Genomic DNA, 72,089 nt, shown 5'->3' with positions numbered 1-72,089 from the left:
TCTATTTCCAGGGGCTTAAGATTTACTGATGCTGTTGCCTATAGTTTTTAACATAAATCCCTCATAAGTTCTCAAGCCTTTACAATTGGACTGTTTCAGATGTCATCCTCCTTCCCCATGCTCTCCTGCACTCCCTTGCTCCATGCCTCAGATGGCTCTCATATTTGGCGAGTTGAACGTGTCAACCTGAATTAAGCCAGAGGAGTCGGCTTGGCCAGCGGCTGCCCGCGTGGTGGGACACCTGTGACGGTGGTGTCAGGTGAAGGGGCCACCCTCACTGCAGTAACCGTGGTGCCTATCACTTACATACATGACATTACATATTAGTCATGTAGCAGATGCTCTTACTCAGACTCAGAGAATCGTACAACTAGCGCATTCATCGGAAATAAGTAATACAACCGTATGTCACTGTCATTGCAAGTAAAACCCAAAAATAGCAACTAACTGCAGGATCTTTATGGTCAGTCATCTGTCATCTATATACAGGGGTTGCCTTCTCAGTGTCACAGCATTTGGAGCTTCTGCTGCTGTTCTCTCCACCTTCATAATACCCTCTTTCTAATATCGTCTTGTTCCATCTTCCCTCCCTGGAATTAGGGCCGTGGCGTAGTCAGGGAATGTCAGTCAACACACCCAACCTGTCCTAACTCAGTAACCCACAGAACACTACCAGACAGCATCCTGTCTCTCCAGCTAGTCCTGCTACCCCTCCCACTGGAACCAGTAGAGTACAGATGGCCAATTTGGGTTAGGATGGGCTGGCAGGGGTGGGTAGACTGGGCTGGTTGTGGTCACTTGCACAACCAGAGTCAAGTGAGTAGAGAGGCATCATGGTGTGCGTAGTGTTTGACGCAGAGGCACAAATTGTGTTCTAGTGATGCAATGGTTATGGGGTGAGAGGGAAGACAGTTGAGAGAGAGAGAGAGAGAGAGAGAGAGAGAGAGAGAGAGAGAGAGAGAGAGAGAGAGAGAGAGAGAGAGAGAGAGAGAGAGAGAGAGAGAGAGAGAGAGAGAGAGAGAGAGTGGAGGAGGACACAGAGTCCCTCCCAGAAATCCAAAGGCCTTGCAGACAGTAATGCACAGTGGAGCATGACTATATACAAACTCTCAGAAGACCCCAAGGAAGGGGCCACAGGTCAAGTTGTTATTTCCCCTCCGTGTCTTTAAAAATCTGCAGATGACAATTACGGCGAATTTGATTAACGTAGAGGGCGGTGCAGATATCGGGATATCCAGTTTCACTAACTGTCATTTATATGGCCAGAGGAAGGCAGGGGAGTCCCTTTACTGCTGCAGCCCTTCTACAGCCCAGACTTCAAACAAACCTCCCTGGTTCGAAAGACCAGCATTATAACTGGACCTGGAACAAGGCAGAGACAACACACAGAGAGAAAGAGAGAGAGAGAGAGAGAGAGAGAGAGAGAGAGAGAGAGAGAGAGAGAGAGAGAGGATATGGACATTGCTTTAACAAGTGATTTCCTCAGTCATTTTGCATTGAGTTTCAATTTCGATCCCTTTGGTAAAAAGAGGGAGTGTGTTCTCCATCTGGTTCCATGATGGCTCAGCCCCGTAGAGCACATACAACCTTCTCTCTCTCCAGTCCAAATCAGCTACTTACTTTCTCACAATCCGGCCTGGTGCCCCTTCATTAAAGAGAGCTGTCAATTTGTGTTTCTCTCCCTTAGTCCTCTGTTACCCGTACCAGGCTGCACATGACAAAGGCTGTCTGTAGTCGTCCCTCCCGGTCACGATTCGATTGGGCCCAGTTGTTTTTACAAGCCCACTGTGTAAACCCACTGGTTTATTGAGACAGCCACCCGTCCTTTATCCCCCCCCCTCTTTGTCATTGGCCGGTACGGATGAGTAGCCAGCACGTATAAACAGCCTTCTTCATTAAATCCGTTGTTCTTTTAATTTCTACTTAAATCAAGAATGACTTACGTGGGGAAGCTGGTTCTAATAGAGAAAGAGAGCTCCTTGTCTCATGTAAAAGCAACATTATTTTCAGCCACTAGGCTTTTGTCATTTGGGGGTCCTTGGTGTTATCAACCTCTCCAGAAAACATCCGCACCCTACCCTGATGCATTCAGAGATTTATTTTTCTTTCAATTAAATAAATGGTTTGGTAATTAAATTCCTGCACCGGATTTGAGTCTAATGGCCAATGCTGACAAGTGTTAATGTATGGGGAGAGGGGTTTGAGACGAAACACGCTGTCCTCGCCTCGTTAGCCCCCCCCCCCACAAACACACACCCCAATCCCCAGCCACTCCCTCCTAAGTCCCCCTTGAATCTGCAAGCAATTTTGCCTGTGATGGCAATCACCCTCCTCTGCCAGTGAGACGTTTTCATTAATCTGCTAACCTAATGCACAGCGCTCACTCAGCAACACCAAGACACATTTCTGACCCATTTTTTTCCCTCCCCGAGACAAAAATTCTTGAAGTGAGCCGTTGTTTGAAAGCGTTTTGTGGTCTCTGGCAGTGGTGGCTGATGGAAATTTGCTGAGTTGGAGCCATGAAAAGTTGCAGCTGTCTCACTAGAGCCTGGCCACAACTGGAAGTCTCAGACCTTGGCTTCTGGTCAAACGCAGCCAGAACCGGAGTCCTTTTTTCCCCTCTCTCTCTCTCTCTCTCTCTCTCTCTCTCTCTCTCTCTCTCTCTCTCCTTTCCTCTCTCTCTCTATCCTTCCTCCCTCCTACTCTCCCTCTCCCTTTATCTTTCTCTCTCAGTCAACCCCCTTTCTCCCGCTCTCTCGCTATCCTCCTCACCCTCGCTCTCTGCTTTGTGAAAGTTGAGAATAGGTGTTGCGTCTGCTAAATGACTAAAATAAAAAAATAAAAAAATGAATAATCCTATTACCTTATCCCCAGGTCTTCATTTCCATGTGTTGGGTTAGGAGATTGTGTCCCTCCCTGATTTGGTAGAAATCAAATAAAGCGCTTCAGGCTGTGTTTACAGGACCTCCTGAGCTGCCGGCCCAAACACACACACATTTCTACCCAGAACACACTGGGTCTGCAGTCTGCACTCTGCAGAGGCACTGGAGAGGACACGAGTGGAGAGTCATTTGTCAAGAAATGTGTGTGTGCAAATGTGTGTGTGTTTGTGTGTCTGTGTGCGTGGGTGCGTACATGTGTGTGCACATGTGTGTGTGTCTGACTTCCTCTATGAGTAAGGCAGCCACTTGTCCACTGGAGGGATCTGACTAATGTAATCCTCTCCAAGCTGCAGGACTACTGCTACATACCTCTCTAATAGCAGGTTGAATATCAACAAGACAGTCATTTAGCACGTTCCCAACATCTGCTTTCTGTCCTTCCTGAAAGTGTCTAGGCCTCATTTCCACACCCAGGCCCACTCCTACACTCTCATACTGACATGTACATGGACATACTCACTCATACACTAACCCCAGGCCAGAGAGCCCCAACAAACATACACTATATACATTCACAATATACAGTCCATTTACAAACATGGTCACCCATACTTAAACATAAACAAAGACATCCGTCTCCATCTTGGCAGTAAGCCTACGGTATATTGCACCTAAAATGACAGTGTGTTAAAATAAGCTTTATTGTGTAATTTCTCATAGAGTCTCGAGCATTTGACAAAAGCTATACAGTCAGGGTCACAGTATTATGAAATGGGTCACCATATTTGCTTTATATCCTGCATGAAAAAAAGGTTATTGCTTGTTAAAAACGTGCTGTACATGTTGTGCCTGCAGCTTCACACAATCTAGTTTAAATAATAATTGTGCCAATTCAAACTCTTTGTTATTTAATATGTAATGTTTTGACTAACTCTACAAGAGTCTACATTCAATCCCTTGTATCTCTGCTCTTCATTGCCCTGGTCTGCCCTCTATGCCCTCTCCAGAATGACCTTAGGTGAAACTGTAGTCTAAGGTCGACTCGCCCCACTCAACCCGCAGGTCGTTTGATTGACACATTCCCCCCAGCCCAGAGGATGGGTGGCTGATTGAGGCCTGGCATGCCATTCTCCACTGCTGCTCCTCTATGATTGGCTCTCATCACCAGGCCATCTGAAAGACCATGCTGTCCCTCTTCTACGCTGATTTTCCAGCCTCTCTCCACTTTCCCCTCGCACGGCTCTCACAGCAGCAGCCACCGGCTCCCCGAACAGCCGAATGGAACCAATTTAGACCCCTCCAGCAAGGTGGTTTTGATGACATTTGAAATGCTCACAACGTAAACTTGGCATATAAACACCCTAGGTCAAGAGAAGTTTAGAAATGCCTTTTGTAAACACTAGAAAAAGGCTCTTTTTGACAGATGGGTTGTCAAGTATTTCAAATATCATTTAATTTGTCATTCAGTGTCCATATGAATATGTACCTGCAAAAATAAATTGGGCATGGAAAAGAAAATTCAGGCCGTACACCTTAATAACTTCTCATTAGTGAGCTTTGTAAATATGGTGGTCAAATCAAGGTGACTGTGGTCAGCACCTTTAGAGAAACACAAATACACACTGCTTTAAGGACTAATGTCAATGCTAATATGAAGCACAGAGGAAAACCCAAATGTCTGCAGTGAGCAGAAAATAAACACAAAGATGATAGGAAAAATATACTGTGTTACATCTTTTATGTTCCTGCCAAGAGGGACAGGCCGGTCATTCAGTTCACCAGGGATGTTGTGGCAGGAAAATAACAAACACGCAATAAATACTGGGATTGACATCATATGTCTGGTTCACCGTACGTATGACATGGATTTTCCAGCTTTCTAAATTGTCCATCTATTTGTTTTAGTTTGTGTACTAAATAGGTCATTAAGTGTTCATTCAACTCCACTAATGATCAGACAGTAGTATTGCATTATTTCCATGATGGTCCTCCGCTCCAACAGGAGACACTGAAAGAGAACTGGTGTGTCTAACACAGCTTGACCTTTGCCCCTCTTTCAGAACATAATGTTTGGTTTGGGCTGAAGGATGTACAGAGAGAACGAGAAATCCTCTCTGTGTTTTTGTTCCAACCTTGAGTTTTCAGAGATGACAGGTTGGTTCTTCGGCACAGTAAACGTCTCTCTTTGCAGCTCAGGCTTCTTAATTGATCCTCCATTAGAGCTTTATAGAGACCATGTCCATCTTGATTGCCTTTTATGTTCACCATTTAAAAATATCAAAGTCTTTCTTTAACTCCTTATCATGCTGCTGAGTTTTTATGTTCTCCTCAAACTGGGAGCGCCGCTCAGCCTCTTTACTGTATAATGGAGAGGATTCAGTTACATGGCCTCTGCATTTATGTGTCAGGCTGGCACCATTTTACTACCGGAAAATAGAGAAAAAATGAGAGAAATGTGGAGAACGAGAGAGAGAGAGAAAATGATAGCGACAGAGACAACCAGAGAGCGAGAGAGAACGAGAGAGAGAGAGAGAGAACGAGAGAGAGAGAGAGAGAGAGAGAGAGAGAGAGAGAGAGAGAGAAAGGATGACAAAGAAAAAACTGAAAGGTGGTGAGAAAGATATTACAGCCTACAAGTGGTACTTGTTTATTTTCCTAATAGTTATATTAGTTGAACGCCAGAGCTAATTCTAGTGTAACTCCATCCCTAATGAACCAATAAACAAACAAACCCACTCTAAAAGCCTATCCGTACTTATTAATACAAATCATTTCACAGTTAACCGCATGCAGACACCTGTGGTGTACTCAGCCTTCGAGTACCCCTCGAACAGAGACACATTAAACAGCAGCGCCGTCATAGCATGACATTTGGAGCCAAATAGGCCTACCGATCTTAAATCAAAGCACTAATAACGTAAGTATATTTTGAAACCAGACTATCACAACTCTGTGTAATCTAACATTAGATTCCTGTGCACAATATAAGACAAATGTTTTCCAACACCAGATCATACGATAACACACACTGTACTTCAGTATTCTAGCACTGACCGGGATATTCTATACTCAGATATTAGGTTCAAGACACAGACACACTATAATCCATATGGCCGAAACTCTATAGTCCAGTATTTGGTTTCTGAGAGAAACTCACTACCCCTCTACATTAAATCACTTTTACTTACACTGTACTATGCAGGCAAGTACTTAGACACACTACCAGGCCAAGACTGAGACTGAGACAAGCTGCTTCATGCTTTTGATGTAAGATATACTGTAGATGTCTAACTGATGACCAGCGGAAACCAGACATTGAATATGTTTCCCCTAATTAGATGTGAGAAAATATTCTGAAGTACATACTACATCACCTGTGTGATTATTAATGATGAATTTCATTTCAATGTTAGAAACAAATACTGTATCACTGGAGGGAGTACTAGTTGTTCTTTAATATCCCCTGCTATATATTTATCACATTTAAATCATCACATTGACATTTTTGAAAGCACACTTTTATTACATTTTGACCTCCAAACAAACATGAACTTGTGTTAAAAAGCAACATCATATCATTGAAACCGACCAGATTGAATTAAAATGTCTGCCATTACTTGCAGAGGTCGGAAATAGTCTGCGAGACAGAGTACATGTAACTTTGTGCCTATATTCAGACATGCATAACACCACCCATTTGACATGCATAACACCACCCATTTGATATGCATAACACCACCCATTTGACATGCATAACACCACCATTTGATATGCATAACACCACCCATTTGATATGCATAACACCACCCATTTGATATGCATTACACCACGCATTTGACATGCATAACACCACCCATTTGATATGCATAACACCACCTATTTGATATGCATAACACCACCCATTTGACATGCATAACACTATCCATTTAATATGCATAACACCACCCATTTCATATGCATAACACCTCCCATTTGATATGCATAACACCACCCATTTGATATGCATTACACCACCCATTTGACATGCATAACACCACCCACTTGATATGCATAACACCACCCATTTGATATGCATAACACCACCCACTTGATATGCATAACACCACCCATTTGATATGCATAACACCACCCATTTGATATGCATAACACTACCCATTTGATATACATAACACCACCCATTTGACATGCATAACACTACCCATTTGTAATAGGTCTCAGTATGCGTGTGAGTGTTGACATGTATGGGCACATGAGCTGGAGAAATTCAGTGGCCTGCAAGTTTGAGTGTTTCCAGTGTAATTAATGAGTGTGGCCTGTCTTCTTGTTTCCAGTAAGCCCTGCTATGTTCCCTACTAACAATCCTCCGTCCTCCAGCCAGGCACCTGTGGAAGCTGGCAGGCCTGTCCCAGACCCACACCCAGTCCTGGGCCCAGACCCCCAGGCCCCGGGACACCCAGAGCAGCACACCACCCCCGGACCACCGACATGCAGTGAAACAACTGGAGCCAGCACTGGAGAGGAGAGAGCAGCCCACTGTTCAGTACAGGTAGATGAGTCGTGTTGCTTCCTTCTCTTCTGGCTCATCTAACCATGGTTAGTTTTCTTCTTCAAATTCATCTTATTGTTGCAGAAAATATCTAAATGAATGTTATAGATTTTTTCCATCATTTTGGGGGAAATCAAAAATGTTATATACTATATGAAATTATGCATTATTAAATATTGTGATTAAATAGTAAATGTAGAATAAATAAATACAATTATATATTTCATTGAGTGGGTATAGCTTTCAAAGATATTATTTTATGTAAGGGTAAGATGAAAAGGTCTTCAGGAGGTCAGGTCAGATTAAAATCAGGTAATTCAAAAAGAGCAAAAGCTATGTAACACTACCCAGCTCCCAGCTTTCCTTTCTAATTTGACTTAAAATGCTGCAAGCAAACTTCACAACCAAACCTAAGTGAATAATTCAGTGAAACACCTTAAGTCTCTTTCAAACAAATTCACAAAATCAAAGTGGTACTTACAAATAATTATGCTGGTGTTTTTAAATCAGAATAAGTAGGAAAACAACAATTAACAGAGAAAGTTTTTTCCCCCATTTGTCGGTGCGCTCTGATAGGAAGGGAAGTATCTGTTTACCTAGTGATTAGGACAATTTTACTGTCGTAGAGCAGTAAATTCAAACCATTCAGCCTGCTAGATTGCCCTAGACAACATCAGGCACTCACTCCTTGTGAACACGTATAGACCCTTGTCTAGTTTTTTTCTCTTCATTTTTCCTTCAAAACTTAAATAAACATTTGCATATAATTACACAGAATTCTGTATATTTTTGTGTCCATTTCCTTGAAACAAAAAACGATTCTAAGAAGTGAGCATGTTATGGTAAACAAACCTATGACACACATAAGGTATGGCTCAGATAGAAAGACCTGAAAGGCTGTCTTATTTATTCAAAGAACATTTGCAAAAGTAAGAAGGTAAAAGAAACCTTATCCACTCTGTCGTTAAATTACTATGTTGGAGAGAGGTTCACAGTTCTGACTTGCCACGTCGTCAAAACATTATCAAAGTAAATATTATGAGTTTGAAAAGATCCTCTTATGCAAAAAGTGGTATTGTGGTTATGTCTGACTGTCTCACTCTCCACTCAGAGGTGGAATATTCAGTTATGAGCATAATCTGGAGTCCAAAACAGAGGACTGGGTGATTTTACTATGGTGTTGAATGCATTTATCTCTGCAACAGAAAAACCTCTCTTCTACTGTTTTTGCCAGTTAGTCAATGCCTCGAAATTTCAGAGTGACGCTTTGGCTCTATGCCATGAAGGCCCTGAAACACGCTACACAAGAACACATAAGTGTGTGTGCGTTTGCGTGTGCGTGTGTACCTTGAGTTCTGGACAGTGTCCCCGTTGCCAGAGAGGGATGTAAGCAATTACCAATTCTCAAAACACTACTTTACCGTAGTTAAACATATTACACGCCTCTCACCGGCACCCTTGTCCATTCCCCTCTCAATCCAGCTTGTGAAATATGGACACTCACACAGCACAAGTTATTTTACTGCAATCACAACCTGCCTGCAATTAACCAATCATCATCATCATCATAGTCATCATCATCATATACATGCAAAACCCACGCTGCACAAGAGTGCTGCACACCTAGGCCTAATTAACACCATACAATGTTAGTTTGCTTTATTTTCATGTCATTTTTCTTTAAAGGTTTGTGTATGAAGCTCACCAAATATGCAGGCAATCATACTGTACGTTATGTAGTTGGGAAAGATTTATTTTGACATTATATGGATATGGATGGAATGGGAAAATTAAGCTATGGATACAATTATTGTCTTAAACCTTACGGTAAACAAAAATCTGTTAAACCTCTCTGTTAATGTGTGTCTTTACTGAAAAGGTATTACATGGTAGTTCTGGGCCTATAGTTACCTATAGTTCTAGGCCTATAGTTACCTATAGTTCTGGCCCTACAGCTACCTATAGTTCTGGCCCTACAGCTACCTATAGTTCTGGCCCTACAGCTACCTATAGTTCTGGCCCTACAGTTACCTATAGTTCCGGCCCTACAGCTACCTATAGTTCTGGGCCTACAGCTACCTATAGTTCTGGCCCTACAGCTACCTATAGTTCTGGGCCTATAGTTACCTATAGTTCTGGGCCTACAGCTACCTATAGTTCTGGCCCTACAGCTACCTATAGTTCTGGGCCTACAGTTACCTATAGTTCTGGCCCTACAGCTACCTATAGTTCTGGCCCTACAGTTACCTATAGTTCTGGCCCTACAGCTACCTATAGTTCTGGGCCTACAGCTACCTATTGTTCTGGCCCTACAGTTACCTATAGTTCTGGGCCTATAGTTACCTATAGTTCTAGGTCAATATTTACCTATAGTTCTGGGCCTACAGTTACCTATAGTTCTAGGCCTATAGTTACCTATAGTTCTGGGCCTATAGTTACCTATAGTTCCGGCCCTACAGCTACCTATAGTTCTGGGCCTACAGTTACCTATAGTTCTGGGCCTATAGTTACCTATAGTTCTGGGCTTACAGTTACCTATAGTTCTGGGCCTACAGTTACCTATAGTTCTAGGCCTATTGTTACCTATAGTTCTGGGCCTACAGCTACCTATAGTTTTGGGCCTACAGCTACCTATAGTTCTGGGCCTATAGTTACCTATAGTTCTGGGCCTACAGTTACCTATAGTTCTGGACCTATAGTTACCTATAGTTCTGGGCCTACAGTTACCTATAGTTCTGGGCCTATAGTTACCTATAGTTCTGGCTATAGTTCTGGGCCTACAGTTACCTATAGTTCTGGGCCTACAGTTACCTATAGTTCTAGACCTATAGTTACCTATAGTTCTGGGCCTATAGTTACCTATAGTTATGGGCCTATAGTTACCTATAGTTCTGGCCCTACAGCTACCTATAGTTATGGGCCTATAGTTACCTATAGTTCTGGACCTATAGTTACCTATAGTTCTGGGCCTATAGTTACCTATAGTTATGGGCCTATAGTTACCTATAGTGCTGGGCCTATAGTTACCTATAGTTCTGGGCCTACAGTTACCTATAGTTCTGGCCCTACAGCTACCTATAGTTATGGGCCTATAGTTACCTATAGTTCTGGACCTATAGTTACCTATAGTTCTGGGCCTACAGTTACCTATAGTTCTGGACCTATAGTTACCTATAGTTCTGGGCCTATAGTTACCTATAGTTCTGGGCCTACAGTTACCTATAGTTCTGGGCCTACAGCTACCTATAGTTCTGGGCCTATAGTTACCTATAGTTATGGGCCAATAGTTACTTATGGTTCTGGGCCTAAAAAAGTTAGTGTTAGTCAAAGGTGTCCTCAGACTGTGCTCTGTGGAAAGGGACGCTAGACAGTGGTGAGCAATAATAACCTTATTTGTGCCTCACAGCCTCTTTCTCTCTGTCCAAACAATATAAAAAAAGATCAGAAAGAGACTGAAAAGATAGAAAAAGCCATATATAAAAGACTAAGAGGAGATAGAACACAGGAAACAGACAAAGCAGTGGAAGAACGCCAGATCTTCAATTTATGGACAAGAAATCCCATCAGGGTCTCATGCCATTGGATAAAGCATTCTGCTTGTCAATGAGCTATTGCAGTCATTGAATAAACTGACCTTCACTGAATAAAAGTAAACTAAACTGAATAAGAAACAGAAACTGAAATCAATTCCTGAAATCAATTCCCTTGACAAACAAAACAACCATAACATCATCTGCAAGTGTCTCTACTACTGAGGTTGGTCTTTGCTCTGTTTGGCATTTTGTGCGGTTTGGATTTTGGGTTCCTGGGGTTGGTTGAGTAACAACTGCATCCTTTATGAGAAGACAATCAGTATTGGACATCTATTAAAATGGCCTAATATTACATCAACTTCAGTGCCGCTTGCTGGGATGTATGTGACCTCAAACTCAACCTGTCCATCGTCCTGTCTCACTACCAAACCCTTTCTCTCAAATTTAGAAGTGGATCCATGCTGCAGGCTGGCACTCTCTCTCGATTCCATGCCCTCGATAGCCTTTACAAAGGGGGCTGTCTGCCCAGGATTCTCCCTGGGACCTTCAAGGGGCTCTCCCATGTCAGGACCTTCTACCTGTCCTGTGAGTCCAATAAGTGTTACGATTCGTCCCTTTCATCCAACACATTCAATGACCTGACTAATCTGGAGACATTGTCCATTGAGAACTACAGGCTTTCTGTGATGGCACCGGATGCTTTGGGAGGGATCCCTCTTTTGAAGGAACTCACAGTCTACCAATGTACACAGGAGATGTCTGATTTACTATGTAGGATAGTCAATATCAGGGAGGGAGAAATGTTTTTATTTTTTATTATTATAATTTTTTTGTTGGATAAACACTCCAAACAGCCTACCCGACTGCTCGGAGGCATCCGCATGGTCTTAAAGCTCACCGTTACCTCGTTTTGTATCACATTCCAATGATAAAACTGGGGGGGGACAAAAATGCCATTTCAAAATGTGGGGGGACATGTCCCCCCATCCCCAGTGAACGTTGCGCTCCTGGTCATTAACAAGCCTTTCACTCAGAGAAAATAGTCATTTTGAGACACCAGAGCTGTTCTTGAATTTCCTTATTTCTATCGTCTGCAAGAAGTAGACTTTTCATGACCGTGTCATATAGTAAAAGGTGCATTCAGATACTTTGAAAACATTTTGCCTGACATTGATGAATGACAGACACAGCTTCTGCAGTCTGGTATCAGTAGATTGCGTTCTTTTGATTTCGATGAGAAAAGCTTTTCCTTTGGTTCTGTTTGTGCGACAGTACACAAACTCTCAATAACAAAACTTGATTTAAGGAACCATAAACTTGGCAACTACTCACTATCTGCAGTTAGAAACTGTCAGGTGATAAAGAAGCTCACCAGTTTTGCTAGAGATAGTGACAGCATCAAGTAGGGCTACAGTAGATCCATTATTTGAAGAATCTCACTGATGTGACAGTTCTTTCAAACTTATCCCTCACTTCATTTTACTTTGTGACACTCAGAGCAGTCCTGTCCCATGGCTGAAGAGATCGTCCTTGCATGCCTGTCTCACCCCAAACAACACCTCAGAGCATTTCAGTTGCTTGAGAAATCTGGAGTGGCTAGACTTAGGAAACAATGGCTTAACCACTATTGTAGACTTAACATTTAAGGGACTGGGTAAATTGAGATTCTTAGACCTAACATTAAACATGATCTCTTACATTACAGACAATAGTTTCCTTGGCCTGGACAGCTTGGAGACCAGAATGTTACAAGAGAACCCCCTTGTACATATCACCACATCTGCATTCATCCACCTCACTTCGCTGAAGAGCATACATTTATGAGACTTTCTCCCTCCTCCCAGTGAGGTCAAGACCAGCGTGAATGTGACATTTATATTTGGTGCCTTCCCTCAAGGGCTGACCTATTTGAACATTTCCTCCATTAGATACCCCCTTACCATCATCATCGGCAGCGACAACACCCTAAAACCAGGCCTCGCCCTTCAGCTCCATGCTCAAACTATACTGCTCAAAAAAATAAAGGGAACACTTAAACAACACATCCTAGATCTGAATGAAACGTTTTTCTTTACATAGTTGAATGTGCTGACAACAAAATCACACAAAAATAATCAATGGAAATCCAATTTATCAACCCATGGAGGTCTGGATTTGGAGTCACACTCAAAATTAAAGTGGAAAACCACACTACAGGCTGATCCAACTTTGATGTAATGTCCTTAAAACAAGTCAAAATGAGGCTCTGTAGTGTGTGTGGCCTCCACGTGCCTGTATGACCTCCCTTCAACGCCTGGGCATGCTCCTGATGAGGTAGCGGATGGTCTCCTGAGGGATCTCCTCCCAGACCTGGACTAATCATCCGCCAACTCCTGGACAGTCTGTGGTGCAATGTGGCGTTGGTGGAAGGAGCGAGACATGATGTCCCAGATGTGCTCAATTGGATTCAGGTCTGGGGAACGGGCGGGCCAGTCCATAGCATGAATGCCTTCCTCTTGCAGGAACTGCTGACACACTCCAGCCACTCCAGCCAACCGCACCAGCATATGGTCTCACAAGGGGTCTGAGGATCTCATCTCGGTACCTAATGGCAGTCAGGCTACCTCTGGCGAGCACATGGAGGGCTGTGCGGCCCCCCAAAGAAATGCCACCCCACACCCTGACTGACCCACAGCCAAACCGGTCATGCTGGTGGATGTTGCAGGCAGCAGAACGTTCTCCACGGCGTCTCCAGACTCTGCCACGTCTGTCACATGCGCTCAGTGTGAACCTGCTTTCATCTGTGAAGAGCACAGGGCGAATTTGCCAATCTTGGTGTTCTCTGGCAAATGCCAAACGTCCTGCACGGTGTTGGGCTGTAAGCACAACCCCCACCTGTGGACGTCGGGCCCTCATACCACCATCATGGAGTCTGTTTCTGACCGTTTGAGCAGACACATGCACATTTGTGGCCTGCTGGAGGTAATTTTGCAGGGCTCTGGCAGTGCTTCTCCTGCTCCTCCTTGCATAAAGGCGGAGGTAGCAGTCCTGCTGCTGGGTTGTTGCCCTCCTACGGCCTCCTCCACGTCTCCTGATGTACTGGCCTGTCTCCTGGTAGCGCCTCCATGCTCTGGACACTACGCTGACAGACACAGCAAACCTTCTTGCCACAGCTCGCATTGATGTGCCATCCTGGATGAGCTGCACTACCTGAGCCACTTGTGTGGGTTGTAGACTCCGTCTCATGCTACCACTAGAGTGAAAGCACCGCCAGCATTCAAAAGTGACCAAAACATCAGCCAGGAAGCATAGGAACTGAGAAGTGGTCTGTGGTCACCACCTGCAGAACCACTCCTTTATTGGGGGTGTCTTGCTAATTGCCTATAATTTCCACCTGTTGTCTATTCCATTTGCACAACAGCATGTGAAATTTATTGTCAATCAGTGTTGCTTCCTAAGTGGACAGTTTGATTTCACAGAAGTGTGATTGACTTGGAGTTACATTGTGTTGTTTAAGTGTTCCCTTTATTTTTTTGAGCAGGGTATATCCTTCCAGGACTGCTGGAGGCCATTCTACCAGTCTGTCATCAGCCTCATGGCCAAAATGGATCAACTTCTATGTGAGCATCACTTTACCGGAAGGTACCTCACCTCCCTGGAGTACTTTGACTTCCAGTCACATGTCTCAGCAGAGTCTGTGGACATGTCTGACCTGAACATGCTTGTGCAGCTGAGGTTTCTGAAGCTGAAGGGCTTCTACACCTGCATTGCTTGCTGTTTGGGGTTTTAGGCTGGGTTTCTGTACAGCACTTTGAGATATCAGCTGATGTAAGAAGGGCTATATAAATACATTTGATTTGATTTGATTTGGAAGGGAGTGGATTCATTATGCAACCAGGGCTGGCCACCATGTTCCACAACCTGACCTGTCTGGAGAATCTGATCTCCTGCAGAATCCTAACTCTGGAGGAGGAGCTGAGTAGGCAGCTAATGGTGGAATCTCTAGAAGAGTTCAGTGTGATAGAGAGCTTCCCTAGACTCTGCAGCCTGGGGTCCCAGCTATTCTACCTTCACTGCAGCTGTGACAACTCCTGGCTGGTCCCCTGGATCCAAGGACAGAGACATGTCTAGGTCACCTTATATCACCTTGGGGAGGCAGAGCTAACATGCAAGAACAAAAATGTTATCCAAAACTTGAATAGATACTCAGAGGCTGGACGTGGGCTATGTCCTGTTCCTCTGCACCTCCCTGGGCCTGTTCCTCTTCATGCTAGTGGTCCTGCTCCATCCGCTGGCCAGGGACTACCTGCTGACCCTCGGCCACATCACCCACGGCTGGGTGATGTTTGCTCCTAGGTAAGATTCCTCATCCCCTGAAAGTAATTCATTAATTCATTTCATTTTATTAGGTATTCTTATATAGGTTATAAATAAAGATACACAACCACAGACACACAAATGTGTATAACAAACTATTTATCACAGGCTAATTTTTCATATTAGTAAAGAGGTCAAATTTTATTTAAATACCTACATTGGTAAAATATTCAAGATTATCGGCCCAAATTATAACGCTACCTCTTGTGAATATCAAAAAAGTTGAATATGGACCTGGAGTCAACAACCCATAATATGCATGAATTTGTTTGGTTAGTTACAGCTTATCATTGGCATCATTGAGTGCAAAATAATGATATTGGTAGTTCACTGACAAAATGGTAATCTTCTGTTGCCACAGGGTGGGGGAGAGGACCAACTAGACGTGTGACACAGGAGCACAGCTTGAACCTTGGCATGTTGTACTGTATAACGCCTCCAGTATTTACCATGTAGAGGGGAATCCGCCACATGCTTGGAATACCTGCCCCAGGGTGGACAGGAAGCAGCTTCCTCAGCAGAGTGGGTGTCCATCTATATGATCCCCACTATGGATTCCATCCCACTGCTGCCACCAATGGACAGGGTCAAATTCTTCTTTACAGTAACACAGGGGAATGTGTGTATTGCTGGCCATGGTGGCAGAAGCCCCTACAGCCCAGCGGTCTGCCAACTGACACTAGGATAGAATGGATACATGAGAGAGGAAGGCTCAGTGTGCCTTTCAGAGGTGCAAATTTCACTTGGGACATGTCCCCGTCCCGCCCCCCATCCCCCCGTCCCCCCACACACACATTCCGAAATTGTATTTTTGTCCCCCACCAGTTTTATCATTGGAATGTGATGCAAAACGAGGCAATGGTGTGCTTTAGGACCATGAGGACGCCTCCGAGTGGACGGGTAGGGGAAGGCTGTTTGGAATGTTTATTTGACTGGATTTAAAAAAATAATAATAATATGTCCCCCCCACTTCTAAATCCAAAGTTGCGCCCCTGGTGTCTTTTATGATGACTTGAGTGAGCACTGAGCAGGACGCCTGATTAACCAAAGCAGAGAGGCAGGCAGAGTGGGTAATTACCTTGAAGAGAAGCTGAGGGCTTCATTACAATATCACAACACACAATTATGCTCCTCTGGGGTAACCCTGAGAGACATGGCCCACACCAATCAAACCTAATGACCAACACTGACACAGTCAGGAACATGTACTGCTAAACATATTCACACTATTAGAAACAGTAGCATTGACATACAGTAGTGACACGTTTAGGCCAAATATATCATGCTCACAAGTCACAACCACTTTAAAGATCAGTACTTGGCCTGCTACAGTAATTCCCATCTCTTTCCAGAATATTAATAATAACAATAATTATTATTAGTAGTAGTAGTTGTAGTAGTAGTAGTAGTAGTAAATAATAATCATTACTATTATTATTATACGAAAGGTAATGCTAATAATTATTATTATTATTGTAGGAAAGATAATAATAATAAGAACAATAATCATGTAATTAATGTCATTATACTGTAATTATATAATTGTTATGGCTGTGTAATTGTTGCTGTCATATTCAGATGTTTCTGCTTCTCTGGGAAGACATGGCCTTGAATGTTATAACTCATTAAAACTGTGAATTTTATTATCGTGATAAAAATACATTGTTCAACACGTTAACATATGCATGCATCTTTCTTCCTTCGTTTCGAATTAATATCACACTTTTTCCCCATTTAAAAGGTTAATCTAAACATTTAGCAAAATAAAGTATTGATTTTCATTTCTTAATCCATTATAGCCTGATGTATTACTGACGTTTGTTTTTTATAAATTTGGTAGCCGAATTGTTCTAAGTGAATATAATTCAAGTGCACAACCTCGTTTGAAATAATTGCATATTTTATTGTGCGCTAGATTAGTTTACCTAAGCATCTATGGTTATACAATATATTTTGAAATTGAATTCATGTAAACTTCAGTGTCATATCCAATATAGCAAAAACACCGAGATTTCATGACACCGGGACGTGACATATGTCGTTAGCAGGGTTTAAAGGATTATGGTTAAGAAGGCATATAGCAGTGAGTGAATAGTCACCGCAAAGGTTCTGTCCCATACACCTTGTGCACTATCTGGACTTGAACACTTTATTCACGAAGTCGTTTAACTGTGACAGAGAGAGAATTCATTTTAGGGCCGCGGGAAACTCAGGTAGACCCATGCAAAAGCGACTGTATGATGACTGTAATGGCCAAAATATTGTGTTTCTGTTGGTGATCTGTGTAGAAATGTATTTATCAAAAATACATTTCTTATCGCATATATAATTATATTTTTATATTAGCTAAGAACTATAATATAAAAAGAGTAGCCATTGATTTGTGATAATGGAACCTTGTGTTCATATCAAAATATGCTACATCATTTTCTGAAAATAATTATCTGCTGATACTAGAAAAACTATTGTTGCATTGATTAACTTTACAACCTCTGGGAAAAAGTATGATTCTCAAACACCATGATTTCAGCTCCCGACAACCAAACCCTATTACACATTACAGTCATTATGCAGACACTCTCCAGAACAGCTGTCAACCATTATGATTAATGAGACTCACACTTGGAGAAATGTTTTAACATTGCATTTTATTATTAATGCATTATCAAAGCCAGAGAATTGAATTTTGCTCTGCCCCTGGCACCCACGCACACACACAAAGAAAGAGAATTGGCATTCATCTCTCTGTATGATGGAATCAGATGGATTCATAGAGGGCTGACAAGAGGTCCGTTTTATGACTCTCTTCACAATCAGGCCACATTTCGATGAGTTCACTAACAGTTTTTAAAACACTACACACACTAGTGATTTAAACTATCAACATAAGTATATTTGTCTCTTTCTCTCTCTCTCTTCCATCTTTTCTGTATCATCTGTAGTGAATTAAGTGTTGGGTTTCAAGGCTAAGGTTGCCTGGACAAATCCTCCCATTTCTCTTTCTGTCTGTCTCTGTTTCTCTCTCTCTCTCTCATCAAGAGGCACATGCTGGTGGAGTCAGTGGATCCTCGTTAGGGTTAATCCAGCGAAGACAAGGCCACACCGGTTTTAATTAGTCCGAGGCGGCTGGATGAGGGGAACAGGACCGGGCCAAGGGGGTTCAGGGGGGCTCTCGAAGGGGTCCGAGGGGGTGCAGCACAGAACAGGACCTTAATTCAATTTGAGAATGTCTGTTTTGACAGAAGCAAAGAGTTACAAGGGGTGGCAGGAGAACCCACCACACTGTAAGGGTCCCAGATTAGGAACACCGCACCACATTGTATGGGGCTCAGATTAGAAACACCCCTCTCCTCATGAAAGAACAATCCCTCAGCTCAGTTAGTAGATTAGATACAAATCATTACTATAAAGGCATTGTGGTGTCAGAAATGTGGAATTAAGTGTTTCCAGATATGCCATAGAAAATACAGTATTGGGGCTAATATCAGAGGGCTAATATCAATAACATGCATGTCAATCTCTCCTGGCTCAAAGTAGAGGAGCGATTGACTTCATCACTTGTTTTTGTGAGAGGAATTCAGATATTGAAAGCACCAAACTGTCTGTTCAAACAGCTAACACACTGCTCAGACACCCATACATACCCCACAAGACATGCCACCAGGGGTCTCTTCATAGTCCCCAAGTCCATAAAACTCTGGGAAACGCACAGTAAAATCAGATTTAAAAAACGGATAAAACAATACCTCACGGCACAACACGGACTGTGAAGAGACACACACAAACACACGCATACACACACACACACTCTAACACACACACTAGAAACACACACATTGTAATATTGTAGTATTGTACATTTTATATTGTAAATGTGTAATATTCAAGTAAGGATGTAATAATGTATTGTATTATATATATAGTTTTATTTATGATGCAGGCGGTTGTTTTGTTTAGATGCAACTGTTTTTATTCATATTTGGAGCCCAGGAAGAGTAGCTGCTGCCTTGGCTGTAGCTAATGGGGATCCTAATAAATACTAAATATTGTCTTATTTCTTGGAAAGCATTGTAGCAATATCACATTGTAGTTCAGTTGGAGTTTTGCCCTTGGGGCCGAGAAGGGGGTCATTGTCTGCTGAAATCCATTAGACGTGAGCAAACGTATCCTATTAAAGTACTTTAATATATAATAATATATAACATTCTAAGAATGTGGACAATTAATCCAATATCAGCTCATAACATGTATTGAAGATGCATAATACAATCAACTGGTTTAAACTATTTCAGAATTACAGCAAACAACTGCCAAATGGAAACACCATTGCAATCCCTTATTGCGCATTGTTGAACAATGGTAATAAAAAATATCAAAATCAATAAACCTAGAGATGAAGTTAGTGTGTAGTTTAATTACAGATAAAAGCCTATTGTGAGTCTGAGCGAGTAGTGAGGTTCTCCACAGAGACCCAGGGCAATATGTTGTATATTTGCATACAGCTGGAGGAGTGTGAGTGAGTAATAATTGTGCATATTAAATAACCCCCTAGGTGTGCTGTATGCATCCAGCCTCAGCGTTACTGTGTACTATGGGGAAAAACACTACACACAACCCCCACATCACAAGGAGAACCACCAGCAATAGAAAGTTGTTTTTGATATTTTTCTTTTAATCCTATCCCAAACCTTACCTTAACCATTCTGAGTTAATGTCTAACCTTAAGAATTCGAAGATAATGCCCAAACTTAATTGGAACAACTTCTAAATTTGACGTTTGAAAATCATGAACGTTTAATTCTGGCGTGAGACTGTGAGAGCTTGTAGCTCAGAGGCATGGTTGTGTAGACGCTAGCCTATCTTTTTCAGATAAATTACCATTTGATCCGCTGGTTTCCTGCCATTGATCAAACCCCACACGACCACTCAGCTGATAGACCGGGAGAAACCTGATCGGCAGAGTGGCGGAATGAAAGAATGAGAGGAAGGAGAAGAGAAGGGTAAGTCACCACTGCACCTCCTTCCCCCTTCCCTCTCTATGTGTGCTTATCTTTAAACCTCATCAGGTGTAGACAAAGCTAAAATGCATCTATGTTTCATGACAATCTTTAAAAGGCCTCTTCTAAATGTGTATCTCCCTTCTTCCTGCCATCTCACTACCCTGGGTGCTAATTTTTCTAAATCAATATTTTTCTCTTCTCCAGTCTCTCTCCAGCATGTTTCCCTTTCTCTCTAGCTGGCTCTAGCTGTATTCCTCTATGTTTCTGAGTTAAATGGAGGATGTCAGATCTACCACCAAAACTGAGTGTCAGTCATATACCGGAGACTGTTTACACTTACACCCTCAGTGCCATAACATGCCCCCCCCCCCAGATGGGTCTGAGTGACAGTCACTCCACTGCCCTAGACTGGCGGGAGGGCACAACCTGACCCATCTGGTTCTAATCGCCCCCAAACACGGATAGGCAATCCGCTCGCTAGGTCTTGTCCTTGCCAAGAAACCTGCTACATCGCAGCTTTCTCTGTCCATATCCACTGTGGTGGCAGGTCAATTTCTGTGAAATTAAAAGATAAATAAAAACAGTCTCATACATTGTTCAAGAGACGTAATATGACAGATTTCCTTTCTGTCTGGACTATCGTGAGGCAATTTTACTTTGAAAGAAGAAATCATTAGGCCTATTTGTAAAATATCTCAATCACACCGTATAAGCCAACATTGCAACTCTGAAAGTCAAATATTTTTTTAAGTATTGCCCTGCATAGCCACAGATTTCAAATGTATCACGGCTCTCGTAAAATGATCAGTTACCATCCCACTAAGCCATTTAGTCAATGTAACAAACGTACAACTATTCCTTTGCGGTTTTATTACACAGCCTACATTGCATATTCATGTTCAACTGTTTCTGTAAATGTTTACTTCTGTGGAAGGGAAAGTATTCCCTGTAATATAACCTAAATAGCCTACAACTATTGTATATTGCAAAACAGATTCTGATTGGCCTCTTAGCATGTTTTACTGTTACTAACTATCAGATACAACCTCATACTTCTAGACCTGCTTTAGGCAAACTTTAAAGATCCAGTTCAAATGGTTAGTTCATCAATAAAGTCATATGATTGATTGATTCAGCTAAAAAAAACTATTGAATGTTTACTTGTGTCAAAATCTATGTACGTTATACAGAGACAAAAGATACCCTGACAAACCAAGCAAGACTGATCATCAACAATTGGTCTAAGTAACAAATCTAATGACAATACATGAAAACTCATTCCTAATCTTTACAACACTGTTTTGTTTTTTATAGTAAGTTGAATACACCTGGTAAAACCAAACTTTTTTCACTTCCAAGCCATGAGTAAAACAGTGGAGGAAGAGGACGAGAGACAAGACTGAGGTGTTCCATGGAGGAAGCTGGATCAGTGCAGAGAACAATAAATACCTGGCTGAAGCTGGAGATTGGGGGTGGGGTTAGCCATTGTTTACAGTGAGTATCCTGCAGGATGTGTGATGTTAAGAGTAGGCCTCCCCTCTTAGGCCCAGGTGACCTCTCTCTGCTGCCAGCTGCCATGGAAACAGAGAAGATACAAGTCAAGTGAGTGCCATGTCACATTGAAATAAAGAGACTCTAATATTTCACATAATATTGGCAATTTTTATTGTTCAACAACACAAAAAAGTAATCAGTAAACTAATCCTATTTCCTTCAGCATCATATCAATTGGTGTAAGCCTATATTTTCTGTAACCTAGACCTATGCCCATCTTAAAACCTAGGAGTTTATGCCTTTAGTAGGCCAATGTAGGCAAATGGGTTAATGAGCTAGGCTACATTGCTTTCCCTTTTTTATGCAGTGAGTGACCAAATTCTCTCTATTATATATACATATGCCTGTATGGAAACAGGCCTAATGTCTAGTCTGCCAAATCATTCGAATGACAGGATTGGAATAATATAAAGCCTGAAGTAGATATATATTAGGCTACAACATTATTTACCCAAGTAGCAAGGTTTCTATCCAATTGGGAACTTATTTTCATGCGAATACTCTAGAATCAGCGTAAAACAGTATGCGTATTTTTCCAACAGATATGTGTTTCCATCAAATAGTTTTTTGCGGATAGAAATCACTGCGTTATGACGTAGTGCACACAAAATGTACTTTTTCGCTTAAGTTTTCATGTACCGAATAAAAATCTTAAGTTAAATATGTTTACATTGCATTTTTAACCCTACCAATAATTTTATCTCAAAAACTGTTGCGTTAAATAGAAAATGTGACTACTGTGGTCTTGGAGTGTGCGCTGTAGCCAACAGCTCGCAGATACAGTGCTGGTAGGCTGTGCCGGTAGGCTAGTCTACATGATGAGATGAATATGGATATTGAGCGAGAATATTTGTATTTGTCAAATGACAGTCAGGCATCAATCATCATGTCACTAGAATAAGATCCTCGATATTTATTGGAAAGGAGCATCACGATAACCATCGAGCACATTCACCATATTGTGAAGTTCATCATAATTTATTTCATATGTAGCCTAATAAACGACATTGTTTCCCCAGTCCTAGTGGGAGGACTACACACCATATCATCGCATGACTCCAAATTTACTTCGATATGATGGTTATTATATCAATATTTTCGCATAAAGGAGTTTCCACCGCCATTTCTCGCATAATACATTTTACGACACAAAAAGATCCCACCATGTCAAATGAACAATTATCTGTTGGCATTTATAAAATTGTACCGAAACTTCCTGTTTGACTTTACTCTCATAAAAACTCTAGATGGAAACATGGTTTGTGATGGGTAAAAAAGAACATCTCTGTAGATGATTTGAGATGCATAGCCTGATGGTCCACCAGGGCAGGCGGGAAGTCGGCTCGACTCACGCGCGCCTGGGAATGAACTCATGGCTCGAGCCAGCCAGTAGCGAGGTCGACGCTGCAACTTGAAAGAACGACACAAAAGGATGAAACAATATCAATGTAGGATAAAACATGACAAGACAGGACTGATGGAAACAGAACATTTGTCACTAAACTTTCCAAATGTTGACAAAACAAAGGTGGGATATTTAATGATGAGAGAAATGGCGATGGAAACGCCATTATACGCAAATATTGATAGGCTATAATAACCATCATTTCGAATTAAACTTGGAGTTACGCGAAGATATTATGTTGTCCTCCCAATAAGACTCGGGAAAACATGCAGTTTATTAGGCTAGATTAAATAAATTATGATAACTTCACAGGGTGATGAAAGTGCATTGTGATGAGCTTGATGCTCCTTTCCAATAAATATCTACGGTCTTATTGTGGTGACATGATAAGCGATGTTTGGCTGCCGTTTGACATCTCGCTCTCATCATGTAGGTAGCCTAACCACACTGTATCTGCGAGCTGTTGGCAATAGAGCGCGCATACCAAGACCAGAGATTCTCTATAGCAAGGTTTATTTTTAATAAACCTTTAGTAGAGTTAAAAATCCGACTGAAACCCATTTAAATTTAACTGCAAATGTTATTTTTATGTGCCATACGTCATCACGCCAGTGGCGGTTCTAGACCATTTCAACTGGGGGGGCCAAGCTGGGGCCAGTTGTACTGTTAGAGGGGCCAGTTACATTAGACGTTATTGTTGTCATATCGTTTTCTTCACTGCATTGTAGGCATTGGCAGGCAAAATACCATGTTCCGCTTTGCCACTGTCTAATAGGATGTAAAAAAAAAGATAGCAAATTAGTTATGTAAAAATGATTTCATACTCCACATTTAGGGGGGGGGCACAAGGGGGTCCAAAATTGTTGTCACAGGGGCACTGCCCCCCCCCCCCCAAAACCGCTAGTGAAACAAGCACAGACTGTTATCCGCAACAAGTCAATTTAATTGAAACACATCTAGTTGGAACACATCTCTAGTGGGAAAAGATTTTAGAATATTCACATGAAAATCTCTCGGCAATTGGATGGAAGACTAGCTACTGTCTATCACTTTGAAGGGAGAAAAAATATTTTGATGAGGCTAAATTAAGCATCAAAATCCACGCATTGTGGTGCGCACATGGTCCCAAAAATATGTATAATGTGGTCTGAAGCATAGTCTATAGGTTGTGTTCTTGAGTGCCAGGTCGATTTAAAATAGCCTTTCTACTGTGTCAAATATATTAAACTTGAAACAGACTCATCTTTATCTAATGCCAATGTAGTTTTAAGACTAGAACTATGAATGTAGGTTATACTGTACATTTTTTGAGTGAAAGTCAACGGACAGACTATGCACTGAGCATGCGTGGACTAGAAGCTTCTGCACAGGTAGTCATGCACATTATTCAAGAAGGTGTAGCTAAAATATTTGTTCACAGTTTTTGTCCATTTGATGCACTGTCTTAGTAGGCTACCACATTAGATTGCAGCATGCCTTGCAATGGATACAAATAATGAATGCCATTGTCTTTCCTCTCTCCATATGGTGGATTTCTTTGTGACAAGTTGACATTTATAAAGGGTTATCCCTTATTTTAGTCTTTCAGTATTTAATTCCTCGTTCTTTCTCTCATGGAGTTTCATCCCCTGTCTCCTTCTGAGTTGAGGAATAGGCTACAGACAGAAAGCTTTTTGCAGGGTTTAGATGTCTTGAAAAACAACTCAATGTAGACAGAGTACCCAATAAAGTGGCAGTAGATAAGCCAGTGGTGGGCGTGAGTTGGGCTCTTCTGCCTGTGAAGACACTGAATCCAGGCTTGGCCGAGATGAGGATGAGCTGCACTTCACCAAAGCTCTCGGTTCCTAAAATAAACATCTGCTCTGCTGATAAATTATGTGTGTGTGTGTGTGTGTGTGTGTGTGTGTGTGTGTGTGTGTGTGTGTGTGTGTGTGTGTGTGTGTGTGTGTGTGTGTGTGTGTGTGTTGAGGGAAGAGAGTTGAATCTTTGTCTCACGATCCCTTATTAACTGGCATTTTATGAACTGTGATTTCACATCAGCATAACAGACAGAGAGTTGCCTGAGGGAGGTGTTGGTACCTCCTCGGCTCCATATTTACTATATTCTGAGATAATAGACTGATAATGAATTCACTCCGAGTCAGAAACCATTTTTAATAAAAGATAAATTCCATCTCACACTCAGCTATTGCCAAGTGTGGCCCTCCATCTCTTTCCTCTGGGACTGAAAATGCAATCTGATGACATTATCTTCCCTTTCTAACAGTTATTGTTATTTATGTTGTTATTACAGATTTTCACACCGGATGAAACGACATCTACGGTGTGACTAAGACGTGCAGAATGGAAACCATTGAAAAAATTGAATGAGGTGAGCTGAATGATTTATTATGCTATGCTATGATATTATTGTAATTTGTCCAGAGTACTGAATTACACACACAAAAACACACACATACGCACACACACACACAAAAACACTTGTTTAGAAGTGAGGAGGGGTGAACAACTCCTAAGTGAGCAGCCTCCATTAGAGGAGTGTTACAACATCTTTCTCAGTGAGGAGTGACACTGCTCATCATCGCCTATCATTGGCTTTTGCATTACTGATTTGGGACCAGAGATTATATGGGTCAACCTTTTCTATGAGGAGTAGAAAGCAAAGTAAAGAATAACTTAAACACAATGTAGCACTGAAACCCTATGTGGAACATAAATCTAATATAGTCACTTTGAGTTACGTCCCTGACCTCACTTGCCCAAATTCTAACCAACTGTATAAATGGATTACAGTGTGTTTAAGAACTTACACAGTGTTGGTCACCCTTGGAAAATGTCATTTTCCTATGTAAATAAATGAGTTAATGTAGTGCAACATTTCCCTTAATTCACCTCGAAAAACTTTCTGCTAACCAAAAGTTATGCAAAGGAAATGAGGTGATTTTATTTTCCATGCTTGCAAAAAAATTGCTACATTATTTGTTGAAGGTAATAAATGTCATGCCCAGAACATTACTTTTTATACCCATGACCAATCTATATAACCAATGCTACCCATTGGTCCTGAAAACACACAGAAACAGGTAGTAGCCTATTGGATAGGAATAGCCGATCACGAAGCAACAGACACCAGAGCTCTCGCTTCTCACATTTCTCCACAACTATTCAAATCTCCCATAAGGCCCATTATTTAGGCTGTTGGCTAAACTCTGCTAATTCAGCCTTTCCTCTGAAAATAAAGCAGGGCATAATTTAAAGCTTCCAGAGATCGCTGTGGCATAAAATCAAAAGGAAGCAGTTATAATGGTCATTACTTATTGGGATATTTCACTTTTTATGTTACCCCCCAAAACTTCTGAGCAGTTCATATTTACCATGTGATAAAAAATAAATTGTATCATCTCATATGCAGTAAATTAGATAGCAACACCAAGGGTAGTAGGTTTGATTGCTTCTGAGCCCACCCATACGTAAAATGTATGCACACATGACTGTACTGTAAGTCGCTTCGTTAAAAGCGTCTGTTAAATGGCATATATTATTATTATTATTATTATTATTATGATATATTAACCCTTTACACTCGTGGGAATTGGCCTAAATGGATAGGGCTAAATTGAAATGTTTTATAGAGAAGAAATATAAAAAGCATAGGGAACAGTTTGGAGATAATGGGAAAATTATTAGACCAAGGTTCACCTGACATAAGACTGAATCCAAATATTACACTGTTGATTTTATGTGCATTTTACATTTACTGTACATTTCACCGCATTTGTTGATAACAAAATCTGAAAATACTCTGGATACATTCAGTAATATGATAAGAATAGTCCTGGAAAATGTGGGGTATGTGCAACAAAAGTCAAAAGAATTACAAGGGTTTGAGTGACAGGACTAACTGATGTCCCCAAGTGGCCACACACCTCTCCAAAGTGTGCACAGTTTCAAAATAATTTCAATGCACTTTTATGACTCAAAGAAGAGTCTTCAACTACAAGGTACTTTTTTTGCTCTCCTAGCTGTGCCGTTGAGGAACTAGAGCAAGCACACTTGTAGTTGTTTCGTTTGGAACACAACCCTGCATCCTCGCCATCACACAATTACTGTTGTTGTTTACGAAATCCAAAAATGGTCTTTTATAAATCGCTATCTGGGTCAGGTGGGCTTGTTCTATTACCAACATGACTAGCTAAGTTATAAAATACGATCTTACAGTGTTAGGCTTTCACAAGGCGATTCAGAGAAAGAGACCTCTATGCGATGCATAGAAAGGAGTCATAGAAAGGAGGCATAGAAAGGAGTCATCATGAGTGCATTCAGGTGCAGGCTCATTCTGATCAGAACAACCTAGGATATGACGCCTTGTCATCTTGCAACTGTACATCAAACATAGTGATCATAAACAGTGACATTGTATATGACATGAGTTTTATGATATGGAAATGTGAAGTGCACATTTGGACTCACGCATGTTTGGCTTGCTTGTATGACATCAAAGCGGTATTTATTATAATCTTCTTAATGTACAGCATTTCCCTCACTCAGACAACAAAAAAGTAGCCCAATTAGCGGGAGGGATGGGGGCAACTTCTTGTTGAATGCAGTGCTCAAGTTCAGAACGGCTGTCATCCAAACCCATACAGAGCTGTGAAGTGCAGAGCCAGAGCTCTGACGTCATGTATAGCATGGTACTACGTTCCAATTTAGGCGCTTATTAGTACCCATATCTGCCATTGTCAACCCGTATTCAGGTAAGAGTGTAAAGGGTATCAAACTTATGGTTTTATGGCCCAATTTATAATTTAATACACTTCATTAAAAGTCAACAAAATTCAGCATTTTTTATATAAAATGTAAACAATCTGCTTTATAAAGACCATTACCCACAATCCTACTAATTGACACAAAGTTGAGGAGGACAATAATTTTCCTTTCAACTGTGGTTGAAAGATATCCCTTTAACTGTAACAGACATGTATGATGCATCACTCAGACCCATCCCTCTCCACTAATGCAGAGCTAATGCAGGGAACAGGGGCTTGTTTTTATTACCGCGTGTCCGAGTGTTTGGACAATCCCTCGATTTACAAAAGCCACGTTGACAGGCCTCCTCATTGAGCCAAGCCCCTACAGATGTCCAAACACCAGCTAATGTAACCAGCAGGACCTCATACGAGGCCCATACGAGGCCCATACGAGGTCCATCGTGACAGCAGAATAAGAAATGGAGGACAGAGTAAAGTCACTCAAATGGAATGGCTGATTAGTTCACACCAGGATGGAAATGGGGAGTTTAATGTAACCCTGCGGTCTGACAGATATAAACAGACGGGGCCATCTTCAGCCATGGGTAATCCTAAGAGGCTCATTTGTGTATCTCACACCGCAGAAACAGTTTTGATTAATCGTGTGACCTTTGACCCTAATGACTGATGACAACAGAGGAAAAAATGCAGCCAACGGAATCTCGCATTACATCCTGTTTGTGTGCGGGGTCGGTCCGCTGTTAATCTGTACATTATCTGATACACTCTGACAGTCTACGCAATGCAATATCTCCGGGGGTTACAGTAAACCCCAACACACCCCCAACACATGGGTAAAGAAGTTTGATAACATATTATTTGATAAAATAAGAAACAATGTCTTACGTCAAAGTCAAACAACATACAGTACATTTTAGCATGTATTCTTTTTTCTATTTAGATAAATTATAAGATTTTTGAATTACACAATACATTATACATTACATTTTTCATTGCATTTCACATTAATTTGCAGTAGCAATACACATATAATCCATGGTATATTTACATTGACTAAAAACACAAGCCAAATATCCCATTTGAGAAACATCTGCAGTGTAGACTCAATCTCTCCAGTCATTAAATGCATACTTCTGTTCGACTAGATGATTAGCAGTCCCATATTGCATTAGATTTGACACTGTTCATACTAATGTCAGTTTGACTATAGATTAGAATTTATGTACAAAATTCCAAAGAACTTAAATAATTTTTTCATTTTTTATTGTATATTAGCTTTTTAAAATAACAACTTTGGAGTAATTGGATATATACACTATATATACAAAGTATGTGGACACCCCTTCAAATTAGTGGATTTGGCTATTTCAGCCACACCCATTGCTGACAGTTGTATAAAATTGAGCACACAGCCATGCGATCTCCATAGACAAACATTGGCAGTAGAATGGCCTTACTGAAGAGCTCAATGACTTTCAACATGGCACCTTCATAGGATGTCACCTTTCCAACAAGTCAGTTTGTCAAATTTCTGCCCTACTCGAGCTGCCCTGGTAAACTGTAAGTGCTGTTTTTGTGAAGTGGAAATGTCTAGGAGCAACAACGACTTAGCTGTGAAATGGTAGGCCACACAAGCTCACAGAACGGGACCGCTGAGTGCTGAAGCGCATAGTGTGTAAAAATGTGTCTGTCCTCAGTTGCAACACTTACTACCGAGTTCCAAACTGCCTCTGGAAGCAACGTCAGCACAAGAACTGTTTGTCAGGAGCTTCATGAAATGGGTTTCCGTGGCTGAGCAGCCGCACACAAGCCTAAAATCACCATGCGCAATGCCAAGCGTCGACTGGAGCTGCCGCCATTGGACTCTGGAGCAGTGGAAACATGTTCTCTGGAGTGATGAATCATGCTTCACCATCTGGCAGTCCAACAGATGAATCTGGGTTTGGCGTATGCCAGGAGAACGCTACCCGTCCGAATGCATAGTGCCAACTGTAAAGTTTGGTGGATGAGGAATAATGGTCTGGGGCGGTTTTTCATGGTTCTGGTTAGGCTGCTTAGTTCCAGTGAAGGGAAATCTTAACGCTACAGCAAACAATGACATTCTAGACGATTCTGTACTTCCGACTTTGTGTCAACAGTTTGGGGAAGGCCCTTTCCTGCCCCCGTGTACAAAGCGAGCGCCATACAGAAATGGTTTGTTGAGATCAGTGTGGAAGAACTTGACTGGCCTGCACAGAGCCCTGACCTCAACCCCATCAAACACCTTTGGGATGAATTGGCCTAATCGCTTAACATCAGTGCCCAACCTCACTAATGCTCGTGTGGCTGAATGGAAGCAAGTCCCTCCAGCAATGTTCCAACATCTAGTGGAAAGCCTTTTACTTTGAAAGGAATCACTGAGTGCAAACAAATGCTCCTCCTGTTTCCAATGTGTAACAAAACATTTCTGCGGACATTGTGGTATTGAATAAAGTTTCAATGCCGTTTATTTTTAATCTAGGCCCTTAGCTAATGTACAGTAATACAGGCTTTTAATGGAGGAGAAACACCACCTTTTGGCCCAGAGAAAAAATGGCTTTGAGAAAATCAATGGGACATTTTACTCAAATTTCACAGATTTCAGTGAGTGACTTATATGCGGCAACACACTCTTAACTCTGCACTCTATCATAAAGAAAAGTAATGAAACAAAATATGTTTTCTTTCATATAACTTATTTTTCAATATACAGTATTATTGAATGCTGTAATGACAGGACTATTGGAGAACCAAACCCAGGACATAATACATAAACTATTTCGTTCGGTGTCTAGTATAGTCATGTGTGCTATAGTTCTGCTGTCTAACCCATGACCTTTACCTCCAGATCACATTTCTGCTGTCCTGCACGCATCACAAGCAGGTTATTACATGTGCAGTTTCTATGAGCTTGAAAACCTTTTAAGCTTGTTTCTTTGTTTCCAGTAGTTACCATAATGTTCATTAGATATACAATAAATATAGTTAGAATAATGTATATAATACTAAGTTTGAGATATTGAGAACAGTACAATGGCAATGAAAGCATGACATTCTTTTTATCCTGCTTGCAAATATATTCTTCATTCTATCATTTTGTCAGAAATTGGAGCAAATTGTGACCTTTTTGGGACACTGTAACTATGCATGTGCCTTAAAACATCCCTGTTGCTCTTTGGCCAGCAGGATAGAGTCACACACAAACAGGCCATCTTATCTTCCTACATAGAGCCTGTTTGTGAAACCAGCTCTGGAAAAACTGAGCCTGTCCTGCAGGTTTTTTTATTTGTTTAAGAGCGGAGAAAAATATAACACAGTGGAACATTTTAAATATGACCTGTTCATAAATACAAAACATTTATGAAGTTTTTCCTCTCAGAAAATGTGTGCGAAATTAGCAAATGTTTGGTGCATACTGCTGTAAATATGATTGGATTAAATACAATCAAGAATCAGTTATGAGCTTCAGTGCCTTCAGAAGGTATTCACACCCCCTGAATTTTTTCCATATTTTTGTGTTACAGCCCGAATATATTTTTTTACAAATGTATATTTTGTATCGCTTGCCTACACACAATACCCCATAATGTCAAAGTGGAATTATGTTTTTCGAAGTATTCATCCCCTTTGTTATGGCAAGCGTAAATAAGTTCATGAGTAAAAAGTTGCTCAACAAGTCACATAATAAGGTGCCTGGACTCACTCTGTGTGCAATAATTGTGTTTCACATGATTTTTGAATGACTACCTCATCTCTATACCCCACACATACAATTATCTGTAAGGTCCCTCAGTCAAGCAGTGAATTTCAAACAAAGATTTAACCACAAAGACCAGGGAGGTTTTCCAATGCCTCGCAAAGAAGGGCACCTATTGGTAGATGGGTCAAAATCTAAAAAAGCAGACATTGAATATCCAGTTGAACATGGTGAAGTTATTAATTACACTTAGGATGGTGTAACAATACACCCAGTCACTACAAAGATACAGGCATCCTTCCTAACTCAGTTGCCGGAGAGGAACTAAACCGTTCAGAGATTTCACCATGAGGCCAATGGTGACTTTAACACAGTTACATAGTTTAATGGCTGTGATAGGAGAAAAGGAGGATGGATCAACAACAGTGTAGTTACTCCACAATACTAAACTAAATGACAGAGTGAAAAGAAGGAAGCCTGTACAGAATAAAAATATTCCAAAGCATGCATCATGTTTGCAATAAGGCACTAAAGTAAAAATGTTTATGTCATGAATACAAAGTGTTATGTTCAGGGCAAATCCAACACAGCATATTGCTGAGTAACCACTCTTCATCTTTTCAAGCATGGAGGTGACTATGACTTTTTTAGGATAAAAAGAAACAGAATAGAGCTAAGCACAGGCAAAATCCTAGAGGAAAACTTGGTTCAGTCTGCTTTCCAACAGACACTGGGAGACAAATTAACCTTTCAACCGGACAATAACCTAAAAGACAAGCCAAATATACACTGGACTTGCATACCAACACGACATTGAATGTCCCTGGGTGGCCTAGTTACACTTTTGACTTAAATCGTCTTGAAAATACTTTAAAATGGCTGTCTAGCAATGATCAACAACCAACTTGACAGAGCTTGAAGATTTTTTAAAAATAATAATGTACAAATATTGTACAGTCCAGGTGTGCAAAGCTCTTAGAGACTTACCCAGAAAGACTCACAGCTGTCAAAAGTGATTCTAACATGTATTGACTCAGGGGTGTGAATACTTATGGAAATTATATATCCCTGTATTTAATTTTCCAAAATTGAATACTTTCTGAAGGCACTATATATATGCTGCAGGTATCATTTCTATATCTTTAGGACGTGTTTTGGTTTATTTTGCGTTCATTTGACTACCCTGCCTCCTGATATTATCTCTATTTATTGATTTATTTGTTCATTCTTCTGTATGACTTTGATTTCCACCCCAGCGACTGTTTGTTGAATGATTGTCCATGCTACTGATTTGTTTCATAACTGAACGTTTCAAAGTAAACTCCCTCCATGAAAATGATGGTTCAGTTGAGCACAGCAAAAACAGACTGCTCATCCTGAAATTGAGACATCACTGTAACCTTTCCTCTAGGACACACACATGTGTGTGCTCAGTACCTACTTCTGTACTGTATGTGAAATATACTTACATATCTACATCAATATATTTTGAATAGCAGATTATTTTTCTGAATATTCCAGAATCAATTTAGCCACATACTTAACCAAACACACTAGCTCATCACTCTGGCACCCTGGCTGGCCTGTAGTGAGACAAACACCAGCAGCACACCCTCCTACTGCCCCTGAGGCAGCACAGCGCTACTGTACCCCTAACAAGCCACAGGGATTAAATGACTGTCTAGTGTTGGGATTCAGAAGGGATTGAGTGTTGGCAATCATGCTTGTGCCAAAAATGAACTTTGGTCAAAACCAGACACAGAAACACAGAGGCTATTGTGCTGTGTGTACACACCCACAGAGGAGTTTACAGTAGTGGTGAGAGAGGGAGAGGGAGAGAAATAGAGATGGGGGAGTAAGGAGAGAGAGAGAGAGAGAGAGAGAGAGAGAGAGAGAGAGAGAGAGAGAGAGAGAGAGAGAGTGAGAGAGGAGACAATGGAGTAATATAGAGGGGGAGAGGAAAGGAGAGGTTGCCTAGGATCGATCTGCTCACCGTTGGGACCGTGCTAACAGCCTCTAGCTCTCAGGTGTCCAGTCGATAGCTGATGCATTAGTCTGCTGATACGCGCCGGTTTTGGGTTTAAACACACATTTTCTTAATACAACATGACCCCATTTCCCCCTATCATTAATCATGTAACCCGATTTACGCCGTCCCTCTCTGCCTCTGCGTTTCATTTGGCCTGTCAGACCTCTTTCTTTTCCCTGCGCCAGGCACCGTGTAAACTCTGGAGGACGAGCGGCCTCTGATGTTGTTGCGGTTGGGAATGATTGCAGCTGTATGATCCTTTTTTTTTTTGAGTTTCGAGGAAATATTGCCCAGGCAGTTGCATTACTGTATGACTAATTTTAGCCTATGCTCAGAGATATGGTTGGTAGAAGCGAGCAGGAGAGAGACTGTCCTTCAAAAGATTGAAGGAGGAACTGAATATTCAAGAACCAAAATAGAGGTACACAAGCTATGAGAATGCAATGCTTTGGGTTCTGCTGTGGAGCAAATCCTTTGGGGGTTGTGTGCTAGTGATGGGAAGTTCACCTATTTTTACTAACTCTGATCTTATCGACTGGTTCAGTCAAAAGAACGAATCTTTCGACTCATTTCGTTCATTTGAGTCAGCAATGCATATAGACGCAGGACCCCCTTCCGGCAAACGATGAACTGAAAACTCAAATGATTCATGATTCTACAAGCCTCTTGTTCACATGTTGTTCACCATAAGGGGCTTATTGGAGCGTCATTTGTGACTGAGACTTGTAAAAGTGTGCTTTAAATAATGTATATTTGTTGATTGTTGGCATAAAAATAAGATTATTTATTGAATCTTGATACATTTCAAACGAGGTCTAGTTGTGGCCATAACCAGACTAGATTGTGAACGATTCTTGGTGGAATGCATTGCTTGACTACCATAAGGGTGATGAGCACCCTCATGGCAGGTTATGATGCATGTTGCATGTCATGGCAGGTGCTCATCACCCTCATGTCAGTCAAGCAATGACTTTTCGTCTATCTATGCTGCCTTCATGATCGGAGCACGTCTCCGGAGCCACTGAGCTGGAGGAGCGCGTGTTAATCCTGCTGTAGACCTAGTCATTGTGGCCAGCAGATCAAACCAACGACTGAAATGAACGAGTCACTCAGAAAAATTCATCATGACTCTCGAGTCAGTAAAAAAAAGAACGAATCGTTAGCGAACTGCACATCACTAATGTGTGCGGAGATGGAGCTTGTATGACTACCATGACCACATATGGACAGACGGGATACTAAGACTTAGAGCCCAAATTTCCCAAATTCTCTGTTTTGTTTTTCCAGGTTTACGTTCATCCCAATTTTTTCAGGTTTTCGCCCTCTCGAAATCACATTTTTTTATTGAGAAAAACAACAAAATTGGATGTTGTAAGTCCACAACAACGCTTAAACCACATCATGAGACCACTTTTGAGGTCTGGGAAAAATATAAGACATTTTTTTTTTTTTTGTGTAGTTACCCTTTAATGCAAATATACACCAGCAAGAGACTGTTGTTTGGTTAGTGATGTTTCTGTAGCATCTTTCTGCCATGTAGGCATAGGCTACTTTGTAGTTGACATTTAATTGAGAAGGTTTTTGGGAAAACCTTTCCATCTCCAACAGAAGAAGGTTATCATTAACATCATGCTAATGGCTACACAAAGTGTAGACATAATGCGCGCACCGCACACACACAGACAGGGGCATTCCTGTGCCATTTCAGAAAGTTGCAGGAAAATACGTATCACTGATGCATTTTGTTCATGTCTTATGATTAACTTGGGCACATTAATGACATTTCTAATTCAAGTTCAATACATTTAGTTGATTTCCTACTAATTTCAATAAATTATTTAATATTGTTGAATTCCATTTTTATGTCTGGATTCTGTGATTCCGTCCACGTTCTACGCAACGTGGATTTTCTAGGGCCCTAAACACTGTCTACCACTGTGACATTATGTTGACGGGCTGTGTCCCATGTGTGTAGTGTCTGTCTTGTGGTTAGGACAAACGGTATACGGCGACATCGTTCAGAGCCCCCTACAAGCCCATTTCCCATGAGGCATCTCACTGTAAACATTCCCCTTGCTGTGTTTACCTCTAATAAATCGCTCTGCTTCGTCTTCTATGGATAATTGGCTTAGTGCTCGACATTCAAGCCCACCCCACACCACCCCTCTCCGCCCAACAGGCCTCCTGCTCTTTTTCTGCTCTACACATTTTTCAGTTCCACTATGACTAAATATTTCTGCTGCTGCGGTGGTGGCGTTTCACTGGGAATTTGTCTTCATTTCCCCTGTTGGCTGGTTTGTTTATGAACGTAAACACAGCACCCTGGGAACATGGAAAAAGGCCTGATCTTCTTGTCTAATTAGATCTCAGTGCAACGAGAGCTAGAGCAGCGGTTTGTACCTAGTGGGGTTAAGGGCACAGACAGCACTCTAGTGAATCATCTGAGAGTAGAACGCTATTGGAACTGGGCCAACCGAGCTGACCTTCAGGTACTGACTGACTGACTGTAGCTGCATTGTGTTCTGTGAATCCAGTGTAAGCCTAAGTGAGTCAGGGGGTAGGACTGGCCTCACTGTGGTATAGCCAAGGTGGGGCCATGACTGAGGGGTATGTCACACGCTTGCTGGTTGGTTCGGCAGGGTCTTGCCCAGGTTTCTAATTGCTGGTGTCAGAACACAGGAAGTGGGGAAACCAGAGTCTGGAGTGTGTGGGACCCAGGGGCTGGAGTGGACCAGGTCAGACTGGGTTTATATGCCTGTCACTTTGTCACCGATATCCCCATAGCGTCTGTCACTCGCCACACACATGCACACATGGATGCGGGCACACACACACACACAGAAGTGACACAGACGCATACACAGAGATAATTGGTATCTGCCAGTCAGACAGACAGATAAAGTACTTTAAGAAAGCCAGCTTTGTTCATTCCTTCAATATTAGTTGGCCATTTTCCTTTCCATTTCACCCCTATCTCCTTTGGTGATTCCCTGATGCAATGTGGTGATTGTGGTCTCTAACTAATTCTAGTCATAGCATATCAATTATTTCATTTGTTCGTTCCTATAAAACTAATCTCCAAGAACACCAAGACTACAACACAATGCTGATTGTGTGTAAACAGGTTGAATGTATTCAGAGTGCGTTGTTACACACTTTGGAGCTGTACCAAAGGATAGCATTTCCCACAAGAACAGGAGAAAAAGTTATGGTTTTTTTTGTTTCCCCCTAAAAGAAACCCTGTCGAACAAAGAGCGGAGTTGTGGAAGTACCAGAGGTTTACATGCTGTTGTGGTGAAAGCAAATATACAATTACCTGAAGGGGATATCATGAGCAACCAACAAATGGTATTTAGATACAAGAGGGAATGCACACAAACACACACACACATACACACATACACACACACGCACACACGCACGCACACACACACAGGATGGTATTTCAATCCACAGCCTGGACAGCATGGAGTTTTCAGTGAGCTGTCTATGTGGTTTCCTGTGAAAGCCAAGCAGTTGATTCATCATTCAACTGCCACAATGGGCCTGATACACGATACCTACCAACACATATACATACTCACGCTCACGCACAGCTTTTTTGGCATAATATAATGCACGCATGTCTTAGGTGTGAAATTTTCACAATATGTGCATTCACTTTTATGACAAAATAATACAGAATATGAGCGAACACAGGAAAGGGTCCTTTAGCGCTCACTCCATGTGGCCCAGGCTGACTTCACCGAAGTGTGGGAGGCTAGCTGTTAGATGAGTGCTAGCCGCTGCCCATTGACACCCACAGAAGTCTATGCCGGCTGCAAGTATTGAATTTAACTGTAGCGCTGATGTATTTTCGGGCCACCACACTCAATCCTGAATCGGGCTGCTATCGACTCAGGGGCTGTAGTTTCCTTTCTCCTGCCGATAGACATAGGCCTCACTCAAATACCCCAGACACTCTGATCAATGTGGGCCGTAAGTAGCAATCCCCACCTTGCCTCTTAACTGACACAGGGGCACTTGAGCCCAAGAGGTCCCATCTTGTTAACATAGATTTCCTCATCAGTGGCTCTCTGGACCAATGGACAGAGGGGCTGACTGACCCACTATTTAAGACCAGGACGCCAATCAGGGTCCTCCCCACTGGACAGGCCAGGCCACTATTTCACGGTCCTCCACAGTGGACGGGCCAGGCCAGTAATCAGGGTCCTCCACACTGGACGGGCCAGGCCACCAATCAGGGTCTTCCACACTGGACGGGACTGGCCCTCAATCAGGGTCGTCCACACTGTCTGGACGGCAGGTCTGAGTGCGCTCAAACAAAGGGGTAACAGTGGCTGTATTTTTGGCAGCTACTGTAGTCGCAGTAATAGCTGTAGCTTCTGTATTTGTCTTGACTGTATCAACTACAGTAGTTATGGAAGTGGACTTCTGTATTTGTCTTGACTGTATCAGCTATAGTAGTTATGGAAGTGGACTTCTGCATTTGTCTTGACTGTATCAACTACAGTAGTTATGGAAGTGGACTTCTGTATTTGTCTTGACTGTATCAGCTATAGTAGTTATGGAAGTGGACTTCTGTATTTGTCTTGACTGTATCAACTACAGTAGTTATGGAAGTGGACTTCTGTATTTGTCTTGACTGTATCAGCTACAGTAGTTATGGAAGTGGACTTCTGTATTTGTCTTGACTGTATCAACTACAGTAGTTATGGAAGTGGACTTCTGTATTTGTCTTGACTGTATCAACTACAGTAGTTATGGAAGTGGACTTCTGTATTTGTCTTGACTGTATCAACTACAGTAGTTATGGAAGTGGACTTCTGTATTTGTCTTGACTGTATCAGCTATAGTAGTTATGGAAGTGGACTTCTGTATTTGTCTTGACTGTATCAACTACAGTAGTTATGGAAGTGGACTTCTGTATTTGTCTTGACTGTATCAGCTACAGTAGTTATGGAAGTGGACTTCTGTATTTGTCTTGACTGTATCAACTACAGTAGTTATGGAAGTGGACTTCTGTATTTGTCTTGACTGTATCAACTACAGTAGTTATGGAAGTGGACTTCTGTATTTGTCTTGACTGTATCAGCTATAGTAGTTATGGAAGTGGACTTCTGTATTTGTCTTGACTGTATCAACTACAGTAGTTATGGAAGTGGACTTCTGTATTTGTCTTGACTGTATCAACTACAGTAGTTATGGAAGTGGACTTCTGTATTTGTCTTGACTGTATCAGCTACAGTAGTTATGGAAGTGGACTTCTGTATTTGTCTTGACTGTATCAACTACAGTAGTTATGGAAGTGGACTTCTGTATTTGTCTTGACTGTATCAACTACAGTAGTTATGGAAGTGGACTTCTGTATTTGTCTTGACTGTATCAGCTATAGTAGTTATGGAAGTGGACTTCTGTATTTGTCTTGACTGTATCAGCTATAGTAGTTATGGAAGTGGACTTCTGTATTTGTCTTGACTGTATCAACTACAGTAGTTATGGAAGTGGACTTCTGTATTTGTCTTGACTGTATCAACTACAGTAGTTATGGAAGTGGACTTCTGTATTTGTCTTGACTGTATCAACTACAGTAGTTATGGAAGTGGACTTCTGTATTTGTCTTGACTGTATCAGCTATAGTAGTTATGGAAGTGGACTTCTGTATTTGTCTTGACTGTATCAGCTATAGTAGTTATGGAAGTGGACTTCTGTATTTGTCTTGACTGTATCAACTACAGTAGTTATGGAAGTGGACTTCTGTATTTGTCTTGACTGTATCAGCTATAGTAGTTATGGAAGTGGACTTTTATTGGCGATTGTGACAGATTGATATATCATCTGCCATACTTATTTGTTACTCTGTTGCATGAGATACACTTTCTAGTTGTACACCCATTGCCAATAACATGCAGTCTGACTGAAAACAGTAGGTGTTGTTTCTGCTTGTCTGGAAACCCCACCGCTCACCTTCCTATGAAGGCCTCAGAGCATCAGTAGCCAATGCAGCTCTCTGTACCATCCATTCTCTCTCACGCTATTTGTCCCGGAACACATCAGCCCTACCTAAACCTCACCAGAAATGCTCCTTCTCTTTCCAAACCCTGTCTACCTCCTTACCCCCAGACTAGTTAGTGGTCTGGGGTGAATGATTCCCAATAGTTACCCTCTCTCCTTGCCAACCCTCCATGAAGCGCCCTCTTTCTCCACTAAAACCACCCACCCAGCTCTATCCTGGCAAAACACACACACACTTTGGGACGAGCAGCGAATTCCTGAGGGCTATCGGATTTCCCGTTGCCATGGCGACGGGGCGGGGAGGCAGCTCCATTAATCATTTAGAGCGCTGTTCAGAGTGGAGGTCAGCCTGATTGCAGCGGATAGGGTATCTTCCCAGCGCCCCGCCAGGGACCTCCTTGATTTGAATTAAAAAATATTAAGCTACCCCCCCAGCCCCAGACCGTATCATGTGACCACGCTCCACAGAGCCACTCAGATTAAGAGATTGGAGACATGCGTTTATTTTTCAGGGGCTCGCTGAAACATTAGACTCGCACAGGTGTCTATGGAAGAGAGGGGGAGGGAGGGTGAGAGAAAGAGGTTAGATGATAACGCATTACCTTCCTGCATCTTTCTCCCCTCTTCTATCTCTCTGTACCCTGTTCTTTTCATCTGTAACTTGTTGCTGTGCTTTGTGAAACTGGAAACAGTAACTCAGTTTTATCCCTCCTCTGATATTTCCCCACTCTTTCAAGCCCATGAAACTGTGCATTTGTTACAAAACCTTTATAACTTAATAGGAATATGGTATTTTACGAGCATGTAGGACAACCAGGTCTGCACTAGTGGAATGCATGAAGACCCAGCAGAGACCCAGACAGACAGCCGCGTGGGCAAACTGTCTGACAGCGGCTGGCGGGCGGGCGGGGTCGGATAGTCTGGGGGGGTGGAGGATACTGTAGCTCCCCTAAAATGGGCCCAGGAGTAAAATGACCGAAAGTGTTAGCCCATGAGAAGAGAAATGGCCCTCCCTCCACCAACCCCCACCCCTAATGACAGCCGTCCAGGCCCCAAGATTTACTGTTCCTCGGAAACCCGGATGCAGACGACCACAAATCAGCATGACTATGAAATAGAGGTAGGCCGCACCACTGCACCGGCTCCCAAAGGTGCCCGCGAAATTTACGGGCTCCTCCAGCACTTCAAAAGATCTCCATAACTTAGGGCCAGACAATTTTATTGTTTCATGGAAGGCAGGGGGAAAAAGGACCAGAGCGAAAGATAGATGGGCTGGGGAAAAATTAAAACCTCCTTTGTCTCAGACAATTAAAATTCCGATGGTGGCTGCCCCTGCCGCAGCATTGAAGCAGCGAGTTGCGGATTCCTTTGCTTTAAGTGCTGTCTCTCAGTAATAGAGCTTAAACTAACACTGATGGGTTATACATCCAGGCTGTGTTGTCTCAGGGGCTTCAGTGTGTTTGTGTTTCCTCCTCTATGTCCCAGAGCTCTGTAGTACACCAACAACAGAGCAGGACGTCTGTGAAATAAGCGCTCCGCTGAGATTATATCAGCTTTCCTTGTTAAAATTAATGATCTCGACACCTTGCTCCACCAAGTTACAAGGCTTTTGGCTGGTACACAACCTTGTTAATGTCCACTTTAATAAGTGTACACTAGTGCTGGCCACAGCCTGCCTCACTAACCAATGGCCAGTGGGGTAGGCCAGACAGGCCATAGCTGGACTTGCCCTATACCATAGATTGCCAGATGGAGTAGTATAATGTGTGTGTGTGTGTGCGTGCGTGCACTCACGTGTGTGTGTGTGTTGCTATAACAGTTTAAGTAATCAAACCCTGCTGTTTGGCTTTTGAGAGAAGGACAGGTTCCCCTCTTGGCTGAAGGTATACAAACGGACACACGTCTCCTGTTGGTACAGCGTCAGATGAGACTTCTCAGCCAGGAAGCTGACACTAACAGCAGGTGGCCTCCCAAATGTTATCTCTGTGACCTATGGCTGGCCATGTCTGATCACTTTACAATAACTCAATTCACTCACTGTGAGGAGGGGATCACTAAAGCCTGTCCACAACTGATAAGATATCCTCGACAGCAGGACAGGGATTTTCTATCCTGGGAGAGATAGACAACAAAGACTCCAACAGGGAGACAGTGAACAAGAGAAGTAGGAGAGTGACTGAAAAATAAACAATTGGGTAAATGTACAGTCAGACAGGTACAATGCCACTAGACTGAGAACAGTGGCCTCTAAATGTTTTTAACACCTGCACCCAGATAAAGATTTGGCGACATTTCTTGTGACCCACCAAGTACATAAAACCATTGTCTTGTCTTAAAGGGGCAATCCGAAGTTGAAACATTAATAAAGCGTTTTCCCTGCCACTGTTTCTGTAAAAAGCTGAGGGATGAGGCTGGAGAAATAGACAGAGCTATGGATGCAAGGACTGACCATCCATGATATCAAAATATAGTTTTAACCATATTTTGAGGCTATACATTTATTTTGTTTACAAACATTGGAGTAAAACAAGCTACATTTTGGGTTCTGACGTGGTACGACAGTTGAACTAAGCTCATGAGGCATTTATGTTATATTCTTCAAGAATCAATGGGTACATATCATTAATTTATATGTAGAAAAATGTATTTAGAAACTGCAGATTGACCCTTTAAGCTGTGACTCACCAATTGGGAAATAATTATGTAATTACTCCTCTACTCTAGCATTCTGTCAAGTTTCATGGTTAAGGTTATACGGTTAACCTCAGACAGTGGCTCGAACTAGAGCACATACATAAGTGTGTGGCCAGCCCATAGCCTGAGGAGGTGATGAGTAATCACTCTCTTGATTATACCTGCCACACAACTCTCTCTCGCTAACCTCTGTTTCACTAGGGTCATTCCACCTGAAAAAGTAAAAGAAAGAGGCTTTCGACACCCGCCATCTCAGATTGTTCTGAAATTGTTTCTGTCGTTAGTAACAAATACGATTAGGGTTCCTGAAACATTGTTTTGTTTGAAATATAATTAGATTTCTGACAAATTAAGCTAATTGAATGCACACAAATTGTCAATTTTAATGTATAGGATTCAGATCATTTTCAATAAATATAGTACCAGCATCTGATTTGATCCACAGTTATTCCTACCAATACCATAAAATTGTCAAAAACCACTCACGGTCCCCCACACTTCATGCCAATCCCACCCCAATAACCAGTATACAGTATCAGTTTTCTATGTTTGACAAGTAGTATGAACCTGTGGCTTGGAGTATTGCTTCGCCATAATATGTAATGTATTCCATGTGAATCTGGTGATAGTTGTTTTCCCCTGTTCAGAGAAATTAGTCATTGAAGTTGCTAGTATTATTTACCATAATGTAGTGTGAATGTACCATGTACCAAGCCAGTCCTCCGCAAAAGCAATACAGTTTGTCCTTCTCTTAGCAACCTAATGCCTCAACTCAACTCCTTGAATAGTCCAACAAGTGGCCATTCTCTGAGAGGGCTATCCCTATGGTGCCTTTCTCATATGAATACTTTTCCTACAAGCCCAAAACTTTGATGGACAAATGGGGTAGGGCCTAAAATGTTGTGACAGCCCTAATAAAATAATTAATTGCATGGCAGTCATGTTTTTTAATTGTATTATTAGGAAACAGTTGTATTGTGATTAGTGCCATTTGCCATTAAACCCAGTCTAACCCAATACCATTACAATTGCAGAACTCTATACAGTGTGTCTTTGGGAGCATTGAAGACCAATAGAGACAATAACATTGAAACCACTGCTATAGCCTAATGGTTTGCTTGTTCACAGGGAACTAATCCAGACCTTTTTTGATGGGAATAAACCACACATGAAGGGGTCGTTTCCTTGACACGGATTAAGCTTAAAAGAAAGACAAACTGAATTGCTTTCATGAAAGACTGACTTGAATTGTGAGGATGACCAAACAATGTATTTTCATCATGAGTGAAATCTATTGGTTTTCTACTCAATGTTGTGAAGGAAATGTTGTGATTTATTTCATAAACACAAGAGAACAGCAAAATGGATAAAATAGTGTGGCGGTATAGCAGGAATAGTGGTATCTAGTGGTCAAAACCTGGTGCTTTCACACTACTTTATGGTAAATTATGCATGCAACTTCAATGACAGATTTCTCTGAAGAGGGTAAAAAAACATCACTAGATTCATAGGGAATACATTACATAGAATAGAGAAGCAATACTCCAAGCCACAGCTTCATTCTACTTGTCAAACATAGAGAACTGATAATGTATACTGGTTGTTGGGGTGTGGGGGGGTCCGGAGGTAGCTTTTGACAATTTTTGGGGATTCCTCATGTCATACTCATTGGTAGGAAGAAGTTTGGTCCAAATTGAATGTTGGGTACTTTCTTTATTTAATATTTTCTGAATCCTATAAATTAAAATGGCCAATTTGGGTGCAATCAATTAACTTCATTTCTCAGAGATACAATTTAATTTAAACAAAATAATGTTTCAGGAATGTGAATCTTACCTGTTTCTAACTACAGAAACAATTTCATAACCACCTGAGATGGTGGGTGTCATGGCTTGCTGAAATGACATGGAATGACTCACTTCTATTCTAATTCTGTTCTTGTTTTCAAGTCTGACGTGCTATAACCCATATCCTACCACAACCCTCAAGCAGGCCAGTAGGGAACAGACATCCCACATGCATGACCAATTTACCTGAATTAACTCTCTTAATTTGTGTGTGTGTGGTGCATGGATGGATGCTGCCTTTCTGGTGTTTGTGTGTGTGTGTGTATGTAACTCCATAGGGGTCGAGTGCGGTAGGGGTGGCTCTAATTTCCTGAACAAGTTGATAAAAGACAGAATCCAGACATCCTCAGAGGAGAGCTAGAGGAAGCCCAATCCTTGGTGGATGGAGAGGGCCTGTGTTCCAAAGTTGCGGGGCATTCCCGCAATTTAGCTTTAATTAAGCGCACCGGGCGAGTCACTGAGGAACAATGAGCCGTCTGTCTGTTCAAGGAGCTGCGGTCAGAACTTGAAGCCAGCCGGCGAGTCTGTTCGCTCTATAAATCCAGCCTCTTCCTTGACCATAAAGCCCTGCTGGATAGATTCTGGCCCAACATAGGTGTTGTTGCACTTGTTCAACTACTGAACTGAGACATGATTCAATAGGCTAAGTTATCTGAGAGAGGGAGAGAGAGAGAAAGAGGGAAAGAGCCAGAGTGGAAGAAAGAGAATAAGTGTGTGGGAGTTTGATGTGCATCCGAGGGTAGGACGAGACTGATGCATATCAGCCCAAGTCCCAGGGGACAGAGAGGGGCCGAGGGACGAGTTAGGGGCAGAAAGCTACACCCCTTTCAGTATTTATTACCGCTATAATGTTTCAGCTCTCTGGTAAAGAACTTGTGAGCAGGTAGAGTGAAAAAAATGTATCATCCACAACTGATAAAACAACAGAAGGCATAAACTTGGGAGGCTGTAAAATAGCATGGGGTGGCTCAAGGGGTATCATCACAGATTGATTCCAGACTTTGGTTTTCTAGTCCTGAAAATGAATCTGTCCTCCACTTAATAATCCTGCACTGGCCTGGTCCATTCACCAGATGAATTCACACAATACCGTATAGTTTTCCTTTTTTTTCTCCTCATACTAAAGTGATCCATATTTGGATATTGAGAGAGGATTTTTAGAATGGCATCTTTTGTTGCACAGAGTTTCCTTTTATTACAGAAAGGTTTTGTTTTACCCATCAATCACAAGGGTTGTCGCAATACCTCAGAGCTCTTCCCTTGTGGAGGGTTCAGGAGAAGGTCCTTTAGAGGACCTTGGCTGTGTGTGTGTGTGTGTGTGTGTGTGTGTGTGTGTGTGTGTGTGTGTGTGTGTGTGTGTGTGTGTGTGTGTGTGTGTGTGTGTGTGTGTGTGTGTGTGTGTGTGTGTGTGTGTGTGTGTGTGTGTGTGTGTGTGTGTGTGTGTGTGTGTGTGTGTGTGTGTGTGTGTGTGTGTGTGTGTGTGTGTCTGTGGGTGTGGGTGGAGGTGTGTGTATGGGTTGTGCCCCTGTTGTGTAATTTGCACACTTCTCTGAGCATACACTATTTGTTTAGACTTTATTCTATAATCTAGTCTATGTGTAGCTAGACATATAACCCAAGATTTCAGATTATTCGCCAGTACTATTTAGGAAAAGTTCATGGGATTTTTACATCAAAGTCAAAAGTGCCAGAGACAGTGAAAAATATGGACAGTGGTGTGTGTGCACTAACCCTAAACGTGGGATGAACTGTAGTTTTGAGAAACCATGAATTGAGTTGCTTTGCCTTTATAAATTTAACTTGACTGGCCAATAAAAAAAAAGGTCTCCACCGCCAGGTCGACTGCGGGTCAGGCCCATCTCCCCAATCGAGAGGGACTGATCTGACTCGCTGTTTTTCCCAAAACACAAACTGTGAAATTCATACTTCAACAATGTCAGCTTCCCTCCGCACCACTGTCACTCAGAGCAGGCAGGCCTTACCGTTCTAGTTGCAGCAGCAGAAAACATTTGGGAAATAAGAGGATCCCGTATCATTTCCTGTTCCACCATTCCAAGTCTTTCCGACCTTATTTGCTGATCCACCCTGAGCTTCTCCGTTTCCCTGTCTGTCTGTCTGTCTGTCTGTCTGTCTGTCTGTCTGTCTGTCTGTCTGTCTGTCTGTCTGTCTGTCTGTCTGTCTGTCTGTCTGTCTGTCTGTCTGTCTGTCTGTCTGTCTGTCTCTCTCTCTCTCTTCCTGTGCCTCTGTGCCCACTTGTTCACTTGTTCAGTGTGACTGCTGGCACGGTTTAGTCTCGGAGAGGGCAGGGGCGCTCACACTCTCCGGGCCAAGTGCCAGCCTGTCCTCTACACCCATGTTTGACCACAGAGCCAAAAGCGAGTGTTTTCTATTTCTCTTGGATCGCTCTTTCAAAAGGTTTTCCTTGCTCTGTCTGTCGAAAGCTTAACCCTCGTTTCCAATGAGAAGTTCTCGTCCTGGCAAGAAACGGCTTAAACGAACACAGAATATTTCATTTTCGAGGGAAAAAATAAATAGATTGTGAAAACAAACTGGATGGGGTCTTTCATAAGTGCAGTTTGGAGTGTGGCTACAAACAGGAAAGGTGAGACACAGGTAAATGTGTCGGCTCATTCAATTAGCATTGACTCTGGCTAGAATGTCTTTCCATAAAAGCCTTCGCCGACTGAGCCAACGTCTTCTAATCCCACACGGGGCTGGCTGAATTTATTCAATTACTTCCAAGATTACATATGAAAAAGTCTTCAAATATGCTGAGATGCACAAGATAAGCTTTCAAAGCCGCCTATCTGGTAATTCACAGAGAGAGCATTTTTGAATGGAAATTACTGCTCATGGGCAGTTTTCACTCAGTGGATCCTGTAAAACTAAGTGCCACATTTATCCTCTTCCACTAAGGAAATAGCTTTAAAAAAAGTATTCCAGGAGATTCACTGAAGATGTACACAGTAGCTTTGATAGCTATTAGAGTAGAAATATTTGCTAATACAAATGTGACTACTACAACGACTATGACTACTAATGATATTAATAATAACAATAGTTATGTTTATGATAAAATAATATATGACTTATTCACTTTAATAAATATTATTTCAATACAATAAAATGTGTACTTGTATTTTATACATTTTTAAAAAATAAGGGTGGTTTATCATAGAGATGAACAGACTAACAGACTATATATTTATCTAAATTTGTTTGTATTTATCCAGTCACTCTATTTGTCTATGTGAATATACATGGGAAACAGGCCTGCTGTGAACTATAAGAACAGTCTGGGTAATACAACAAACATTTTCCCTCGCATCCTTTTACATGTACAGTGTAAAGTTTTTACATTGAGTCTAAATTGGGTTTGCAGTATCTGTTAGCATTTATGAGGCCCTCAAACTTGGCCAGCACATGGAAACGACACCCTGGATCTTACAATTACCCCTTCCACTCCAGTTAAACACTCTACGCCCTAAAAAAGAAAGGGTCCGTAATGAGATTTTACCAAAACATCAAACTGTAAGGTTGCGCTAGCTTTTCCGCTCCATCAGGGAATATAAAGTTTAAGACCCCTTTGCTATCAGTGACCCAGAGAGAAAAGGCACTGGCTGGAGAAGTGGCCCTCTAATTACCCAATGTGTGAGTGTGCAGTGAGACGCAGAGCCGCTGCAACAATGACACCTTGGGATGTATAGTTACAGCTGAACAGGACCCTTAATTTATATCAGCACTATCGCAGGGCTAAATGTATTGACGGTAAGGAAATACAGTGAGATCTGTTTTAAAAAGCCCTAAGGCCTCTTATTTTACAACTTGTCTGTCTGTCACTCTAGCCTAAACTGTAACTGTAGAGCTGACATGAAGGACATATGGTTTCCAAAGAAACCATTAGAAGGACACCCAGGCCCCCACACCCCAATCCCCACCTCAACCACCACCCCAATCCCCACCTCAACCACCACCCCAATCCCCACCTCAACCACCACCCCAATCCCCACCTCAACCACCACCCCAATCCCCACCTCAACCACCACCCCAATCCCCACCTCAACCACCACCCCAATCCCCACATCAACCACCACCCCAATCCCCACCTCAACCACCACCCCAATCCCCACCTCAACCACCACCCCAATCCCCACCTCAACCACCACCCCAATCCCCACCTCAACCACCACCCCAATAAACGACATTATTCGTCAACTTAGAATGACTGAGTTCTGTGTATCTAGACAAAAAGGGGAAAATGTGAAGTTCAAACAGTTTTCAAGGAAAGTGAATTTACTGAGTGACACTGGATGATCATTTGAATGTGAGTCAGGCGGAATTTGGGATGGAGAGGGAGAGGGGGGAAGACGTGCCTGTAACAGAGAGGTCAGACAGAAAACTTCAAAGTCGACGTTCAGAATTCAGTGTGTTTTTATGTGAGGGTCTGTGTTCTCTCCCAGTGGTTTTAAGTTCAAACGAGCAAGGGCTTATAAAAGGCATGTTAGGCCTATTATGTACATCCTATCTGTTCCAGACCTTACTGACCTTCACGAGACGTCCAGAAATAAGCAGTCATTAACTCGACCTCCACTGGAATTTATTTACGCTGGCTAATTTCTGCCTAGTTTTTGCAAGACCAAGGAGGGAGACGAACATCCTGGTTTTATTGGCCATTAGAGAGCTTGGGTTAACGCAGGGCAGTTTGTTTGGCTAAGTGGGGCAATTTTCTTCTTTAAGTATCTCATGCCACTTCCCCTCGCAACATGTAAATGATACACACTCAGCCTTCCCACCCCACCTCCTCCAACTTAGTGAGAATTTCAATCAAACTCGCTATCAAACTTTTTCTCTGAATTATCTCACAAATATTTATTCATGAAATCTATTTGTTCATTAAATATTTGTATATGTATCCTTATGTTCACTTCGTGGAACTGTTTTAAAAATGACCTGTTTACAATGCGCTGTTACAGTACCAGGGGTGTGTTTTCAGATAGGGAGACAAGGAGACTGGTTATTATTCATGCTCTTCATTTGGTCCAGCTCAGGTGGACTGAGGCCTGCTGTTATCTCTGGCTGATGAGGTCATGTAATGAGGTCATATAGATAACCTGCTGCTGGAAGCCAAGTAACACTGTCTACCAGGGACAGAGTGGAAAGTCACTGCAGTATCATGTAAAATAATAGTTCTACTTTTGATTTTAAAGCTACTGTCTATTAGTTATCGAATCATTTCAACTAATGACGAATTCACCAAATACACAATGAGATCAGTACAACTGTTTTGCCTCATTATAACCAAATAAACTCACAAATTCACTTGTTGTCACCTACTGTATATCTTCTCATTAATATTCCCCATCTCCCTGGACGTGTTGCCAAATCTCACACAAAGGACAACAAGCCACAATTTGACCTGCGGATAAGATTTGTGCACAGTCTTAGCTGGGACGCCCGTCTTTCACCCCCTCCTCTCCCTTTCCCTCCCCTTTTCACCTCCATCCTCCCTCCTCTCCTCCTCACCGACCCAGCGTCCTCCCCCCTTTGCCCTGAGGAGGACGAGGCCAGAACAGCTGCACAGCCAATTGTCTGCTGTGAGTTACAGCAAGGTGCCTGGCTCCAGGCTTTTATTGATAATATTACAGTACTTGATGTAAATATGACTGCGGTGGCCTTCCTCCTCAGCGTGGGTCGAGGCTGGCCTGCAAACCAAACCCTGACCCCCGCGCACAGCTCCCTGAGGTGGAGCACACAGCACAGGCTGCCGCTTGCAGGAAGCCCGTAAGTGACGTTCGCCATAATAAATATCCTCCTGCTTTTTTGACAAAGGTTTTGTACTGCTTTATAGATTTAGTTTATTTTATTTTATTTTGGGCCATAACTTCACACAGAACCGTATCTTGGGGCTGCAGGCCTCATTGCTACTAGAGAGTTGAAAGGTCATTGGCTTCAGAAAGTATTCATACCCTTTTACTTATTCCACGTTTTGTTGTGTTACAGACTGAAATTAAACATGTTTTTAGACATTTTTACAAATGTATTGAAAATGAAATACAGAAATATCTCATTTAAATAAGTATTCACATCCCTGAGTCAATACTTTGTAGAAGCACTTTGGCAGTGACTACAGCTGTGAGTCTTTTTGGGTAAGTCTCTAAGGGCTTTGCACACCTGGATTGTATAATATTTGCCCATTATAATTTAAATATTCTTCAAGTTCTGTCAAGTTGATTGTTGATCATTGCTAGACAGCTATTTTCATGTCTTGCCATAGATTTTCAAGCGGATTAAAGTCAAAACTGTAACTAGGTCACTCTGGGAACAATTAATGTCATCTTGGTAAGCAACTCCAGTGTAGATTTGGCCTTGTGTTATGGGTTATTGTCCTGCTGAAAGGTGAATTTGTCTCTCAGTGTCTGGTGGAAAGCAGACTGAACCAGGTTTTCCTCGAGGATTTTGCCTTTGCTTATAGCTGTATTGTGTTTCTTTTTATCCTAAAAAACTCCATAGTCCTTGCCGATGACAACCATACCCATAACATGATGCAGCCACCACCATGCTTGAAAATATGAAGAGTGGTACTCAGTGATGTGGATTTGCCCCAAACATAACACTTTGTATTCAGGACAAAAAGTGTATTTCTTTGCCACATTTTTTACTTAAGTCTCTTGTTGCAAACAGGATGCATGTTTTGGAAATGTTTTATTTTGTACAGGCTTCCTTTTCTCTCTGTCGTTTAGGTTAGTATTGTGGAGTAACTACAAAGTTGTTGATCCATCCTCAGTTTTCTCCTATCACAGCCATTAAAAAAATCCCCTTAGGAATGACGCCTGTATCTTTGTGGTGACTGGGTATATTGATACAGCTTCCAAAGCCCAATTAATGACGTCAACATGCTCAAAGGGATATTCCACGTCTGCTTTTTGTTCTGCTTTTTTTCACGTCTATCAAGGCATTTTGAATGCCTTCGTTGCGAGGTATTGAAAAACCTCCCTGGTCTTTGTTGTTGAATCTGTGCTAGAAATAGACTACTTGATTGAGGGACCTTACAGATAATTGTATGTGTGGGATACAAAGATGGGGTAGTCAATCAAAAATCATGTTAACCACTATTATTGAACACGGAATGAGTCCATGCAACATATTATGCAATTTGTTAAAGGCCTTGCAGACTGTACATCGGATTCAGTATTTGACGATTATCACGTCACGTTGTGCGATTTTACCAAATTAAAATCTTGATATTAACCTGGCCAGATTGTGCGATTTACTTCAGTTCTGCAGTTCTTCAGCACCAGCAGCACAAGCATCACTCTATGTACATGCAGGAGTGAAGTGAGTTTTGACTCAAGACATTTCAGCTTTAAAAAAAAAATGTATTTCTAAATTTATGTTCTACAAACAAAATTCAACTTTGACATTATGGGGTATTGTGTGTAGATCAGTGACACAAAATCTCAATTTAATCAATTTTAAATTCAGGCTTAAACACAGCAAAATGTGGAAAAGTCAATGGGTGTGAATACTTTCTGAAGACACTGTGTGTACTGTTGGTCGGTACAGTGTACTGCACACATGCTCTGTAGCACGGGGAGGCTCAGTCTCTCTCTCTCTCTCTCTCTCTCTCTCTCTCTCTCACACACACACACACACACACACACACACACACACACACACACACACACACACACACACACACACACACACACACACACACACATTCACTTATGCATGTGTGCACACACACATAGCCTGCCGCCTTGCCTCTCCTCCTGCGCCAGCTGCAGAGTGTGTGCAGACAGACGGATCCTACTCCCAGTGATTAGGTCTTTCATGTGCCCTGACCTGAGGGTGTTAAGTCAGCTTTAATGCCTGAGCATTGAATTCTCTACTGTCTTCACTGCTGGAGCTAAAGAGCCCCCCCCCCACAGATGTAGTCCACCCACACTCCATTCCTTCACTGATACACTGAGGGGAGATACAATTTGAACACTGTGCCTTTCCACCAGCCAAGACAGGAAACAAATATGAATGTGGTATAAGCTTCCCCATTTCCTAGATGATTAATATTATAAGCTGAATGGATGCAGGTCTTGACAGTTAAGATGACAATATGAAGACAAAAGGGCCATATTTCATTATTACTTTCAGCAGTGCTCATTAAATTCTGTTACTCGATTAGCCATCTGCTGGGTGTGGGGGAGAAGAATGAACAGAGGAGTGGGGATGTTACTGTACATGTATGGTAGCCTGATCGGTGTTTTTGCTCCACTGAAGCTGTTTATACTCATCAAAGATACCCATTAGATGGTATACAGTACATATACAAAGTAATCTTATCAATAAATACATTAAATGAAAGAAAAATATATTTCATTATTTTCATACATGTTATAACCAATTATAAATAAACAGGTTTCAGAGGGGTTGGTAATTCACACATGCTTTTTCTAAGTGTCAGTGAAAAGAATGGATATAGTGTTGCCCGTTTAAGCGTCACGAGTTGCCAATGTGGAATGGACACATGTAGCAATTTATCACTTGTCTCTCAACGCGTGTGTGGGTGGCCGAGCTCCGGGTATTATTGCAATTTGTGAGCAACTGACAGTAATCCCCCTCTCCCAGTGAAGGCCATATTTTCCTCTGCATGCAGGGAAGCACGTCTTCAGTAAACCTCATCCTACAAAAAATGTATACTCCCCCGCTATATGTACTTCATGTACAGACCATGATACTGTATATACTGTAGACCAAAGACATATATTTAAATGTATGGCTCTGCTGTAGACAGCTAGAGACATGCTTACAATAGCAGTTTTTGAACTATTAATCAATCCCATTAAAACGTCAGAAACAGATACACCTACATTTTTGTACTGTTAGATGTTGTTACACATTCTGAAGTTGTATGTGTGTTCTTTTTATCTAGGAAATAATCATAGTTCAATATCGTTTCCTTTTGGGCCTAATAAACTATCCCTGCTTTTGAAATACTTAAGGGCTTTCTACTGAGATATTAATTATACATAAATATGTTTGCTAAAACAGGTTTGTCTGATTTTAAATGAATAATGCTGAAAATAGTCTTTAAGAAACAAACAATTCAAAAACAGTTAGCATTGCCTTCAAATCACACTGTTAAAAATAAAGGTGCAAGTTGGAACCAAATAAGGTTCTTGAGAGCGATGCCATAGGATAACCATTTTAGGGTCTCTGAAGAACCATACAAAATAGGACCAGAATTGAATAGCCCTGCTGTAGGGCCTTTTTCGCATATTCCCCAGTGTGCCATTCGAGTGGATTTTAGATATCAGTACCACCCATGACTGTGTTTGCTTATGACAAAGACATGTTTGTTGCATTCATTCATTTTCAGTCCTGTGACCTTCACCAAGTGAGATCCTAAGTGAATATGTTGTAATTGAAATGTAATTATTTAAGACAATACAATACATACACTGAGTATACCAAACATTAAGAACACCTTCCTAATATGGAGTTGCACACCCCCTTTTTGCCCTCAGAACAGCCTCAATTTGTTGGGGCATGGACTCTACAAGGTGTCAAGCATTCCACAGGGATGCTGGCCCATGTTGACTCCAATGATTTCCACAGTTGTGTCAAGTTGGCTGGATGTCCTTTGAGTAGTAAACCATTCTTGATACACACAGGAAACTGTTGAGCATGAAAAACACAGCAGCGTTGCAGTTCTTGACACACTCAAATCATTGCGCCTGGCACCTACTACCATACCCTGTTCAAAGGCACTTAAATATTTTATCATGCCCATTCACCCTCTGAATGGCACACATACACAATCCATGTCTCAATTATCTCCTCCCCTTCATCTACACTTATAAAGTGGATTCAACAAGTGACATCAATAAGGGAGCATAGCTTTCACCTGGATTCACCTGGTCAGTCTGTCATGGAAAGAGCAGGTGTTCCTAATGTTTTGTACACTCAGCATATTTTATAAGGCCTTCTTTTGAGGGTCTAGTTTTACCCTAATATAGTGGCCTGAAACTCATAGTTTACAGGCCACATCAGGCCTGCAAGTCATATTATTTAGAATTTTTATTCACTTGCAACCTGCATCAAGAATGACTGCCAGACTTGGAAAAACTAAGATATAAGACCTTAAACATCTCAACTGGAACAACCATTTCAGTATCAGGTGCAATAAGCCAAGTAACAGATTGGAATATTTCAGAAAAGTGCTTGTTATTTATATTTGAGATGCATACGATTAATTAATCAATCAATGTACATGCAAAAACATTGATATTGAAACAAACAATTCAAAAAAATATACCGGCAATAGAGCATGCTGGGAAATATGATAATGATGGGTGTAGTTTTGGTTCAACTGTGGTTATTAACACCAACCCTGGGGTTATTTTACACCACTGAGTGTTAATTAAACTCTTTACAGTGTTACTTTAACTCTTGAATCAACAGTAGAAATGTTACACTGAAAACTCAACACTATTTAACACTGGCCAATTTGCAGTGTCCTATGAAAGGGACACATCTGCAGGCTTCCATACATTTCAAGAACCATACATTTCTGAAGAACTGTAGACGCCACATCAAGAACCCCACACTTCACTCAACGGTTATTTTTTGGGCAAGAGTTCTCCAAGGAACATTAAGAGCTGAGGAAGAACAATTTAAGAATTAATTTTCAGTACAGTATGATTTATTGAACTTCAACTAATGTACATTTAATTTTATTTCATACTGCTCATTGACAATCAGGGTTTGAATAACACAAGGTGAAGAATAACAATATAATGTCAATATTATCAAATGTAAAATGAGTAACATTCTCAAAATATCATAATAAAACTTTTCATGGTATTTCACCCCAGAACCACACACCAGTGTGTTGAGTTTTATCCACATTGAAAGGCAGACTGACCATTAAGCTCACAATCTGACACATTATGCCACCTCAATGATGATTGAACGTGATACTGACTTGCAGAAGTGAGAAACAAGTGAAATATCTGAGGTCAGTTACAGGGCCATATGTTATTACTTTGGAAGAAATAAGGTGAAGAAATCTTACATGGTTGACTCAGAACATCTGAACTTTTATGGGAAAAGTTTAAGTCCATTTTGATTAATCAAATAATTTGTTACAAAGAAGGATCCGTTCTAGGAATTAATCTAAATGAGTTGTGTTAAAAAATATCTAATGTTTTGGTCAACAGGAAAATGATTAATTTCCTGGTTAACATTAGCAAAAGCAGCAGTAGAAAGGAAAACTACTGTATCTGTAATGACACATATGGGCCATTTCCTGGCGTATACTGTGGTTGCACACTCAAATTGATTGTAATTGTTAGCTTCCTGAATTTTGCAGGCGTTTAATTTGCCAGACTGGCCGAATTAAAAAACAATCGTGAAATTCCACTCCTCCATATAAAAACAAGTATGTATACGTTTATTTACAAATCAAATATCTCTTGCCTAATCTCTACATGTTTTTATATAACACAATTAAAGGCACTCCACTGTAAATACTGACATGCTTGATGGACAATCTGAGATCTTGAGAAGGAACTCATTATTATGAAAATAATACAATTATAGAGTTTTCTTTCTGATGCTAAAGACACATGTTCAGAAGGATGGATCAGCCATAGTTTGGATTGGTGTAAGACACTATAGAAGTTCTAATGTATTGATTCTAATGTACGCTATTCCGCTATACATAGAGAAAACTAGGCAAGAACTGCCGTTGTCTTGAACTCAGTGTTCCCCCTATGTTCATTAAATCATTGCTGCCACTCAAAAAAATATTAATAATTCAGGATGGTAAAAGTTTTCAGTGTAAACTTAAAAGACTAAAACCAGAAATATAGTATGTAGGAAATATAATGGAGCTATATATTTGTTAATAAGATCATATTTGAGAACTAACAATTACCCAAATAAAAACTAGACAGTCAGAGCGAATCTAAAATTCCGAGTATAGCATGGCATGGGGCCTCCATTGATTTTGTTATGTTTGAGTCACTCAGATAGCATAACAACACTGCATAAGCCTTGACAAAATGTGTAGAACTGCATGAAACTAGCTTTAAAACAGCAACATTTTGTCTCCGGGGCCAAGAGGAGGGCCTTTAAATATTTTGGTCGGGGAAGCCCCCATCGCTGCTGAAAAAAATCCTAGGGGAAACACTGCTTGAACTCATGAACTTACTGTACTGGAAGGAGGTGAACATGTTTTAATGCTGCACGCAAACACATAAAACAGTCCTTCAAAGTACAGTAAAGCATGACATGATAATAGCTAGCAATGAGTCAAGATCAATTGGTCAATGGTCTGTATATGACAAAAACATGTAGGCCTACAGTATATCCTGCATTCTGTACTGTACTTATATGGTGCAGCAGTATCATACATTACTACAACTGACTGTATCGTGGAAGTATTTACTGGCCATGTGGCTTGTGACACCCCATGAACTGCTAGTTTCAAGTGAAACCACAAATCGCAGTAAAATCCAGAGGAGAGGAATGGATACAAACTCAGCATTAGCACATAACTAATTACTGTGGATCAATGTTAATAAAATATTTCCTGACATATAAAGTCCATGTGCTATAAAAGGGACCTTGCATAAGGGGAAAACATTAAGCGATGTTGCAGGTTTCTATGACCAGAGAGCGAACTGCATTACAGTATACGTAAAGAGATACCCTCCCAGACTGTAACAGGCCATTGTAGTCATAGTATATGCGAGTGGAGGGATTGAGAAAAGAGCACAAGCTGGTTGATGAGAGGCATCAGATTGTAACAACATCCTCTGCGGTAGAAGCCATCTTAGCTGACCCTACACTCCTTGTTATGTGCCCAGGTAAAAGCCTTTTCTCTGTCCCACACAGCAGATGAGTGCAGTACACCTATCCAGTCTATCAGATGCCCATATGGGGAAGCAGAGGTAATGAGGGCACTGTAAAGAAACCCTTCCCTATCAACCAGTGTATTTATCTAGTCTAATGCTCATTAAACAATAACATCAACTCAGGAGGAAAAAAGATACATTTTTGATTTTCTTGTTCTGAATTTGAATGTGAATCTGAAATTGTAATAAGTACTGAAACGAGTAGCTGTATCTAAGATGTATCTCCAACTTGCCTGTTCCTTGTTTGGAGAATCTGAATGGATGATGTTTTGGATAAGGGTTAAATAATTACATGATCATCCAAAAATAATACTAAAATGACTAAAATAGTAATTGAGTCAATGGCGAAACGCTGAGAAAATAAATGTACTGCTTAGTAAGAAAAGTTGGCAGATAATGCTGAATTACAATTTGAATAAATGGGAGAAGTCTGAAGCAGACTTTTTCAGTCATTCTAAAAAAGTGTTTGCTTGGTTTTCTTGAAAGAAATAGAAGAACGTGTTTATTCACCAATATTTCAGGGAATTTAACATTTGTGTCAAGATTCACCATCTATAGTGTATATATCATTAGTCTCACATCTTAAAGAACAAGGATGCCATGACGGGTGAGAGAGGTCAATAGACAAAACAAGCTGACAATCAAATCACAATGTGTTTTGCCACCAGCAACGACTTCAATAAAATGCCAATTAAGTATGTGTTTTGTCCATGTAGTTCGCCAAATCTGCCTTTGAACGCGTGCATTGGTCCCTGAGAGATGTTATACAGTGCTGGAACATGGTATCAGGAGGTTTGATGTGTCGCTCTATGGGCCATGTTGTTCATTTTTTCCTTCACTATCTCTATCATCAAATATGTTTGTGTAAATCATCGATAGTTGACCCGTTGTTTCTATAGCGTAGTGGCAAGTTAATGTAAGTCTACCCTAAAATGTTTGATAAAAATGTCTACATGTTTCACTCTACTTTGCACTTACTGTGAGTATAAACTATAAAGACTACCCTAGCCCTTATGACAATCAATGTAGACAATAGTTTGTTTTCTCATTAAACAACTTAAAACCCTTTTGGTTGTTTTGGAGAAGATAGGCCTATCAACAGGGGAAAATGCAGACCGCAGGTGCTCTCCTCTCTTCAAAGGTCTTCTTCCTGGCAAAACAGTGACGCCCGCGGTTCAGACGGCGTTTGTTTGTTAATAAAAGTTTTTTTAATGCAATTTACGCAGACGCTGGCCTATAATAATAAAAAAAAATATCACACTCTGAGAGGCTCTGGAATAGGCTATATTTTGTCCGTGTATGTAGGCCTATAAGACCAGAGTTAATGGGCCTAAATTGGTCTCCAAAACTGCACGCGCTTTACATAAGGTAGCTGTATCCACACAGCTACTTGCGCTTTCACCCAGCGCCTTGACAAGAGGCAGCCCATGAGATGTCACGCGCAGCCTGGGTCTCCGGGGACAATAACGGTTACCAAGCGTGAAGTATCAGGGGTGCTGGAGTAGCACTCCACTTCAAATTATAGTTCGTGCTATGGATGTGAAGGGAAAATGCATAATAGATTCAGTGTACGGGTGAAGTAACTAAGCGAGCACTGAAAATAAACAGGAATCAAATCAAATGATTGATTGAAATAATTAGTCTCAGTAGCGGCCCAGGGCCCACACTCCAGCCCCCGTGGAAATGTTGAAGAAAGCCACTTGTTGCTCCAGTGATCGCTCACACCTGCGTTGGGCGCAGATCTAATCTGCGATCTGAGATTTGTATACAATACCCAAGAGAATGTCCATGCGTAATTCTGTAAATCAGAGTACCCTAAATCTTACGCTACATAGCCTATAGGGATAGGCTATACTCATAGTCAATTGTTCGATATGTGTTTCTTAATGAGAATATAGAATAACCTGGCATATTCGTGAGCAGCGTAGGTCTTATTTCAAAACAGTTCTAAAAATCAGCTAGGTCTGTGTTATTGATAGCCTATCATCTACTGCGTGAACCATATTTGACCAACCTTGCCTCCTGGTCTGTCTGTACATTAAGACAAGATCTCCTCAGTCCTTCCAGTACTCCTTCCTGTGTAGGCCTATTGGGTAACAAGGTAGATATAAACATTTAATTATTGCATAGGCCCTCATTCATAGATCCTTAAACAGCAGAGACACCAAACGCCTGGGTTTAATTCGTTCTCTCTGTCTGCCCAACATGACATGTCTGAAAGAATGTAACTCATCAACCCACGTCGGGCCTGTCTCGGGGTAGGCCACGGAAAAGCCACGTCCCGCAGCCACCCTGCGCTCCCCCAAAACATCTTGCAATAATCAGTCCAATTAGTGGAGGTCGTGGCAGAGAGCTCTCGGGTTAGCGGTGGGAGGTTGTGAAAATAGGGGGCGGCTATTAGAAGAAACGCGATCCCCATTCATCAGCATTGTAATAATCACCGCTCTGACGAGCCACGCGGGCCCAGCGAAGCTCTGATCAAAATGATCCATGGAAACAAGAGGTTTACAAACACTGTCAAGGCGAGACGGGTACCTTGATTCGGCCTGTCACTGCCAGGTTCCTCCCGCTTGTAGCAGAGGCTTTGATGGGCGCTTGTGACTGCGCCGTCGCCCTACAGCGCGCACTTTCCGCCTGCAAGGAATAAATTAATAGGTGCATCTTTAGCTGCAAGGAGGACTAGACCTGTATAGGACATTGCATTGCTGTTGACAAGGAGGTGGAACCATAGGCTATAGGCCTATTCTGTAGTTGCACTGTGTAGCCCACGCCTAGTTGGCTCTTAGCATTTTCAGTTCATAATCCCTAAAGGCCCTCGCAAACAGAATGGCTTATTGATTGATGTGATTTTCGTGAAATTACTATTTTTTAGTAACATATAGCTAGGCCTAATAACTCAAACTATTTTCACATGGGCTAATATATAAAGGCTTATATGTCAGAACAGAATTTCAAATGGATTTCATGAAATATTATTTTATATGGTGGCTAGAGCAATGGCCTAGGTCTTTATATGCCTATACAGTCTATGACCAATTAGACACGATAATAAAATAACGTTTCTCAATAGTCAAATAGTCTACCCACAAGCAGTCATTATCAGACATGGTGCTAAACGAAAGGGGGGGGTACAGACGACCATTGTCACGGTCATCGCAAAAGTTATCATAAACGATTTGGGAGCTTTATGCATGTTATGGTTCAATTCAGAGACATTTAGCTGTTTCTTCTAGATTGTTAGAGAAGATACGCGAATTTAAAAGCGCTCGAAGTGGCTGGTCTGTCAAACAACGTTTGGGTTCTCACTTTTGCTCCATGAAAAGGGTTTTCTTAACCCCTCCTTTAGATCCGTCTTGAAGCACTATTTCGTGTCATTGACTGAACTTATACATTTGATATAGGCAATTGGAAGTTATATGCAATTGTTATTTTTTAAACATAGTTATTAAATATTTATTACACAGTTTCCCTTTCATCTTGTAGCCTTGGATTTATGATAATACTTGTTTAATTATTACACGCATATAGCCTATTAGCCTAATATTATTATTATTATTACATTCCCTTTGTGAGAATTTATTTTTAAGTGGACGAAGACGGGGAATATATAACTCATTAATGCTCAGTCTAATATGGTTAAATTAGGAATTTTTCATATAGGCTACTCGTTTACACGATTAAATCGAAGCGTTGTTTTTATTAATACCCATTTCAGCGCCTTGTCCCCTGATGATTAGCATCAGTCAAGCTAATGCCGAAATACCACTCTGCAAACTGGCTTCAGGCGAAACCCAAGTCAATTTATTAAACACGTTCCTTTTGTGAGTGAAAACACAACATGAAAACGGATAAGGGTCTTCTAACAAGATAATTCATCTTAATGATAAAATGGAAACTAGTCAGTGTGCGTTTTTCATTTGTTTAACACCTCTTTCCTCGATCGGCATGTTAAAATGCATGATTTCATGTATGACTATGGGCTACACATTATGCATGCAATTTAACCTACAGGTGCATACGAGACAGACCACTGTCCTTTCACTAAGGACTGATTTTCTTGCAATTAAGTGGCTCGGTTTCCTGGGTCTTATTTAGAGCACATAGGTCTGAATTAAGAGTAAAACTAAACTAGGCTACAATATTAAAGAGAAATAGAGACTACCATAAATATTATAGCTTTTTGAACAAAATATATCCAAATCATTTTGGATGCGAGATGATTAGCCTACCTAAATTCAAATTTGGCCTATTAGCCTAATTGCAATCAATCTTAACATCTAAAAGTAATTGATGCGTGGAAACATTCGTCGTTGACAATTTTTCTCTACCCAAAAATATAGGCCTACGCATCTTATTTGTTGACTAGACGAGTAGGCTACACTTTCGTTCGAAACTTGTGTAGGAGCCCCGCCAGGCTGCTCCCGCGCCGCGCAAGGCTACCCTGTGATCACTGGTTGGAGCAGCTCGAGCTCGCCTGAAAGAGGGAAGGCAACCGAGGTCCATTTCATTGAAGGCAAAACAACACAGAGCAGAACACGTTTTCATCTCTTGCCATATTACCACCCTTTCCATTTATACTACAAGCGTCAGCGATTCTATCATTTCACACAAAATGTAATTTTGCTAAGCTTTCTTGTGGTCTGAGGTGTTATTAAGTTAGATCAAAAAGCTTTTCGGATGAAAGCTGAAACAGGTTTTTGCGTTATATTTTACAGAAAGCAGATACCAGAGATGCGTTTAAGATCTGTGGATGGAAAGAGACCTGGCCTCGTGTGATATGATACTAGTGAGTGTAAATGTACTTAATGAAGAGGTCCCTCTGTGATGCAATATAAATCTATCAACTGGTCAATTCTTCACTCCATCGGTCAATACAAAATTACATCTTCACAACAGGTAGCTATGGCACTCTCACTCAGAACAATTATTATTATTGGGAGTTTAAAAAGACATCATAGGTATATTTAATTATTAACATGTAAAATATGTCTTATATCCTGTCATCTCCAAACAAGAGGTTAATTTGTCTTACCGGCAGCATCAAGTAGGAGCTTTCATACCCCTCAGAAAGCCGTAGAGAGCGCGAGCTCTCCGCGCTCTCATAGCAGAATACACCTCTCTCAACCTTTGTTTTGTTATTCAGGCACCTTGTGCGTTTGCTCTAATGTTACAGTATTCCACATTGTACAGTTCCTGGGGATGTGTGCCCACAGGAGGCCTGCCTGCCTGCCTTGTTAATTTGTCATACCCGCATGTGCATTAAATACTCTACAATGCATGGTTAATTACACCAGAGGTTATCAATGCGCACATGATCTAACAGGAGTTAAACTAGGATTTGAAGGTGAGTGAACTGTCTTCAAAACTGGGCACTTTTCTATGATTTTTTGTTGTTGTTGCAGAAATCTATTTAATTCAATTGTCTCCCATTCCTGGAACACGTGTCAACAGTGGCCCAAGTTATTCATACTTGGGGATATACTGTATCTATAGATTTTTGTCACTGTGTCAAAACATGGCAAATAATGCAAAATATGTGGTGAAACTATCTGTATATGTTTATTCACGCCTAGCCTATAGTTTAAATATAATTTCTATACCACGACGTTCCAGGTGAATTAGGCCTACATACAATTCCTTATTACAATGTAATAAGCGTTAGATGACATATAATGAATAAGCAGTTCTTGTGGAAACTGTGCATACACATGTGGTTCCTGGTTATGGACATGAACATTGGGTAGCATGATCTGTCGCACGCTCTGGCGCCATCCTCCCCAGAAAGAGGGATCACTGCTACACAGCCTCGCGCTCTTTGGCTGCCTCGAGTGTCTGTCAAACATGAGAGAGAAAAAAATCCCATTTACAGGAAAAAATCTGGGCAATATTTCTATTGGTTGGAGGGCTTGAATAGAAGGGAACAATCAGTCAGTGGGGCCAGGGAGCCACCTCAAACCATATCGGGTTACATTGAATGACAGCGTAACCATGGCAAATAATTTGACTAAAACTATTGTCTTATCCTCACCATCCCCGGGTCAGATAACCAACCAATCACAGTTCACATAATCGCTTTTCTTGCCAGTTTAGAATAATATTATTAAAACAAGCGAGCGAGCCTGGTCTTCAGGAGTAGGTAATGTTGAAACGACATAGAAAAGGTGGAGAACGACTGTGGAAGGAGTAAACACTTTCTCTCGGTGTACCTTGAGGGGAATGCTGTGCATTTTGTACTGCTATTCATAAACCGGACTTTCATATTTTCTTTTCGATTGGATTTTATCCTCGTCATTTTTGATACAGCCTACTTTTGGAGACTTTCATGGTCGTTTGTGGACTTACAGTGTCGGTTACTTGCTTTAATGTCTTAGCCATAAAAGGGGACGTGTAAGTAGAGAAAAACAAACTTGTTTATTAACTTGCAATCATGTCTATGCTTCCAACTTTTGGCTTTACGCAAGAGCAAGTCGCTTGCGTCTGCGAGGTCCTCCAACAGGGTGGAAACATTGAACGGCTCGGGCGCTTTTTGTGGTCTTTACCCGCGTGTGAGCACCTCCACAAAAATGAAAGTGTTCTCAAAGCTAAAGCTGTGGTCGCATTCCACAGAGGAAATTTCAGAGAGCTTTATAAGATTCTTGAGAGCCACCAATTTTCCCCTCACAATCACCCGAAGCTGCAGCAGCTGTGGCTCAAAGCGCACTACGTCGAGGCGGAGAAGCTCCGAGGCCGCCCTCTCGGGGCTGTGGGAAAGTACCGCGTCCGCAGAAAGTTCCCCCTGCCTCGGTCTATCTGGGACGGCGAGGAGACAAGTTACTGTTTCAAAGAGAAGAGCCGGAGCGTACTCAGAGAATGGTACACGCATAACCCCTACCCTTCCCCGCGAGAGAAGAGGGAGCTCGCCGAAGGCACCGGGTTGACAACCACGCAAGTCAGTAACTGGTTCAAAAACAGACGGCAAAGAGATCGCGCGGCAGAAGCTAAGGAAAGGTACGAGTAAGTGAATGTTTACTCCTTGTCTTATTGCTTGTTTGCGTAAAAGTCTGGACGCTGACTTTAACTTGGATTATTTGTTAGGAAATACTGATTTATATATGCTAACCTCTCATTTCAAATCAGGGTACGGTAAACTATAGTATAATTTATTATAAGCTACCATTGATAATCATTCTAACTTTGATAGCTAAAGCAAACTACTACCATGCTTTTATTTTGCCATTTAAACTATCCATAATCAACAGATCCCAAATATTAACTCTGGCTTCATGATCACATCTGAAAGTATGTAAATGTAGATCATATATTTCGTTTCAAAAAAGTTCCTTGAATGTCAAGACGTTTTTATTCTGCTTGAGGGTGGTAGTTATTTTGCTATTGCTTAATGAGCTGTTTGTAGGCCTACATTTCAAGTTTCGAAATTATACTGTACAGAAGAGCTTTAATATGTATTTAGTCAGGTGTTCACTCGGAGGGTGTCTGCTTTCTCCCGCTGGCGACTAATTCAAACTGAAACCACTGCGTAAATCATGTCTTTCCACTTTAAAACCATGAGTCATTGGGATTCAGACTGTAAATGTATGCCTAATACACGTTTAGCAATAATTGGGCCTGTCATTTGCGCCTGCCAGCTTGTGTGTACACAGTTAAGGTTTTCCATTATGCCTTCATACCCATAGGCCCAAACTAATAGCCTACACCAGTTTAGATATAGTTCAAATGGCTTAACATATTTTTTTTCTAACATTGACTTGGTGAAATACAGTAGTGACAAATTCGTCTATTCGTCCTCATTAAGGGTAGGGTGGTGATTGATGAAATGTGTTTAGAAACGGCTAAATCCACTGCAGATTTCTAATAATCATTTAATTATATAAATTATATAGCAACAGTAAAGGTACTAATAGAAATCTCGCACACATTGCATTTCTGTTTAGGGGTGTGTCGTTTGCGTCTGTGTGAATTCAAAAATAAGTTGCATGCACACTCCACCAAATGCATAGGTATAAATAACCCTGTATGTATGTCCTGAACTTAGATTCTCCCGTTTTTATTATGCGGGCAAACAACATCTGCACAATGAAACTAGATGATGCAAGAAAATCTAACATTGTTACTAGTTTCAAATAGGCCTTGATTCATGAATTTCACACATTGTTGTTTAACTTGCATAGCCTAGCTATATGATAACTTCTTATTAAAAATACTGGAGAGACCGATGACGGCGTCGACATATCCCACATTTACCAGTTCCTTTTAGTCTATAGGCCTAAAACTTGTATATTAAAATCTGTACTAAATTGTTCATCCAAACATAGCTCGGTATAATTATGATAAGACTATTTGTTGTTTGCAAGCGAATGCATGTTTGTATAGGCTACCTGACAATATGGGCTAATATAGGGTTCATTATGACTTACCATATTATCATCTTTCCTTTCCACAGGGAAAACAACGAAAACTCCAACACCAACAGCCACAACCCATTGACTTCTTCCATGAATGGAAATAAAACACTTTTGGGGAGCTCAGACGACGACAAAACGCCTTCAGGGACTCCGGATAACACCTCGTCGACTCCGGCTATGCTCATCGCTTCAAACTCGGGGCTGCAGATGCACGGCCTAGCGCCTCCACCCGGGCCTAGCGCCATGCCAGTGTCCAGCCATGACTCTGTGCACCATCATCACTCTTTGCACGATACTATACTGAACCCTATGTCGTCCAACCTGGTCGACCTCGGCTCTTAAACACGAGACCCTGGTTGGAAAGGGACTTTCTGAGTTACGTGGATGTTTGAGAAAAAGCTTCAGGCACCTGAGGCGAGGTGCAAAGGCGAAAAGACAGTCAGGAAAATGTGGCTCACACGGTGAGAGGTGAGATGGTAGGCGTTTAGCTGAAAGGTATTTTACCGGAATGTAATAACATGTTATATTGTTGAAAACAATAACAATAAAATGTCTTAATTCTTGTTACTATTATCGTTATTATTTTAGGGGATAGATATCAACAGATGCGTAAACTCCAAGTCAGGTACCCCATGACCTTTTGTTTACACATAGGTTTTCCAAGAGAGCCATATTCAGTTTGATTTTGTTTTGGGGTATCATCGCTTAAGTGTTTTACTATCATGAGAGCCGTATGTGAACGATTAAAGATTATAATATCTTATTATTTGTATTTTCATTTGGAAAGCGACTGCATGTTAACTCTGCGATTAATAATAAAACATAAACAAATCGATCTCACTATAGTTTCATATACCCTTTACAATAAAAAAAAGAAATGCATTCATTTAAAGGGAGAACTTGTTTGATTTATATTATTTCAGCTTTTTGTTTGAAAAATGGCAATTCATTTTTTGTGTGGAGTTTGTTTTTGCACATCATAGTTGACCATTAAGATATATTTCATACGATGGAAAACACCACTTGTGATTTTTTGCAAAATGCTTTAGAACCACACTCACATTTTAAACTATATTTGTTGACCATAATGTCAACCAGTGCGTAAAGTAGCCTAGGAGGAGCATGATTTTCGTTGATTCATTATTTTGGAAAGGCGACAGAATGTCTAACCTGAAAATACATCTGTGTTAAGTCTCCGCGTTATGATTCCGATTTCGATAGTATCGTGTTGCAACATTGGGCTATCAAGTGGGCTAAGGTAGCCATTAAACCGGATGCAAAGGCGGCCCGATATGAGACCTGTTTTCTTTTTTTTCTTACTCTAGGCCTAGACCTGGGTCTATATCATTTCTCGAAATGTAATGTGACCAGACAACATTTCAAAGTAGCCAACATAGTCTTTGAAAACGTAAAATATATATATTTTTATAGCCTATATGTTTATGTTTTCCTTGTCTTGTTATTTTCGTGTTTGAAGATATATGATGAAGGTGTATGGCGCGTATAGGCCCAAAACCCCAGTGCCTATGCGTATTACACTTTTACAGAGAGGTTTGCTGTAGGCCTATATTCTAGGCCTACTGCTGTGCTGTGATTCCGTGACATATTCCCCCCTTCCCCCTTCCAATATAGGCTAAAGATAATGAAAACTCTATTGAAATCTATCTTAAATGCAAAACAAGTGCAGCAATTTTGCAACTTGCTGAAATGGGACATTTGTCCATTGTGTGTGTTAACTACATGCATGGACTGCAGTATGGAGTAGATACCCACTGGGCACAGACCTCAATTCAACGTCTGTTCCACGTTGGTTCAACGTAATTTCATTGAAATGACGTGGAAACAATATTGATTCAACCAGTGTGCCCAGTCGGTAGGGTCTACCGTTTTTTGGTATTATGCGTGTCAGGTCAGTTCTGCCTACTCATCTATCTATATGGTGCAAAGATAATATTTCTTACACTACGATATTTTTACAGTACTATGTCATATGCCTATGGAATAGAATTAAAGTATGAGCCTGACTACGGCTGTCAGTCTATGGCATTCTTTTAAAAACAGGACTGAATAGTGCATTGGCAATTATCAATAAAATCTGACACAAATGATTTAGACCATAACGGAGGTTGATGTTCATGTGATGACACTTTTTCTTTCCTCTTGTCGATGAGAACAAAATTGCGGTGTTCACGGAGACAAACACAAAACTAGAAACGTGTGTTGAAAGAGGACACTTTGTTTGAACAACTTCAACCCACAACCTGCCGTCATCCAATCTCTTCTACTTTCAAAGTCTTGTAGAATATTTCTAAAAACAACATTGACATAGGCCTATTCATTCCTCTTTTCAGGAATTGTCGGTATTTTATATTAAATGTTTTAGTCCTAACATAGGTTATGATAGTTGCATCTCTTTATTCAAATCAGTCCCCTTCCACGAGTCCTGGGCATGGATACCTTACGCAATTATAAGTTGAATTGAATGTATGCCCTATGGACCCAATTCCATGTACTGAATATGATCTTTACAAGAAAAAAATATTTTGCTGTGTGGCCCTGGACTGCGTATTCAGATATAAGCAAGATGCTGGCTTAAAGTGTGCATGTATAGGTTATACACAGTATTCGTATAATTGTGGCTATAACCAAACGTTTGTATTGAGTGGTGAGCATCACACCCTGTTGGCTTATTGATATTCAGCTCTCTCACTTCATTATTAGCAAACATTTTAGTGGATACTCAAAACAACCATGCCCCATAATACCGTCTGTGTTTGGGTATAGGCGTAACACCAAATACTTTGGTTCTCACAAAACAAATATTTTAATTTGTGGGAAGTGCAAAGTTCTGCTCTTGACTTTCTCTCTCTTTCTCCAACAGCTGAAATCCGAATTTTAACTAGTTTGTGTGAGTGCAGCATGTGTGCCTTAAGAGTGGCAGAGAGGTTGTTAAACTTTTGGGCATAAAATGTTACAAAACTCTTTCGGCATGAGTTGGGTTAACCAGACCCCTTGGTTATAAATGCAATGCAACATGTTGATTTAATGCTGGGAAGCCAGTTTATGGGAACATTACTCAAACTGCAACAACGAAAAGTAATGGAAACAGAATAAACAATAGTGCATTTTTGCACATTCCAATCTTTCGCTCTCTCTAAAAAGCACTATAGGTCACGTGAGCCTACTCCAAGTAGCCAGTTAATAAGTCCTTAATTAGTAAATGAGAATGCCAATAATCATAAATATAATGACTATTCAGTTCAAGGTTGAATCACGCATTACTTTAGCGCATATCTCTCATCGACACCATTGGCGAAAATCTGATATCAACTTTGGAGGGGACAATTACATGACATTTTCTCAAGAGCAATTCCTGAGGGGGACACCAAAAGTAGTGCTGTAACACATAGCCTACATTGTAATATGGTAAATGTATATTGAGGAACCAAAGAAATAAGGTGTTTGCCGTACTCCTAACTACCGGTACCCAAAACTACACAACTAATCACAACAGCAATACCATTGCCTTTAACAAATCTTAGTTCAGTCACCAGTTTAAGTTTATAGTGGGGGTATCCATGGCATTTTCCAATTATGTTCCTATTTCACAAGTAAAAAAAATTGAGAACCTTTCATAATGTTGCCAAACAAAGACTCAACAAACTTACCTGAGACTCCTTGTCTCTGCCAGTCTGTCTCTGCATATCTGTCCCCAACTCTGCTGTCTGTGTGCCATCTGTTGCCTGCTCTGCCTAATGACATCATTGTGAAACATTTCCATTAGAATTTCATTTCTTTCTTATGAACATTTTATCAACTAGTCTTTGAGATATTAGGCTACTAGGGTTCTTACTATGCGTTTTGGTGTATTGAAAAATACTCTGATGTCTGTCTTTTATTTTTCTGCCATTTTTCTACCTGGCTGGCTGGGTACACACACAGTGTGTAGGTTATTTACAGTAGGAGATGGGCTTCTATCATATTCAATCATTCTATTTGTGCTTCGATCTAAAAGGTAGCTAGCAAATGTGAAACGGATTAAAATGACAAGAGTTGACAGCTGTATGAGTTCACCATTTACACAACATATGCTGCAACCTTTTGTAATTTTAATAGTGTGTTTCATATTGGCTGGCTTCCAACAATAGCTGAATTTGCAAAGCTAGCGAGCACCAATTCAGTTTCAGTGGTGTTTGCTATAATCTTTGCTACCCGGGTTAAATAAAGGTGAAATAAAATAAATAAATAAAAGTTCACTTGCGACAATTTAGCTTTTGCAACGAGACCATTAAATATATTTAAGACAATGGTAGAAGAGAGTGTAGTTCTGTTCAGTTTGGATTTCAGTTTATCGCTAACCTTATCACAGGGACTTTGAAGCACTAACTTACATCATCTGCATGCTGATTCCATCTTTGACGACGCCACATAAATGGAATAGGTACTAGCTAGCTTAATAGTTAATATTTGCGCACTAGCTCTGCATATTCAGCTAGTGTGTGTGTGCGCGATTGACTGGATTAACCTCACGTCAGTTACGTGCATTGAGTGCCTTTCAGACAGTAGATACGACCTCTCTGTTACCTAGCAAGCTAAGGAACTGGCAGTGGATCAAACCATTGTGAGGCAAAGGGTGGGGGGATCACAATCTTTTGAAACTTAAAAACGCGCTATTAAGTGTCTATAATCAGCACAATTTCTTTCATTGCGTATTATTAATATTATTTAAATTACATAGTTATGTTTCAGTGATATATTGGGGGGGACAAATCATATTTTTCCCAGGATGGGGGGGTCGTGTCCCCCCCGTCCCCCCCGGGATTTCCGCCTCTGATCGACACCAATGCATGCTTTACGCAATGCAATATTTACGCACAGGTTATCTTTATGCACCCCTTTGCCAATATTGTATAACATTATGGCATATATACAAAGTGAGACTCTTCTATTTCCACCAAGGAATGTTGACAGACGAATATTTTTTATGGTTCACGGGCCACACCAGATCCAGTGGCGAATGTCTTTCTACGCAAACGGAAACCTCGCTCACACAGGCACTGGTGTAGCCTGCTGTTAGACCATACACCAGGTAATATATTGTGGGCCCTTATACTTTAACTATGGGTTTAGCCTGGCCTTTATCATGGAAATGATTGGAATATGTTATTAGTCTGTAGGCCTAATTCTTCTGTTCATGCCCACGCGTCAAATTACTCATATGCAGGATTGAATGACATTCGCATTGTTCTGTAATTGTCAAATATGACTAATTATGTATATCTGATATGTATTTAAATGCGGGATTTTAGTCAATTGAAATGTCATTCTAGACAATATAGTGCTCGTCAAGATTTGGGGATGACATTTTTCTCATGTTTTTTTTTGGTAATTTAATCTGATATAGTTTTCCTGATAAAATTGAGATTTTAACAAAATATCAATAACAGACTAAGGACTATATTTTTATGTAAACAACGCTCTTGTTTTCTAAAATGCTATTGATTGTGATTGGGCTAGTCTCCTAACCAAGCAACATGTTCACTTAAAACCTTCTCTGACATGTTGGTACAATTCACCCGTAGCTAGCTTTTAATTACACGTGAATACAAGATAGGGGTTAATAAGCATAGACAGTATTGATTTCTAGGCATGTACAGTGCATTCGGGAAGTATTCAGACCCCTTGACTTTTTCAAAATTTTGTTATGTTACAGCCTTATTTTTTTCGTCATCAATCTACACACAATACCCCATAATGACAAAGTGAAAACAGGTTTGAAGACATATTTGCAAATGTATTAAAAATAAAAAACAGAAATACCTTATTTAGATAAATATTCAGACCCTTTGCTATGAGACACGAAATTGAGTTCAGGTGCATCCTGTTTCCGTTGATCATACTTGAAATGTTTCTACAACTTGATTGGAGACCACCTGTGGTAAATTCAACTGATTGGACATGATTTGGAAAGGCACACACCTGTCTATATAAGGTCCCACAGTTGACAGTGCATGTCAGAGCAAAAACCAAGCCATGAGTGAGAAGGAATTGTCCGTAGAGCTCCGAGACAGGATTGTATCTAGGCACAGGTCTAGGGAAGGGTACCGAAACGTTTCTGCAGCATTGAAGGTCCCCAATAACACATTACCATCCATCATTCTTAAACGGAAGAGGTTTGGAACCACCAAGACTCGGCCAAACTGAGCGATTTGGGGAGAAGGGCCTTGATCGGGGAGGTGACCAAGAACCCGATGGTCACTCTGACAGAGCTCCAGAGTTCCTCTGTGGAGATGGGAGAACCTTCCAGAAGGACAACCATCTCTGCAGCACTCCACCAATCAGGCCTTTATGGTAGAGTGGCCAGATGGAAGCAACTCCTCAGTAAAAGGCACATGACAGCCGGTTGGAGTTGCCAAAAGGCA

At 41.1% G+C, this 72,089-nt stretch overlaps 1 protein-coding gene, 2 long non-coding RNA genes and 1 pseudogene across 6 annotated transcripts in view; 2 read left to right on the top strand and 2 right to left on the bottom strand.

Moving 5' to 3' along the window:
- The window catches only part of LOC106589719 (uncharacterized), a 90,568-nt gene extending 87,514 nt beyond the window's left edge, over positions 1 to 3,054 (bottom strand). Inside the window, exon 1 of the long non-coding RNA XR_001324895.2 lies at positions 2,864 to 3,054. This is a non-coding gene — a long non-coding RNA (uncharacterized lncRNA). The remainder of the gene's footprint in view (positions 1 to 2,863) is intronic.
- Positions 3,055 to 5,029: 1,975 nt separating this feature from the next.
- LOC106589703 (uncharacterized) lies at positions 5,030 to 12,480 on the top strand (annotated as a pseudogene).
- Positions 12,481 to 17,945: 5,465 nt separating this feature from the next.
- LOC123731452 (uncharacterized) lies at positions 17,946 to 62,552 on the bottom strand. 3 transcript variants are annotated; one of them, XR_006762580.1, is made up of 7 exons: positions 62,298 to 62,428; positions 59,801 to 59,899; positions 59,280 to 59,351; positions 21,767 to 21,888; positions 20,196 to 20,872; positions 18,962 to 19,014; positions 17,946 to 18,547 (listed from the first exon to the last, which is right to left on the bottom strand). It is a non-coding gene; the product is annotated as an uncharacterized lncRNA (long non-coding RNA). The 3 variants fall into 3 exon arrangements; XR_006762582.1 differs by having other exon boundaries at positions 20,196 to 20,266; XR_006762581.1 differs by lacking the exon at positions 59,801 to 59,899 and having other exon boundaries at positions 62,298 to 62,552.
- A 605-nt stretch (positions 62,553 to 63,157) lies between these two features.
- Positions 63,158 to 66,502, top strand: six2a (SIX homeobox 2a). 2 transcript variants are annotated; one of them, XM_014179984.2, is made up of 2 exons: positions 63,158 to 64,258; positions 65,706 to 66,502. In XM_014179984.2, exons 1-2 carry the CDS (start codon positions 63,693 to 63,695, stop codon positions 66,007 to 66,009), a joined length of 870 nt encoding a protein of 289 aa, XP_014035459.1. In that variant the 5' UTR covers positions 63,158 to 63,692; the 3' UTR covers positions 66,010 to 66,502. The 2 variants fall into 2 exon arrangements, with proteins under 2 accessions (XP_014035459.1, XP_014035460.1); XM_014179985.2 differs by having other exon boundaries at positions 63,160 to 64,252.
- The last annotated feature ends 5,587 nt before the right edge of the window (positions 66,503 to 72,089 follow it).

Source organism: Salmo salar, chromosome ssa28 (assembly GCF_905237065.1).
Source record: "Salmo salar chromosome ssa28, Ssal_v3.1, whole genome shotgun sequence".
In the NCBI taxonomy this organism is placed as follows: Eukaryota; Metazoa; Chordata; class Actinopteri; order Salmoniformes; family Salmonidae; genus Salmo; species Salmo salar.
This window is presented reverse-complemented; position numbering and strand designations above follow the sequence as displayed.

Coding starts and splice junctions, on each gene's coding strand:
- six2a (XM_014179984.2), top strand. CDS start 63,693: ATGTCTATGCTTCCAACTTTTGGCTTTACGCAAGAGCAAGTCGCTTGC. Junction 64,259..65,705: donor GAAGCTAAGGAAAGGTACGA/GTAAGTGAATGT, acceptor TCCTTTCCACAG/GGAAAACAACGAAAACTCCA.